At 43.2% G+C, this 66,115-nt stretch overlaps 1 protein-coding gene across 5 annotated transcripts; it reads left to right on the forward strand.

The window, feature by feature from the left end:
* The first annotated feature begins 2,247 nt into the window (after positions 1 to 2,247).
* REEP2 (receptor accessory protein 2) lies at positions 2,248 to 26,907 on the forward strand. Of its 5 annotated transcripts, none has more exons than XR_008328969.1 (8): positions 2,248 to 2,541; positions 3,154 to 3,226; positions 8,286 to 8,362; positions 14,615 to 14,728; positions 15,195 to 15,342; positions 16,221 to 16,381; positions 18,991 to 19,143; positions 26,539 to 26,907. XR_008328969.1 is itself a non-coding variant. In XM_053377325.1 (8 exons), the coding sequence occupies exons 1-8, from the start codon at positions 2,510 to 2,512 to the stop codon at positions 19,063 to 19,065; spliced, it is 801 nt and encodes a 266-aa protein (XP_053233300.1). In that variant the 5' UTR covers positions 2,409 to 2,509; the 3' UTR covers positions 19,066 to 21,234. The 5 variants fall into 5 exon arrangements, 3 of the variants coding, with proteins under 3 accessions (XP_053233298.1, XP_053233300.1, XP_053233301.1); XR_008328968.1 differs by lacking the exon at positions 26,539 to 26,907 and adding an exon at positions 20,013 to 21,234; XM_053377325.1 differs by lacking the exon at positions 26,539 to 26,907 and adding an exon at positions 9,777 to 9,897 and having other exon boundaries at positions 2,409 to 2,541; positions 18,991 to 21,234.
* Positions 26,908 to 66,115: the final 39,208 nt, after the last annotated feature.

Below are 66,115 nucleotides of genomic sequence, written 5' to 3' on the forward strand. Positions count from 1 at the left end.
TCTCCACACTCTCAAATCTTTCAAGTTTCTCTTCTTGTCCAGCTGCATGGACTTCATGAGTCAAGTCCTTATCAAATTCAATGAATTTGTTTACTGTTAAGTCCAGAGTTGCAACATTTGTAGCCAAAACATCAATTTGGCCTTGTAACTTTCCCAAGAGAAGAAACACTCTGTCCAATTTAGCTTGAATTTTTCCTCCTTCAGCCATTCTTGTAATGTCCCAAAATCCCCTCTAGAGGGATTTTGGTTACTTTATCTTCCTTCCAGTTCAAATCCAAAAATCAAGTTAGTTTGTATCAGTTCTTCCTTGTTTTCAACAAAATATAACCAAATTATAGCAAATATATCCAGCAGAGACAGCAGAAACAAAGTTCTCTTTTTCCTTCTTGACAGCTAATTTGACAGCTGTCAAACTCTTCTATATCTCCTCAACAGGCTCTCTCGCGGATCACTCCCGGGTCCAGGGGGGTGGCACTTCAGCTCTCAAAATTAGCTCTTACCTCCAGTGAAATTACTTATACTGCCAAATCGTGAAATTAATGTCTTTTACCCAATAAAGAAGAAGAAATTCTCTCGACCTTAGTTAGCTAGTCCTTGCTTTAGATTATTTATAAGACGGGGAGATGGACTTCCTGTTTGCGCCTTCCCTGATCGTGCCTAATTCAAAAAAATTTTTTCCTTTACAAATCCAATTTCCGTATTACTCACGGGTTGTTGCTTTTAGAGTCCAATTGTTCACAAGAAGAAGTCAGTGCTCTCCGACCATGGCATGCGGCTTCACTCCACAGGGGAAGCAGTCGACTCTCAGCACCGCGCCGTTCACCCCGTTCCCCGTTCTGAAGCCTTTAAAAAGGCTCCTTCGCGGGTCGGGGGGCGCAAATGGTGCCCGCCAAGTCACCAGGTTCACAGGCTTCAGCGCCTGTGATTTCTGAGGGTCCCCGCGTCGCCGCAGCGGCAAGACCCGGATCCTGCGGAGCTGATTCCCTCCGGAGCTCGGAGGGAATCCGCCATTAGCTGATGGCGCTAACCCGGAAGTCCCCTTCTTTCTTATGGCTTATTCAGCCACTGGGGAGCCAGTTAAAAGTAGTAAAGGTTTCAGTATCATTTTTTAGTACATGGCAAAACAGAGTGATTGACTGACCAAGATATATCCGACACAACCTTACATCTGAGGTGGTGGTAGAACATTTGAAAAGCACAGACTCCAGTGAGCCTTTTCCTTTTTTACGCTTTCACCAATTATCCATTAAATATATATCATTAAATATATATGCTAAAAACATTTTAAGAAGAATGGCAAGGCCACTGAGAACGCATGTACATTTTAACTTTCTTGGATGTCAGAAAATTGTAAAACAAAAGAAAACAAAATAGGGTTATCTTTTAAACTGGTATCTTATTCGTTGTAGTGCTTTGTTTATTAAGGGGGTTTAAAAAAGACTCACTAGAACAGTGGGATGTGTCTTAAATACTGGAAACGGAAGAACAAGCCAGTTTAAGATAATTTGATTTAATTACATGATCTAACAAACTACAAGAGGTATTCAATCTCAATTCTGATGGAAACGCTGAGGGGATTGGGTGAGAAAGATGGAGTTTTGCTTGCTTTCTGGAAGGAAGCAGGGCTGCAAAAACACCTTGAGTGCCCCTTTCCAGGGCCTTTGGGGAGAGGGCCACCTGATAAGCATGGGGTAGCTGCTGCCTGAGACACCGATGAGAGCTGTTGGCAGAGGCCCAGACTGGTGTTTCCTCCGCATCCTCAGCCCGGTCCTGAACAAAACCCCAAGGATTTTAGGGATTCGCGATGGATAACTCCGTCAAATCGAACAGCACCTGCAAGAGAGCCCCCCACCCACACCAATATCCATTGTCTACTTCTATGGCGGGGGGAGCCTTTCGGTTATTTCCCGGCCTTGCCCTTTAACGGTTTATTATAATAAACCCGGCGGCTCTTCTTGCACACGAATATTTGAAAGACGCAACTGGCTGGCTGGGGCCTGAGGCTGCCTATTCCAGTTGCGGCGTTGCAAAACAAGCAGGCGGGCTGCCACCTGAACCCCGTTTCCCCGAGAGTAAGCCGCGCTGAACTCAACAGGACTTACTTCTGAGGAGGCGTGGCAAGGACTGCGCTGCAAGCCCTCTAAAGCGCTGGTCCAGAGACGAGCGCTATTGCGGGGCTGGCTCTGCCTTCTAGGGCGGGGAGCGTGTCGCTTGACGCGGGGCCTGGCGGAGGCGCCGGACCTGCTGCTCTGCCACGGAGAGATGACGCGAAGGCCCAGCAGCAGCAGCAGCAACCGCCGCACTGACGACGAGCCCACCGCCATGCGCCCGCTGCTCTTTTTCCCTCCGACAGGCGCCGCTGGCTCCTCCCCTTTAAGGAGCCTGGGCGGGGCCGCGCTTGCTGCAGGAACCTGCCCTTTAACAGCGCTCTCTCCTTTCCTCGCTGGTGCCGCTGCCGAAAGCCAGCTCGCCAGTCCCCGCCGGCCCCCGGAGGAGCCTCGGCCTCGCCATGGTGTCCTGGATCATCTCCCGACTGGTGGTGTAAGCGCGCGGCGACGGCGGCGGCAGGAGGAGGGGGACGACGACGACGGGGAGGCCCTCCTCGCCCGTTGCTAGGCAACGGGAAGAAGATGGGGACGGGGGTCGTCTGGACGGGCGGCTCTCCCGAATCCCACCCCGCCCGGTGGTGCCCGCTGCGCCCAGCCCTTTTCTCGGCTCCTCCACTCCTCTGGCTCTCGGGGGCTCCTGAGGTGGACGTCCCCCCCCCCCGGCCCCTTCTGCCACCCCGCCCAGCTTAGCCCTGACCCTGACAGGTGACAAGAGCGAGCCCAGGGGCGTCGCCTGGACACCGCGGGGCTCCCCCCCCCCGCTTATTAAGCTGCTGTCCGTTTAATGGCCACTGGGCGCCACCACCTGAGGGCTGCAGGTAGGGCGCCCAGCGCCTCTGACGTTCTGCCAGCCTTGCAGCGGCTGCGCTAGGCCTTCTCTGCGCTGGCAGCGGAAGGGGGGAAGAGGGTGGGTTGGCGGGCTAGCAGGGACCGGGGCTTCTCCGGCCTGGAGCCGACTCTAAGCTGAATGAATAATCTCATGAGGTTTTTCTTCTTCCTTTCTCTTTTCTGTTTAAATAATAATAACAACAACCTCTTGTTCCAGGCTGGTTTTCGGCACCTTGTACCCAGCATACTCCTCTTACAAAGCTGTGAAGACGAAAAATGTGAAGGAATATGTAAGTGTGAGGCAATTAACCATACGCTTGGTTTAACACCAACCCTTACTGTAGCTTGTCTCCTGGTGGTGTGAAGATACTAGCGACATAGCTTGTTCAAGCAGGAAATTGGAATTGTACTGCAAAACGATGCTACAGTCCATGTCACCTGTGTTACACAACACTGAATAGTTCATCTGAGCATTTTCTGCCTTATTTGAGTAAATAATGGTGGAATAGAGCTGAAATACCCATTGTGCTCAGTTTCGGTTTAAAAATTACATTATAGACCCATTTAAGCACCAAGTGACAGAAACTTCAAATGTGAAAATTCCTGAGGTGTCTTCACAATTGACTTAAATACTTTTTTTAGCACCTACATATCCGTGATGTCACTTCACCACAGCTCCAACTAATTTGCATTACCTCTTTGCTTTATTCTGCAGTAAAGGTTACAGCTAGTGCAGCCCACTTGCCTAGTCTGTAGCATGTGCTTCATAAATGGCAAAATCCACTTTCTGCATGGCTTTTAGTCAATTTAAACCAGATGGTTGCACATTTTTGCACATTACAAACTATGCTTCTATCACTTGCGTGTTTGCACAAAGTGTGAAAAGTGTCATTTTAGTGTCATTTGTGAAAATGCAAGTGTTTCTTATTGCCACTTTCTATTTGCTGCAGTTTCCCTGACATTGCTATCTAGAATACTGTGGCATTTTCAAGAGTAATACTAAGAATTCTTCTTAGTATGGGATGTGCTTCTTCGGAAAGTTATTGTAAAACTGAAAGCAGCAAAGAGGCATTTTAAATCCAGAATGGATTATTTGTTTTTAAAACGTAGGCCCTTCCTTTTAAAATGTGGGACCAAAGACCATCCTTACCCATTACTTGTGAAAATCCTACCATAATGAATTTAGGATACAGTGCAGCTCAAGCAAAATGATGTACGTATGCATAGTTGTTAAATGGGCAAGATATATATAGTTGAAAATAATTCAAGAGGGAGTGAATTTAGTCCAAGGGGCAATGCTGCTTCATTTACTTATTTACCACATTTTGTTGCTCTGTGATTCAATTATGAAATGAAGAAAATTTCTTTTTTAACTTCTATGACTTTGTTACTAAAGTTCAGTTGTGGGGAAATTAACATATTGATTGCATTTGAAAATGCATACTAGGAATGCTTCTGAAGCAGTTTAAGAAAAAAAAACCCTCTTTGGTTTGTGTTCTAGTTTTGCAGAATATTTGAGTTAGATGGCTTTTTAAAGCATTAGACAAATTCCTGAAGGAAAATAAATCGGTGGCTATTAGCAAATGCACTGTGGTGGGGGCCGAGCAGTCTTCAGCCCCCCAGTTTTTCAAGAAGGGGGCTGGGCTCCCCCCAAATCCAGTGGCCTGCTCTGCTACCTCCACCCCACCTATGTCGTGAAACCCTGCTGATGTCATGTGGGGATGAGGAGGCTGAGCGGGGAGCCTGGCGGCCCCACTCTGCCTCCTCCTCCCTGACCAATGTTGTGCAGGGAGGAGGAGGCCAACCACGTTCCCCATTCCCCACCCGGCACACAAGCGATGGCATCACAGTGGGCGGGACACGTCACATGCCATGTAACATGATGCCTCACATGATGCACCTCCGCAATGTGGGGGGCAAGTGAGTGCCCTTGGCTGCTAGCCATGATAACTAAATGGAACATTCATGTGTCTGAATATCAGTTGCTTGGAATCAAATGACATAGAAGGACTATTGCCTTCATGCGCTGTTTGTGGGCCTTCAAGTAGCACCTGGCAGAACATTGTTAGAAATGGGGTACTAGACTAGAATGGAGACTGTCGGATCCAGCAACTTATGTTTGCTCCACCACTTTGGCAAAAAAGGGAGGTTTAACATAAGCCTTCTGTTTCAGAGACCCATGGTGAGATTCTTCAGCAGAGATCTCACTATTGATTGTTTTAATGTAGCAGATATTACAGAATCCCATAGTGAGCATAGCATATAGGCTTTGTAACCTTTCTCTACATCTCACAGCCCCTTGCCTGCCTGCCTCCAGGGAGTGTGCCGAGCAAGCGCCGGCCAAACAGTCATTCAGCAAGAGGGCCCGGGACACGGCAGCAAGGCCAGCCTGGGCTCTGGGGCCCAGAAACCCCAGCGGGGCTTTTATTAGTTAGGGAGGGCAAAAGTTGAACATACATGTGGTAGGCCTCACTCCTCCAAGATTTCTTCCCACATCCATGGATTGCACATGTATCCAAAATAACTGGAGGTGTGAAAGGTACATCTGGCTCTGCCCTAACTATGATACCCAATTTGGAATGGATGTGAGTAGTTTTTTTCTGTGAAGTGTTCAGTGAACGGATCACAGTGAAATAGTTGAGTGGTCCTCCCCCGCCTTTAAGGCCAAACATTGATCACTAGAAGAGTTTCATTGGACAACTGAGTAGATTCAATGGTGGCAGAAAAGTCTGACTTATTTGCTGCCATCACCACCAGGGTGATGAAAGTGAGCTCTAGCCTGTGTGATCACATTTGTCATGAGTCTCCCGCTATTGTCATTCCAGTTGTTGCTCATGTTGTTTCATTGCCTTAAGTTTCCCAGACCCATTAGGGAGAAAATTTGGCTCTCTGCTGTGTTCCATGATTCATGCACAGTGATGACCTGCAAATACAAGTTCAGGGATTCGAACAGCCTTGGTCCCAAGTAAATAATTTTTGTTGTAACTATTACTATAAGTTGGCAGCCCTTCCCCAACCGCTACTAAATCCCAGTCTCCCTTGCTCACCCCTGTTCAAGGTTGCATGGTCAGTTATTGAGGGGCTACACGGAGAGCAAATAATCTTGACCATTGTCCTGCATGAGTTGTATGTACCCTAAAATACGCCATCACTTCTGTGTAGCTGTGCACTGAAAGGCAAATTTGTTAACAGCAAGCAAGCTGTTTTTTTACTTTGTCTGCCATTACTGATCATTTTGTTGAGGAACCCCTGATAATATGAAGAATGCTGAGGAACACAATTCGAAGGAAAGTACTTTAAAATAGCAGCTATACTTGGATTTGGTGTCTCTGGCATTAGTTGGTATTAGCTGAAAATACATGTTAGTGTCAGTGGGAAAAGGCTGTTTGGATATCCTCAAGCTTTAGTAAGAATAAAACAAGAGCATCAAAAAATATTTTTCAAAAGATTAGTAATAGGGATGCCAAATGTCTGGGCTTTCCTGGACACATCTGGGAATTGCTCAGAAAAATGGCATCCAGGCATATTTTTGCTAAATTGGCAAAATGTCGGGGAAAACCTGGATGTATGGTAAATTTGGGCTGTTTTTATTTTTTAAAATGTTCCTATAAAAGGCTCAACAACTCCATCTGGATTTTCACTTTGGGGAATATGGCATGGGCAACCCTAATTAATAAAGGGTAGACGGTATGAAATCTAAAAATAAATATTGTTCATAACCATAATACAGAGTGAAGTGGCTAAAAATGGACACTTTCAGATTTCATCGTAGTATAGAAGTGTGAGTCACCCAGGTATTTGGAAGGAATTGCAAGTTCAAAGTTACTGTTTAAGAACAAGCTGCTTTTCAGGAGCTTCTTCTAGCCATATGTTGAAAGCCAACACCAATTTCAGTGGCAATATTTTTTTACATAATGCCTTGTAGTTAAGGAACAGCAGGGGGAGCCAGCTTCTCTTTCTAGTGTGGAACAGGCTCGTTAAATTGTTCAGACAGATGAGGGCATAACCTTGGCTGCCAAAATATTCGTAATAGTATTAAACTTTACTGTAGCAAAATTGACATGCTGTTCTAAAGGTCAACTCCTCCTTTTTGGTGTGGGGATACATTGCATTGTTTATAAGCTCATACCAAGAACTAACTTAGTTGGTCTTTAAGGTGCTACTGGAAGGAAAAAAAATTTTTGTTTCGACTATTATCCTTGTAATCTGCTTTGATATTGGTAGTCCATCTTATAATTAGGTTGTTCTGGTCACCCTCAACTTTTTTTTGCTGAGAATTGTTGATTTGTGGGTAGCAACATTATTTACTCATAAAATGTATCTCTCAGTTTCCTGTGTTGTCTCTCATCCTGGAAATGGTTAAGACTTCCTAGTGAAGATCAGACTTGTGCACAGCATGACCAAAGCAGGAGAACAAGGGATAGGAAAATCAGACATGAAAGACTGGCCAGGTCACACATTGTGGTAAACTATAGTTAATAATTTACCATGAACATGCCAAGCAGGGCTGTTTTGCTCCTCCTGGCACATTATACAAACCATTATATTTAGATGAGTGTTTAATCATGGTTTGTTCTATTCTATTAAACCATGATCAGTAAGCCATGAACAAACCTTAGTTACAAACTGTGGCTCGTTGGAGTTAAACAAAGCACAATGTATGGTTCAGACACAATGGAAAGCTAGGAGTTGTTGTTTGTTTGTTTGTTTGTTTGTTGCTTGCATGAGTCAAGAAGAGTGAAGTAGGAGTAATACAATTCTGCATGATAAGTCATCACCATGATGTGCAAACAAGGTCTCTATTCTCAAGCACCAGTTGTAAATAGGATGTGCAAGGTTTTAATTCCTTTGTGAGGTTAGCGCAATCTGGTAAAGAGGGATGGTTGTTCAGAATCTGTTACAACTGCCCAGGTTCCTTGATGGCGTCAGTGCAGGAGAAATGTGCATTACACTGTGAACAGGACCGTTGAACTATGTATATCTTAGATCTGCACAAATTGTTCACGAAAGTGCAAAAATTCCAGGTCATTTGAATTAACGAGAAGGCTGTACACATGGCCAAGTAATGATAAGACTTAAGTGTGGTGAAAAGTTATAGGTGTCTGAAAATTATTGGCGGGCAAACCTTAAAGCAGAATTTCTGTTTTTGGAACTTACCTTGATGTCTCTGCTACTAGACACTGTTGAAAAGAGAGACCAACTGTTTGAAACCCAGAATTGCTGACATTTGGGCATGGGTATAATTATAATTAACTGCTTCAAAATGACAAGATTTGGCATCAGTCAGGAATTTGTTTTAAGTAGGTTGCAGCTTTCAAATGATATGTAATGGTGCTGGCTGTCTTGCAGGTCAAATGGATGATGTATTGGATTGTGTTTGCTTTCTTCACCACAGCAGAGACACTCACAGACATCATTCTCTCTTGGTAAGTACCCTGCCACACTTAGGAAGTAAGCGGGGGGGACTACTGGATACTTCAATTCTTTTTCAGTTATCCATCTAGAATTGGTTGCTGTGAGCCAATTTGGTAAGATATTCAGCTTCCCTGTAGTTATCCTGTTCTTGAGAAAAACAAACATAGTGTTGTTCAGGTTTATTATTTGAATGTTCTGTAGTAAACCATATACACAATGACTGAAAGTTGTGTTGTTGGCAAAAATGTGTAGTTGTTTTGCTTGTCCTCCCAACCTAGGAAAAAAAAGATATAGGGTCTTCTAGAGCAGGGGTCAGCAACCTAAGGCCCATGGGCAGCTAGCAGCCCACGAGGCTTGTCTAACCAGCCCATGGTGACCCCTGCCGCCCTCCGCCTTACCAGCGTGGTGCGGCGCAGGGACTGACTTCTGGGTTGATGGCGCATGCGCATGGGTGCTCCTCCGACCTGGATGTGCACCGGAAATAGCGTGTGCGCACTCGTGTGGGATGGAGAAGTGCCTGTGTGCATGCACCCACACTATTTCCGGCGCACTTCCGGGTCGGGAGAGCACCGGAAATAGTGTGTGTGCACAGGCACTCCTCTGACCCGGTAGAGTGTGCGTGCACACATGCTCCGGCCCATCCTCTGATTAAGGTTGCCAACCTCTGCTCTAGAGAGCAAAAAATGAATGAAGAATGGGATTCTAGTTTTACGAATCTGATTTGTGGAGTGTGAGGGAGAGAAGCTGAAACCTAATGGAAACTATAGGGATAGTTGTAGAGTAATCTTTGAATATTGTGATTCTAGTTCTGATTAAATGTTAGGTTCTGACACTATTGCATGTCTTGTGCTTTGCTAACAAATTTCCAAAGATTTGTTCTCAACAGTGTAAATCCCTGTTAGGCAAACATGGAGCTGTATTGTGCTGATTTATTTGTCCTGACTAGTACTGAGGACAGAGATGATGTCCTAATCCTGCAGTATCTGTGTTCAAAACTCCTAGCTGCCACTTTGTCCAGAAGTCTAAAATGAAGGGGGTAATTGCTGGGTTGGAAACATCAGTCATTCCCAGGCAGAGGGCCAGTCCTGATGGAACATCCCAATGTTACTCTCTTCCCAATGACTCTCTTCACAAATACTTGAGTAGTGCAACTGCTGGGACATAACTCTGTTTGCAGGGTTGAGGATAACTTTGGATATGGACTTATCAAGGCTATGGTGAAAACTTAAAAAGAGACTTCAAGAAGATACAACCCGTAAAGGGTATGTGTGGCCTGTTCAATAGCTGGCCTTGTCATGTTGATTCTGTTCCATCTGTAGCTTCTCTCTTCTTCCGTCTGCTTATCTCATCTTTGCTGCTCTCTGGACTGTCAGTCTTTGTTCATCTCTAACCTGAGCTTGATTCTAGCTTTTCCATTTCTCTCAGGTTTCCCTTTTATTTCGAGCTGAAAATCGCATTTGTGATCTGGCTGCTCTCTCCTTACACCAAGGGCTCCAGCGTTCTCTACAGGAAGTTTGTTCACCCAACGCTCTCCAATAAGGAGAAGGTACTTCCTTCAGATTGCCCTACATATAAATGCTGGAAGTTTAGTGACATGAGATCATGATAGATTGCAGAAAAGATACTGGTATTAGCTCTGTCTGTGCTTGATATAAATCATGCTTATGCCTGCTCATAATAGATGTGTGGCAACTGCTGCTTTTACAGAGCAATAGTGAATTCCTAGTTTGTAACCTGATGAGAATTTGTTAGCTCTAACCTGAATAACGTAGCTTTAGAGTAGAGTTCATGGCTCCTAACTGTGAGCCAAAGGGCCATGCATGGAGAGTTTGAGGGACTCTTTGGAACAACATTTGTTGCAGGGCAGGGGCTATAACCAGAAGAGAAACTACCTTTACTCTTTGTAGTCTACACTGTGATTACTGGTAGATGCATAATTACTCTCCTTTATCTCATGTAGTTCTAGCACAGGGCAAAGTATAGGCATGGTCATTCATTTAGTTTGAGCCTGCTGATAAGGGGTGACAGTCTCCATCAACTTGTAAGTGCCGTATGCATTTTTACCTTACGACAGAATTTTTTTGAGTAATATTTCAGTCTTCTGGGAGTAGCATTCACTGGAATATTGAATTTCCTTCCTTTCCACCACTATATGTTAGTGCTGGGCAACACTTTGGGAGACTCAGAGCACTTGCTATACAATCCATTCTGCTATGCTATCTAATATGTAATGTTTTCCTGGATTTCTGGATTTTATAGTTGGCTTCATGATGTTGGTGCAAGAAGGGGTTAGGATTTCAGGCAGAAGTGTCTCAAGATTCAGAAAAATTATGGATACATGGTCGTAATGCTAAAAAAGAATGTACTGCACAAGGAAACAAGTTCTATATGCAGCTTTAAATCACATGAACTATATTTAATCCTTTCTCTGCTAATCCCTCAGTGTTGCAAAAGAGAGCTAGGCAGTCCCTTGGAATTAACAGGTCAAAGGCTGGCTGGCTCTGTCTGAGGACTGCTTCTTACCATACTTTTTGTAACAGTATTAGTATATCTGCCTTGTGTCAGTTATGATAGCACATGTATGTTTAAATGATGACTGTTATTCACAAAATAAACAGGTCTGATAATTGTGAAATGATTAAGCTAATTCTCCCTGTATTTGATAGGGATCCCATGGATCCATGTAAGGCAAAGGTATATTAACACAAACATTCTCCCAGTCTGTATTTCTTGAAAAGCACTGTACACCTCTATGTTTTTGGGGATGGAGCACAAAGCATTGTATTCAATCACAATGTCTTTATGCATACATTTAGTTAAGCTTCCTCTGGCACTGACTGGCTTCTCAGACTGGTGCTGCTTTTTCATACTGCTTCACATTCCTTCTTGAAATTCGGACTTCTATATTTCTAAAGAGATCCAGAGCATGAGCATAGCAGAATTTCAAAGTTTTATATTTTTAACTACCGTATTTTTCACTCTATAAGACGCACCAGACCACAAGACGCACCTAGTTTTTGGAGGAGGAAAACAAGAAAACAATATATATTCTGAATCTCAGAAGCCAGAACAGCAAGAGGGATCGCTGCACAGTGAAAGCAGCAATTCCTCTTGCTGTTCTGGCTTCTGGGATAGCTGCACAGCCTGCATTCACTCCATAAGACGCACACACATTTCCCCTTACTTTTTAGAAGGGAAAAGGTGAGTCTTATAGAGCAAAAAATACGGTAAATGTTAAATCTGTTCCAAGCATGGGACTGACTAGGACAGTCAGTATCAGACATTGGAAAATGTGGATATGGTGAATTTCCCACTAAATAACACTAGTTTGAACCCATAAGGACATTAGAAGAGCCTGCTGGATCAGGCCAATGGGCCATCTAGTCTAGCATCCTGTTCTCATAGTGACCAACAAGATGTGTGTGGGAAACTGAAGCAGGGGCTGAAGAAAAGAGCACTCTCGCCTCTTGGAGTTTCCAGCAACTTGATGTTAGAAGCATTACTGCCTCTAACTGTAGAGGCAGAGCATAGCCATCATGGCTAGTAGACATTGTTAACTTTATCCTCCATAAATTTAAAAGCCACTCAACTTGGTGGCCATCACTGCCTGCTGTGGGAGCGAGTTACATGGTTTCACTAGGCACTGTGTGAATTAGTACTTTCTTTTATCTGTCCTGAATCTTCCAACATTCAGCTTCACTGGATATGAGTTCTAGTGTTATGAAAGAGGGGGAAAACTTTTCTCTAGCCACTTTCTCTATGGCATGCATAACTTTAAATTTCTATTGTGTCACCTCTTTCTTGCCTTTTCTCGAAACTAAAAAGTTCCAAAAGCTGCAACCTTTGTTTCTCTTTCCCCTTGATCATCCACCTGCTGGAGTCAACAATGACTTTTGCACTTGGCTTGCTAGGTCATCATAGTTGTGATACAGAATACAAAATCAAGAAAGGATTCAATTGCTGAGTGTGGAATACCACGAGTGGATATTTTTGTCATGTGTGTCTGAAGTGTGGGAGGTCTTCTAGTACAAGAGATTTAAGAAAATTGACCCCAGGAAGTAGCTTTCTTTCTGTGGCAAAGTTTTGGTATATGTGTAATTTGTTTTCTCCTTGATGCTGCTAATGTTGAGAAAGACTGAAATTGGCACAACGCTGAATTTGGCACAATGAAACACAATACAACAATTACATGAGCCTTGATGTTCATTTCTCATTTAAGAACTAAGAGTACATGCTTCCCATTTTTCTCCTGCGGATCAGATTTCACAATAGCAGGACACAGGTTTTTTTTTGCTGTGAACCTGTGTCTCTTCTCTTGAGTGGCTAATCATTCAAGTTCTCACTGGATATTAGTATGCTCTTGTGCTCTAAAAAAAAGGAGTATGAGCCAGATGGTCATGGTATACTGTATTGGCCTGAATATAAACCACACTTTCCCCCCAAATTCCAACAGTGAAAAGTTAAAGTGCAGCTTATTTTCATGACCTCACAGCAAAGCGGTGCGGCTCCCCCCAGGAAATGGCCCGAGTATTGTCTCTCTCCCCCCCCCCCCAATTTTAAAGGTGCGGCTTATATTCGGGCCAATACAGTATCTGTATTCTAATAAATAGGAGAGGTCACACTCTCAATACTTCTAACAAACTGATGAGGGTCTTGATTCCACCCAGTCTTGGAAGAGATCCCCCCCACTGGTGTTAAAACCAAGAAAAATAGTCCTGAAATTTCTCTTATAGTTAATTGGTTAATCTTTCATAAAATGTGGCTGTTTTAGGATCAGACTAGACATGACAAGTGCAGCTATTTTTGCTTATTGACCTGCTAGCTATGTTTATGCCTACAGGTGAACAGTGAGTTCCAAAGTCCATACAATTCAATTGTTTCTGTAGATAGAATGATTTGATAGCAGCCACCTTTAACAATAACTAGCCCATGCATTTATAGTCTGTCAGGGCTACATTCTCTCCAGGTTGGATAGACAAAAAAATCTCTCCATTTCAATAGACTAAAATGCAAATCAATCAGTGGCAAAATCTTCACCAGACTCATAATCCAGATGAGTTTAGCTCAGCCTCTGATGTATGTAAGTCATTGAACCAGTGGTGTAAGAATTTCTTCCTGTGTGTTTTTTGGAATGGCAGTGGAGGGGAAAATTCCATTTTATAAGGTGATTAATATCAGTGAATGAATGTCAACATAGCATTAGACAGACTTAGAAGTTTCCAAGTTTTTAGTTTTGTTTACTAAATGCATATAAAATAAACATGCTAAATTAGATAAATTTTCTGTATGTCCTAGAAAATTTCCAATGCAAACAAGGTTTTCTATTGCTAATTACCCAAAATTGCATAAGAAATTTTCCAAAAAGCTTTCTAGAAAAAAATCCAGAAATGTCCTATTTAACATTTACTGGTAGTCAACATGTTGACATTGATCTTGACATTGAAGTCAACATTTACTGTTATGTCATGATACTTTAAAACTGGCTTTTAGAATTATGCTTCATTGCTGCCAGAACTAGTTTGTGAAATTCCTCTCTTCTGTTCCATAAAGACAAGTTACTGCTTGATCTTAGTCTTACTTAAAGATATATTCTTCCATATGAATAATTGTTTAAGCATGTTTTTCTTCCCCTCTTACCTGGGTTGCCTGTGTTAAGATGTGATGGGTACTTCTAAGTACATGATTCTCAAAATGAGAGGTGTTGGTTTTTCTGTTACCTGGTCCTGCTGAACTATTTTTGTACTCTGTAATCTAGTGTATTGTTAATTAGTGCAGCTGCATTTGTTCTGTTGTGTGCATTGATGATCCATAGGTGATTCTTTTTCTCATTCCACCATGCAAGCTAACCTCTGGAAAGATTTACTTAGTCATCAGAGAAAGTTTGAAAGGTTTTATAATTAACAAAAGTAAAACATTATGATGACTTTGAGAACTTCTGTTCTGTTTTGTTGTTCAAACCCTATGGACTTGGACCTTGCCTTATACCTAGTTGGACTATAAGTCCATTTAGCCAAGTATTGTGTACACTGACTAGCAGCCCTCGCCAGGGTTTCAGACAGGCAACATTCCCAGCCCTTCCTGGAGGTACTGAGAATTAAACCCTAAGCAATTCAGTATTCAAAGCAGATGCTCTACTACTAAGCTTCAGCCCTTCCCCAAAAAACTTCCTCCTAAAAGCTTTTGTGTGAGTATGTATCATTCTTGAGGGCTATAGCTATGCAAATAATTTTTTAATGTGGCCTTCCCCACCAATTAAATCCTAGGAAATCGATGAGTATATCAGCCAGGCCCGTGACAAGAGTTATGAAACTATGATGCGAGTTGGCAAGCGAGGATTAAATTTGGCAGCCAATGCAGCAGTTACTGCAGCTGCAAAGGTAACTCCTTATATACCTATGTGCCATATCAACCCTGTTCCCTTCTGTTGGACTTTTGGTGTCATAACTCTATTCCACTTCCCCACCTCTATGCTGTCTGCTAAGTTGTTCTTTCAAGTTAGACATGAGACAAACTCATCTGCAGCTTGCCATCTGATTGGATTTTATTCTGACCCTGATCTGATTTTAGAATGTATTTTAACTGATTGCCTGATTTTATGTTAATGTGTTACACATTTGATGTTAGCTGCTCTGAGCCCGGTTTTGGCTGGGGAGGGGGGGATATAAAAATTATTATTATTATTATTATTATTATTATTATTATTACCTGACCCAAGCTGTGTCCCTCTCATCTAACTTCTGTTGTGTGTTCTTTTCCATTGGAAGCTGTTCTAGTATGTCCTCTTACGTGTTCTGAATGGTTCAACTCATGTGAATAGTTACAACTAGAAATTGTGTCTTAAAGGGCCAAGGAGTTTTGTCTGAAAAACTACGGAGTTTCAGCATGCAGGACTTGACTTTGATTCGGGATGATGACACTGTGCATTTACGGAGCCCTGAGCCACGCATGCGTACTTCTGCTACTGGTCATCTTGAAACTGTTGATGATTCAGGTTAACAGCAATCCATTCATATTATTTAATGAGGGCAGATGTCTAAGAGTTGTGGGCTTGGGGCAAATATTGAAGCATCTAACTTCATGCAGTACTCACAATTGCAATAGACATGCTGCTTAAAGAAAGAATTCACATTTTCCCAGCAGCAAGATATTATAGTTTGGGCCACACTACTCATGACAGCAGCAGGCCCGTATTTTTAAATGTGGGTATTTTCCAGTAATATATAAAGCAAGGCGTGGAAGCATAAAAGGAGGTTTCTGTGTTCACATACACAAAACAACTTCTTTTATCTTTATCTTCTATACCTCTGCGTAATTTTCATTCAACCAGTGATCCTAGCTAGAAGATAGACTGGGGGAGGGGAGAGGATGTGTGCAAAGGAAGGGTTTGATCTCCTCTGCACCTAGGCACCCCTTCTTCACTTTGCACTGCACACCACCAATCCACACTGGTCTGGATTGGGGGAGGAAACAAACTCCTGTTGCTTTTGTTTAAGGGGGGGGTGAATCCAAATAAAGTGATTCAAAGAGTTATTTAAAGACGCCGAGTCTTTTGTCACCTTGACAGTTTGATTCTCCACAACTTTCCATAGACATCTGAAGGCTCCCCTTTTTGGGAAGTTTTCAATGTCTGATGTTTCACTGTGTTCTGTTATATTCTGTTGGAAGCTGCCCACAGTGGCTGGGTCAACCCAGTCAGATGGGTGGGGCACAAGTGTGTGTGTGTAATAAATTATTAGTCACCTTAGTATTAGTATTATTTATTTTCTCCTTTCTTTCAAGAACCTTGGCATCAGAGATGGCATTTTCATTTTCTGCTCCTCCTCCATATTAAAAAATAACGGGCATCTCTGTTTTTGGTTTTCTCCTCAGGTGCATCCTGTTATTCCTCATCGGAAGAGATGACTCTGTCTCAAAGACATAATGGGGCCCAGTCTGATGCCAGAACAGACCCATCAGATGACGATACAGGAGACAAAGTTCCCAAACGGACCCAGAGCCTAAAAGCTCCAAAAAAAGTGACAAAGACTGAGGTGAGCTGGATGTAATTGTTTGGAAAGCTTGCAGCTGGATCCTGCCTCATATATAACTTGTGTGCTTCAGCCTGGCACATAATCTCTTTTAATAGCTGCCCCTCCCTTGCAAGTGTGCTTTGCTTGCCTGCCAGATAACTTTTATAATAATAATAATAATAATAATAATAATAATAATAATAATAATAATATCATCTTTATTGTCATTGCCCCCTCTCGGGGACAACGAAATTACTTGACTGCTCCATAAAACAATACAGTATAGTACAGCAAGGAAGATTAGATGACTTTCAAAGTCCAGGCTTCCCATTCAGGGCCGAGATGGCTCTGGAGAAGAAGCTGTTCTTAAGACGGCTCATTCTTGTCTTCATCGTCCTGTATCTCCGTCCCGATGGCAGGAGCTCGAAGAGACAGTGACCAGGATGTGATGGATCTTTTATTATGTCCAGTGCCTTCCTATGGCACCTTGTGGCATAAATCTGCTCTAAAGTGGAGAGTGGGCAGCCAACAATGCTCTCTGTTGCCTTAACAACTCTGCACAGCCCCATCCTGTCCTGGGTAGTACAGCTTCCGTACCACACACATAAGCCATAAGTGAGCACGCTCTCAATGGCACAGTGATAGAAGGCAAGCAGCAGTTTACTACATTTTGAAGTATTGGACAGGATTCAACTAATGGGTCCCATCAGCAGAAGCCTGCACAAGAACTTCAGCTTGTACAAAAGGGCTTTCTCCCCTGCATCCCCCCAAATTGGCCCGGAGGGGATCAGGAGAACACCCAGAACTGCTCACGGGAAGGAAAGAGGGATCATTCTGTTTGGCAGGCTGAAATGTTTGCAGTAGCAGAACAATCAGAAGAGTGTGGTGTTGAATTCCTCCTGTTGCTTCACATTCCTATTCTGTCAATAATTTAAATGCCTCTTTAGTAAGAATTTAAGGCATTACTAAGGGCTGAAAGTAGATGTGATGGCAGATGCAACTTGTTCATTTGCACCATTGCTATGCCAAGCAGAGAGTGGATAGTGTCTCATTTTTAACATTTTAAAATGAGAATGTGCATGACAAGCTGAATACTTCTTCGTTCATTTGCTTACCTTCCCATGCTCTATTGTCCCCACTCCCCTCTTGCAGTACTGGAAGTTGGCTTAGCTTTGAGAAAGGGCTTGGGGTGTTGGAACATGGGAAGGAAAGGCAAAGGAGGGGAGATTCAACTTCCTTCTCTTATGTACTCCCTTTTGATGTTAAAGTTGGACTCCCCTGCTTCATTTGTGAATGCATAGGCACATGAATGAATAAACATGAATGTGCTACTGCCACATCTTACTTGGCACTCAGGATGCATCCAGTTTTATGAGTTTTTGCATGATCTGCTGCTGACATTAGGGGCACAGCCTGCAGACATTCCATCAGCTGTTTTTGTTTGGGCTCCACTTCTTGATTTTTCCAGTGCCAAAATATATTATATAGTATGGCTTTATGTTGCAAACAAGTGGCTCAAATAAGATTTTCTGTGTGCGCAGTTTGTGCACATGTCCACGCATCCAGTTTTTAATCTTAGATTTTTCGTAGGAATTCCACTGTATCAGGTCCATACCACACCTTGAAGAAATGTTTCCATGCTGTGGTTTTCTGGCCTCTCCCTTCAATAAGTGCTCCCTTGTCCTTCAGTAACCTTTTCTGCTCTGGGTATATACACAACTATATGGGGATATCAATTTTCATTTTGTTTGTAAAAATCAAAATTAAATTACTATTTTTAGGGGGAAAGGCCCAACCAAAAATGCACTAATGAGCTTCCATATATATTTCACATTAAGAGGGAATTTGGATTAAATGTCAAAAAGCATAGGCTGGCATTTTGATGATGACAAGTCTCCTGTGGACTGTGCAAAAATACTTGTGTGCACGGACAGCACCAGTTTCACAATAAACCTTTATCTGGAAGCACCCCTTGTTAAAGAGCTAAAAAGTTTCACATATTTGACATTAATTGAAATTTGGTGGTGGTGTTGCTGGCCACATGCAGCACATCAGGTCATTTAGTGTAGAGTGCTTTAGCTGTCCTGGCCCCCAGCTAGATTACAGCTGATGATATATCATTGGGTGGCAGGAATTGGCTGTGGCTGGCTTCCTTCATGAAGTTTTGGGTTGTATCTGAATCAAAGGTTTCCTACACATCTGGGCATGCCTTCAAGAGTAGCTGAAATGATACTGGTTATTCAGTATGATTGCAGATTCTGTTTCTGGAAATAGTTTTGAAGGAGCTGGTAAAGAGCCAGGAAATGGCTGTGTAGGTGAATAACCTATTTTATTTGAGTGCCCTCTGCTGACTGCTTTATAGGTTTGTTTTATTTTATTTTTGTCATTTTCTGTTAGTGCTACTGTACCAGACGTTTTTCTTATTCTGAGGTTACTAATTGAATTGATTCATTAATAGAATTACAGAAGTAAGAGGGCTTAAAACTGAATAGCAATCAGTTCCTTTTGTTCTGGAAGCAGGAGCTCAGTGAATGATGTGAGGTCTCAGCAAAAATTTCATCAAGCTCTTTCTTTTTTTAAGCCTTGTCCTGCAACTAGTTTCATGTTACTTCTCTCCTCTTGCTTTCCAGCCCCCACAAAAGACTGTCAAAGCCCGTCCCAAGAAGAAAGTTACAGGTTCCAGTGCTGCTGGCGAGTCAGCCTAAGGACATCCCAGCCTGTCTGTCCTAGGGCTCTTCAGACACTTTGATGAGCACTCTCCAAGGAAAGGGAGCTGAGATCATGTACATAACAGCTACTGCTTTGTAGAGCTCATTCCAAGGCAAGAGGGTGACTGAAATTTGGCACACAGATTAGAGGATGGCCATCCTCAGGAATTATTTACACTTCATCTCTGTGATGGAGAGAATGCTAATCTGTCTGTACATAGCCTGTTGTTTTGGGATTCCCTCTCTGTGTGTAACCCTAATAGGGAAACTCTTTGCTGGAACAACTCTTCCATTAGGGTTAGAGCCATCTTTGACAGAGAGGCTGGAAGAAAAAAAAAATCAAGACGGGTGCCACTGAAATTCTAATTGGAGGTGGGGAGCTCCCCAATAATATTTCAGCATTTCACTGGTTGTCATGCTGTAGCTGCTGTGGGGAATTGTTAGGAAGTGCCTGGAGCAAAGTGACTGGTACTGAGGAAAAGTGTTATCTAAACTCATTTGGGCAGAAGCAAGAGACAAAAGTGTAGGTTTGCTTGGTGCTTTGCTACATGGGCAACTGCTTACCTGTGGGATTGGGTAAAGTGGTGTTTTTTGCAGGGAATCTGCAGATGTTTGGGAGAGGGGTGGAAGGTGAGAATGCAAGCGGCTGGCTTCTTTACCACTATCTGGTGCCTATTTCTAAGCAGCCTCTTTTGCTTGGTTGGAAGCGTTTTAACTCTGCTCATGGTAGATGTTGCGACGGTAGAACTATTTGCATGGTTTTTTTCAAGTAGAATAAGGCTGGGAGGAAGGTAACGAAGCTAAGAGGACCACGGTTGGAGCAGGGGGTGTGAGGATGCCTCGGCACAGATCAGTCTCTCCAAAGAGTTGAAATCCTGAATAGCCACTGTCTAAGAACCAAACACTTTGGCCCCCTGCTTCAGAGTTGCCTTTATATTTTACAGGTCAGTCTGTTTTCTGTAAGAATTGTTTGGAAAAGGCATGTGTATGGAAGAAGCTGGAGGAAATATGGATGGTACCTTAAGTTTCTGCTGTGTTCTTAATTATGCTTTATTTGCACTGGGAATATAAGGTTGGAGCTCGATCAGTGTAGCCTGATAAGTAGGCAAAAAGTAGCAACCGTTTTTGGAGCTTTTCTGGCATTTTGTAATGAGGTTAGTAAGTGATGGGACATTCCTCAATGATTCCATGGGTGGATAAGGGATAACGTTACTTGGCTCTCAGGAACTACTCGTTTCTGCCACCACTGACTTCCATCATTCCCTGTTAACTCTGGTTACATTTTGGAGGCAATATTATTTAGTGTTTGAGACTATCATAGAATTGTAGCATTGGAAGGGACCCTGAGGATCATCTAGCCCAACTCCTTGCAGTGCAGGAATATGCAGCCGTCCCATACAGAGATCAAACCTGTAACCTTGGCATTATTAGCACCACGCTCTAACCATCTAGCATTCTGTGGAAAACCGAATTCAGTTTTGTATCATGCTCCAATCAAATGGATAGATAAATAATGATAAAGATTTCTGTTCCAGACAGTTTAACATACACAGATATGACTGTCCTGATCTAGGACTATAGTGCAGGGATACTGAGACACATAGTGTATAGATAAACCCTGCTGTTCTCTAACCTAGCCCTTTAATAAATTATCCAACTTCTGAATATGTGCCAAAGCCACTAGTCTTTTAAACAGTGGAGCAAATATATGAGATCTAACAGTGCTGGAAACAAATTTCAGTTACCCTCATCTACTATAAGTTAATGGCAAATCGGGCTGATGTTGGGTATGCAACATGGCCACGCAGCTGCTTCACTATGCAGTTTAAATCCTGATTTTTCACTACAGGCTGACATGTACTGCTTCCTAAATAAGTTTTTTAAGAAGCTAACCTCCATTGAGTTCTGTGAGACTGCTTCCTAATCAGTGTACTTTAGGATTGCACCTTTAGGCACACTTTTTAATTTGTATAGTTTCAGAGCAGAGAAGGCTTATCATTAAGATTACATAGTTGAAGAGATTCCCTTTATCCTCTTCCAAATCAGCTACAAACCTGCACTCGTGTGCTGTACTTCTCTTCTGGACACCTGTTAGTTCAGCCTCTGCAAGTACAAAGAAAATGAATCACAACATTTTTGCCATTCTTTTTGGCAGCGGCTGTTTAATGCCAAAAAAATGGCAAGCTATAATTACAAATTACATTTTGTAATTTGTCAAGGATGCAGACCCTAAATCTCAGATTAGGTTTTTACTATTTGGAAGGTACTTTGGTTTGCTGAGTGTGAGAATGTAGAACCATACTGCACTTTTTACACAGCTGATCCCTCTCTCCTAGTACCATGCAATTAATCTTCAGTAGTTTTGTTTAAATCTAGTATGGGTTTACATGTGCAATGGCTGCACTTCCTTATGCTTGGCATATGTATGACTGGGGAAAGTGCATTTGAATGCTGGGCTGGCTGTAAGTGAGACATTTGTATTGCTGTAGTATATGAAGGGGAAAGCCTTTCTGTTTCACAGAGAAAGCAACACTACTTTTATCAACTTGCTTGCTTTTATCAACTTGTGTTTCAGCAGCACACTGTGGTTGTTGCTTGTAGATACTGCCTTGTGTTTTTTACAGCACATACATCAAACTCTTCCCAGCATCCTTTGTATGAGGCAGTACTTTTGCATAGAAGTTGATAAACTGGAATCAGGGTTAGCACTTCTCCTAGAAGTGTGCACAGTTTTTCAGCAGTGCTTCCAGTGAAGTATAAGGATGGGATGATGCTGAATAACTTGAGCCCATTCCCTGAGATGCTTAAGTCCTGAGGCAGTTTCTACCTTTTCATATTAGCCTGGTCTGCTTCTCAGTCCTCATCTTCTCACCACATCCTGTTGGGTCAGTTTTAATTGTAGTCCAATTGAGTGTTTTACTTTTATTATACTTATAAAAGTATTTCTAAACCACTGGCTCATAAGAAAATATCAGGATGGTGTGCAATGTGTAAGTATTCAAACAATCTAAAATACAGAACAATTGACCTACACTGAATCAGATTAATCCTCTGAAAACAATTGTCATAAAAGAAACGTTTTCAGCAGGCAACAAAATATCTAAATTGTTAGGCGTCTGGTTTTTGTTGGTTTGCTTTTGTGTAACACCATGTGGTCTTTTCATATTTGTGTCCCTTAATTATTTTAAATTTCCTATCAGTTTTATGTTTAAGAACATCATTATCCTGCAGCTGGGCTTCATATTCAGCTTGATGATCAAATATATATGGGAACCTGCCTTTTTCTACACCATGTATTATTTTATACACCTCCGTAATATCTCCCCACTTTTTCTCCCTTTTTTTGAAACAAAAGCTCCAAATGCTGTAATATTTTCTCATATGGCAGTTTCTCTAGCTCCTTGATCATTTTAGTTGCCCTTTCCTGCACCTTTTTCAACTCCTATGCTACAGTCCCAACAAAAATACCCCCCACTCAGCTGCTGTTTGGCATGGGAGGAAAGCTTCTGTTGGCAGCAGTGAGAACTCCCCTCATATGCCAAATAGCTGTCCCCCCCCCCCCGGTGAGGGCAGGTATCAGAACTGCAGTGTGGAAGGAAAGGGTTAAACCTCCTCCCCATGCACCTGATCCTGACCTGTGGTTGCTATTTACAATCTTTGGAGCAGGAGATATGCAGAATGTTAAACCATGTGATTAACATCATGTGTAGCTGGCCCTTGGGTAGCCTGTTTAACAATTCATGGGGGGAGGGGATGATAGAGCTCCTTGAATGGAGATTTTTCTCTCTATTGGCTGCTATTATTCTTAAGAGACTTTATCACAATAAGGCCATGATCCTATGTACACTTGCTTGGGACCACTAAACATCATAAGACTTATCTCTATGTAAACATTATAGGGTTGTGCCATTAATGGCTCTGTGATGAAAGAGTCTTATATTGAGACTATCATAGGACAGAACAAACACCATATAAATAACATGGTAATCTGAATTCTTTTCTTTTCTTTAACCTCTCTTTACCTCTTACGTGTTAGGAGGTCCACGATGGAAGAATTCAAAACTTGTTTTTAGTCAGGTGCAAAATGGAATTGCCACTTAATCAGTTTAGCGGTTTTTTTCTACAATCAAGCATTGTATACATTTTAGGAAATAAATAAATAAACTTCATTGTAGTACAGAGAACCTTGGATTTAGAGTGTGGTAAGAATGTGCTCCTATTTCTGCATCCTTCCCACAGTCTGGCTCTGCTGTTGTGTTTTGGGTTTGTAAGATTAGAAGAGTAATAGCAAGAGAACCCATGTAGCTAGCAGAAGGCTCTAATAATGCTGTTCTTCAGAGGCAGAATATAGCTGGAAGAGACTTTTATCATGAAATCTGGGCTCTTCCCCATTCCAGGCAAGAGTGTCTTTCAGCATTGTGTAGCGGTGAAATGTTTCTTGTTTCTCCAGGAACGGGGGGGGGGGGGCTTTTGTTTTCCTTTTCTTGTGTTGTCATGTTGGACATGGTATTTAGAACCTCTTTGGGATATTATCCTTGCACCAGGACAACAGCTGGTGTTATCCGATGGCCTTCTCTTCAACCAACTTCTGTTGAAGTGCCAACTCCTATTGGTTGAACCCTTCTCTCTCAAATGTAAGCAAATACAAGCCTTGAAGTTTCACAGAGCCTTTCCATTGGGAGCAGCTTGCTTACTGACAAGTCACTCCTCTGCCACTGTTGTTACATAGATCCAGTTCTCCAGCAGCAGCAGTCTGTGTTTGCCTCCTTTCATCAGGATTCTTTTAATCTAAGCTAACCTTAGTACTTGCATTCTCTGATTTCTGCTGTGTAAAGGGGACAGTTCTGCTGTCATTCTTTTGCAGACATTCACAGTGACTGATTTGAATTTGCATGGCAGGTCTGGAGGAGAGCCAAGAAACGGAGACTCATTATGTTGAATGCCAGCCATTTCCCTTGTTTGTTGAACAGGCAGCAGTAGATGTGACAAGGATAGGATGCTATACCAGTGTATTCCCTTCTGCCTGCTAGAGGAACAGCAGTCAGTCAGTAAGAAGTGGACAACAAGATTGGGTAAAGCAGACTTATTTAAAGGTCTTAATCCTGCTGCCCAGTCAGTCAGATCCTTGCCATCATAGTTCAGTTACAGCTGTCATCGGCAGCTCCAGTACCTCTTTGGCCACTGTGTCAAGTCTTCAGGGAGTATACTTGCTGAGGGTAAGCAATAGCTTTTCAGAGAACAGGAGGCAACATTTTGGAGTGACCATTGCCTATATGACATACCCTCTTCTTCTGATTTCTGGTCAAACTAGTTTTGCAGACTTTGTAGCATTTCAAGTGGTCTAGGGGAAGCTGAAGCAACCTCTTAGCAGAAGAAACACTAAATATGCCCATTTTAATGTGACCTCTGAAGAAACAACGTTCATTATAAGGAAATGACACTCTTTCAGAGCCTGTTCTACCATTAAGCTAAGTGGGAATACTTCATCAGAAAGCAGATTTTGGGTGTCCTGAATTTGCAGCTAATTTTTACTTCTAATTTATTATTGTATTTTGACTGCCAAGTAGAGGTGATTGTAGGATTTTGTGTCTCTGGTGAAAAAATAACTTGGTCAGCCTTGGGTACTGCACACTTTGTTGGGGTTGGAGGGTATCTGCTGTTCCACCTGAGGCAGCAAAATAGCTTGTGCTGAGAGAAAAAAATATTTTGTTCTTATAAAAAATAAATGTCCCCTTAGGAGTGAAATGGGCTAGAGCAGAAGATCGGGTCTAGTCAGCTTTACTCCTGCCTGGGCTTGTAGGGGACTGTAGGAAGCTGCCTCTGTCAGGAGTTAGACTCCAAATTGAATAAACAACTTTTCCCTTCTCAGCAGGGCTACCTTCCTTCCCACATGTTGTTTTGTGCTGTTGTCAAGCTGCCAGTGTTAGTAGCATTAAAAAAGGGGGGGGAGAGACTGCTTGCATTGCTCCAGAGAAAGAATAATCCGTACACAGCAGCTATCTATACACTGGTGGAAGAATGAAGAGTATCTTGACTTATGAACAAGGCCGGACAGGACAGGGTGCTGTTAAGCAAATGACTAGAGGAGGTCCTCCCACAGGATTTATGTGACTAAACTGAGAAAGGAAAGGGGATTTCCAAGGAGATGGGATAATAGCCAGTTATTCTCAGGATCTGGTGAGACTCCAAGGATGAGTCAGCTACATGAACTAATAGAAACATATCGGTAGGCAGTCTGAGTGAAGCTATTTCCTTGTCTTATTGAGAGAGATGAGCCCAGCTGCTCATCCTCAACCTTATCATGTTTTGCAGTTTAATGGGAAATGAAAAGCTCCTCCACCATATTGTATCTACCAAGGTATTACTTATGTATACTGACTATGCTAAGACTGCCTGTTGAGATCAGATAGATGTTCAGGAAACAATTCATCCTGGATGCTGCACCATTCTTTGTACCCACCTTACTGGGAGCTGCTGTTTTTAGACTTGGATTGTCGCTTTCATCTTGTAGTGAGCTCTTCATGGTACCGCTCTGTCCAGCACAAATTATTTTACTAGCCCTGGAAAGATTGCCCCATGATCTCTTGCTTCCCTAGGAGTCCATGTTCTGTCTCACTGGAATTTATTCAGAAACATGCATCTCCCCACCACCATCTCATGAATAGAGGATGTTCACAGTCAGGGGCACCTCTTAAGAAGGAAGCTATGTACCTCAGCACCCCCCGCCCCCCAAAAAAACCTATTTCCTGCTGCCTTGCAGAAAAATCATTGATCTCCTATGGAGAGAACACACAGTTCTCTTTTATCGCTGGATATGAAGTTGCTGTATTACAGAAAAAAACTTAGCCCTGCTCTGTGGGAAACCACCCTCTTATCCCTGTTCTCTTTTAAGTGGCAATCTTGTTACCTGGTTGAGCCATAGCATATTGTAGCCATTGTGCAAATGCTCTGGAATCTGTGCTTACACTTCAGGCATCTGTATCAGACTCTGGGAGTCTGGGTGTCTTGTTACGTATCAGTGTAAGTATCCCAGAGCCTCTGTGTACATGCATTCATCAGTATTACTTTGTGAACCCTTAGTAGTATTTTATCTGGGTTTTTTCAGGCTCTTGGTGACTGGCAAAGGCTCCTGCTAGATGACCTTGTATAATTTTACTCTACCAGAACAAATTGTTGTTATTCCTACTTGAGCCCTTTATAAAGTTGTGATCTAGTAAGAAGAGGTATCTAACATATATTTGGGAACAGATTGCATGGTTATTTGAGTGTTTTTACACTTTATGTACTAACTGAAATCATATCACATGAAAGGTTGAGGAGAGCAACACCAATTGCATTAAAGGTTTGTTTGAAGGCCACGGAATGTACTTCAATCAATCAATTGGCCTCCAGCACAGCTTCTGCACCATTTCTCACTAGGTAGATCATGACTATATTCTGTGTCTCTTCCTGTTTTTTCACCCCAAGCAGGCCTTGAATTCTCTTCATTAGAATATTTGTCACTTCAGGACAATGGTGGTTGAATTTCCTCCTTCCTCAAAAAGAGTATCGTAGCTGCAGAGAGGTTGCAGCCTGGGACCCAAGTACTGTATTGGGACCAGTGGGACCAAATGCAGTAGGATTCCAGAGGAGAAAAAGTTTACAGCAGCCACCTGAGACTGTGAAATTGACCTTTCCTGGAAATTCTCTGGCCTGGAAGAATGAACTTTGATGTTAGACCTTTGAGAATTACAGATATTTGAACAAGTGTTTGTAGCAAAGTCCAGTATCAAAGCTGCTACTGTTTTATTTGCAATGACAAACTGGAATCAGAAATAATATGGAATGTAGACAAATATATATTGGCCTCTTGTCTCTTTAATTTTTTAAGTACAGTAAACACGAATCTTTCCCCGTTCTTGGAAGGGCTGTTCGTAACTTGCTTCCTTCCACTAATTATTGTATTGTGTTGTGTTGTGATTTCAGAATTTGGGCTCTTTCTTTCAGGAAGCTACTTCCACACTGGAAATATGCCAAAGACAAGTTGTTCAAAATGAGTAATCAACATTGATTTATGAATGTTTTTGCTCTTTTACACTGAAAATAGGGATATGTGAGGAGACCATCTTTCCCTGCCACTATTTTCTATTTTCTATGAACAAAATTGTTCATGGGGCTTTCATAAAGATTCTAAGCAAGAGCTCTCTTTTCATGACACTTTTCAAATTCTATAAATCATGTACTAATAAAAAAAAATCCAAAGCTTTACATATAGTATGAATTTTATAACTTGTGAGCATTGCCATTGACTATTTTTATATGTCTGTTGATTCAACAGAAAGGCAAGAGGCAATATGTCCCAAGTTTGTTCTTCCCATAGTCCAGTGTTGGCTAACCTTTCTTTGGCTGAGGGCCACATTGAGGATTGACCAAGCTTCAAAAAGCTCCATGCCAGTGGTGGGTGTGGCCAAAGTATTTTAACTTTCTTATGGACATGCACTTGCACACATAGTGCACATAGAAAGCACTCATGCACACAGTATATTCCAAAAGGTGTTTCATATGTTGAATATTGCCTTTTACAAATATATACCCCCTATTTACAAGTCTTCAGCATCACCTCTCAGTCTAGCATCTGAATGTTGCTGTTTCTGCAGCTGCTACGGCAAAAGATCTGCAGCACCCTAGTGTATGACTGCCATCATTTTCTCTTGTATAGCAACCCTGAGTTGGGGCCCAGTCAAAGTGCTTTTCCATGCTAGGCTAGTGCCTGGAACGAAGACAGTCAAGAAATATCCTGACAAGATGTTCTAGCTGTTCAAATACTTTGACTATTGAACTTGATAGTTATTCTATTGTACGTCACTTCTAAGCCATTGCCTTAGCATGCAAAAATGCTCATAAGGTCTATAAATAAAAATGCTAGTGAAAACTCACAAGGTCAGGCAAATTGTTAACATGGTACCACATGAACTTCAATATTGTTAAAGTGCTAGGTGGAATGTACTAATGGAACAAAACTTCAAATGTTCAGAACATAAACCAGCCACAATTCTTCACTGGAGATACCTGAATATGACTCTGAAGAGGTTCTACTCACAACAGTTCCCAAACATTTCCCCAGAATGCCTAAAGTGGAATTTTGGTTTAAAAAAACAAACAAACCCCATAGTGATCCTGAATTCAGCCATTCCACCAGTTTATTAAGTATTTATAGGTCACCCTATAACAAAATTCTGAGGGCTGTTCATAAGAAGAAATAATTTGAAATTCAGTAACAATAGAAACTTAATAAAGTACGAAAACAGAAAGCACAGAGGGGAAATGGAGCTTAAATCTAAGACAGTGTTAAAATCCTAGGGAAATTAAAAGGTTATTGCTTGATATCAAAGTTAGCACATTTAGTGTCCCTTAGATGAGGGAATTCCACAACCACCACTGACAAGGCCATATCTCCTGGACCCACCACACCATACTCCGGAGGGCCCTCCAAGGGTCTGCATTGGTGTGGGGAAAGGTGATCCTTCGGGTACTCTAGTCCCAAGCTGTGAAGGGCCTTAAAGACCAAAACCAACCCCTTGAATTGAATCTGTGACTGGCTCATTCTTAGTGCTATAGCACTCCTAAAACCTCTTCAGGGGGCATGCAAACTCCTGGACCACTATTTGATAACTACCATGGGAATTTTTGGAGAGAGGAGATAGAAAAGTGAGCATATCAACTCAAGGGAGTTGGGTATTATGCTGCAAAACAATGTTTTGCATTCAGTGATCTGGTGATTAACTCATCTGAAAAAGGGCCTTGTAAAAACAAGAGCCTGGATGAGAGGAAATATAAAAGCTTTGTGAAGGCAAAACATAATGTGTGCCAAATGGAATGTATCTTCTTCTTTGGCGATCACTCATAGCCGAGTAAGATTGTCTTCCATAAACATGGTTTTAACAGTGAGTCCGTAAGTGACTGTGGAGGCCAATTCTGGATCCAGACGTCCTTCCACAGCAGGGACATAGGTTTCTAGGTGGGAGTTGATCATCATGAGGGTTTGCCAAGCGTGCCTTCCTCTTAGCACATTTCTCCCTTGCGTCCTGAGTTTGAGTGTCTTCAAAGTCCCTGACACCTTTGGTAAAGGCTGTTCTCCAATTGGAGCGATCGCAGGCCAGTGTTTCCCAGTTGTCGTTGTTTATACTACATTTTTTTAAGATTTGCCTTGAGAGGGTCTTTAGACCTCTCTTGTTAACCACCAACATTACGCTTTCTATTTTTAAATTTGGAATAGAGTAGTTGCTTTGGAATACGATAATCAGGCATCCACACAACATGACCAGTCCAATGAAGTTGATGTTGAAGAATCATTGCTTCGACACTGGTGATCTTTGCTTCTTTCAGTACACTGGCATTAGTTCGCCTGTCTTCCCAAGTGAAGTGTGAAATTTTTCAGAGACACCGTTGATGGAATCTTTCGAGGAATTGGAAATGGCGTTTATAAGTGGTCCATGTTTCACAAGTGTACAGCAAGGTTGGTAGTACAATGGCTTTGTAAACAAGCATTTTGGTTTCTCTGTGAATGTCCCGGTCCTCAAACACTCTGAACTACAATCGGGAGAAAGCTGCACTCACAGCTTAGGGTGAATAACACTGCCCTAATACCAAATACAGGAATATGGGATTAGAAAATGATCATTACAAGTCAGTCCATCTCTGATGCTTAAGGTAAAACCTCTGCCTATCCCAGGAATCTTTGTGCTTTGCTTAAGGCTTGGGACTGATCAGGGTTACAAGCCTGAGAGTTAGTCACAAATGGGGAAAGCAGCCATTTTCTTATTTATTCCAGAATTCTAGGTGTGTAACCTGGAACCTGTCTGCAATCCCTGTCTTGGAACTGAGTCTACAAACTAACCCCATAGCTACAACATCAGTCTAATTTTTGTACTCCTGTTCCCCTGCGCTGCCCCCTGCATTGTGCAACACCTTGCCTGTTGAAGAGTGCTGGAGAACTTGAAAACTTGCCACACCTTTGTGACACTTGGTCCCAACTTGCCCAACTAAGATAAAATTTGTCATCTGTGAGATAAGCAATTGTTTCCTGGCAACAGATTACAGAGCTTTTATTAGCATAGAAGAAAATAACAGCTTGTAGAACTAGCTTTAAAGGTTTGGAGAACCAGTTCTATAACATGAGAGCTAGTGTTTTGAAGGAGTCCTTTGTTTACCCTTAGGTTTAACTGTCACCAATGAAATATAATAATGGGTACTTAAGATAGTATGAGTTTTAGTCAATTGCTGTATTAAATCTGAAGAAATGTACATGAGAAAATAGTTGTAAAGAACATGAACTGGTTTTTAGATTATGCATAAATGTGTTGCAGCAGACATTGTTGCAGAAGACTGTTAAGTTGTTATATAATATAAGGCAAGGTTACTTACTTTGCAGGACCAGAACAAGAGGCTATCTATTGATCAACTGCATAGAAAAATGAGCTTTTTTTTAAAAGCTTGCAACCAAAAACAGCATAAAAAGTAATGACATGAAATATAAAAAAATACATAATGTTCATAATTTGGTTGTAAGTCGCTTTGGGTTGCCTTGGACAGGATAAAACGATGAACAAATTTAATAAATATTTATTATTATTATTATTGTTATTAATAATAATAATAATAATAATAATAATAATAATTAACAATAGTAAGGCAGCAATACCTAAAACCTTCAGAATTACAGCCCACTCAAATACATGTATACTTTGTGGTAAGGTCAAATGAGCTTGATGGGACTTATTCCTGAGTAAGTGTGTATTTATGGATTGCACCCTCCATTGCTCAAAACAGAATAATTAAATATCAAACCCCCATTTAAAAAGCTTTCTTTGTAGCGCGTGGAGAAGTTGAGAGGTAAAGAAGATTAAGTGGGACTCCTGGGGAGGCCAAGTCCAGAGCTTATTCACTAGACAAGGCCCCTTCCTCCACTTCAGTATTGGATAGAAGTGAGAACAGCCCTCCTTCCCAGAGAACTCAACAGGCCGGAACCATTTCTTCAAGTACTTGAATTTAAATAATTATTTTAAACAGCTGACTGATTTAAGCAGGGACATATTGTAGTCTGCCAAATCTTTTTAATCACTAAGTAATTGACTAAACATTTAATCACTAAGTAATTGACTAAACATTGCAGCTCTGATAATATTTGCTGAGTGCCTATAAGAATTAGGTGGTGTATAGAAACTTGTTTTTAAAAAGACCAAGCCCCACACATTGGCAAGACTTTTATTAGGACTGACAAGAAACGTTGCAAAATGTGCGCATCTGTAAAGTTCTCCAGAATGTTTCATCAGTGTTATAAGAAAAAACCTGCTCTTTTTCCCTTATGGGGTACACAAGCGCCCATATAGAGACCTCTTTTTAGGTTCTCTATCGGTAGGAGAAAATAACAGAGGCCAACCAGAGTATATTGAGAAGCAAGGCAGCTAGTAAGCCTGATCTTTATTAAAGCTGTTGTAACATGGTGCTTCACAACCACACACAGGAGAGAGGAGGGACCCCAAACAATGGCAGGAGGGACCCTGAACAATGGCGCACAAGCCCTTATATAGATGTTTTAAATTGCCCACCTTCAAACTCCAGACCACCCCCAGAAACATCATACACACATCACAGAAGGGGTGGTCTAAAACAGAATCCTGAGTGTGTTGTTTATCTCCTGTCTGGCAAGTTATCAATTGCATTATCTGGGTTTTGGCCATGCTTTTGTTATTATAATTACTTAATTCCTGAATCTAGGTCACAGGTCACAGGCTCACCCTGTTCATATCTTGAATGTGCCCTTAAGACAGGATTTGTGAGGAAAGAGACATTGGGGAGGTTTCCCACTTTGACCTTGCAGAGAAATATTTGAGGTCCATTTGTTCAAGACTTTTTCTGTGGTGTTTCAGACATGTGGTTTATATATACAGTTATGAACATTTTATATGTTCATATATGACCTTAAAATTCTTATAGCAGTCAGGCTGGATGTTACATGAAGCAAATGTTTGTGAGGCAGATAAGGGGGACCAACCCAAAGTCCCAAAATTGGGCTAACTGTTGAAGTCTTGAAGCCTGAAGATGGAGACCACAGGCTGGCAGAATTAGTCCCTGCTAGGTGCTTGCAGGTATCAGGTTTCACCCAATGGCTAATCTCCATTTTGGAAAAACCATAAGGCCTGCCCTTTATTTTTCCCAATTTGAACTATAAAATGGTGATTTTCTTGATTACCCCTAAACATTTTTTTAGAAAAAAAGTGAAGCCTTAGATTAGCAGTACCCGGAGGTCCAGCGGTCCGCCAACCCCGTGGCCAGAGGGGAAAAACAATTCCAGAGACTTCTTGGTCAGAGAAAAGAGATTTATTGCAAATCTGTGCACAGAGACAGTCAGCAGAATATAGTTTCTGAAATCTGACTGCGTTGTTACCATGTTCAGCAAGCATTTTTATACCTGAAAGCATTCACCCTCCTCCCATACCTCCCCCCCAATATTTGCTGGCTAAGGCTGCTAGCTAAGCACTTCCTCTGCTGGTTAAGCATTTTCTCTGCTCAGTAAGCACCCCCTCCCACCTTCTTGTACACGTGTCTTTCTTTTGCTAGCTAAGCATTTCCTTCGTATCTCTTCTTATCTTGCATTACTTAAAGCAGAAGCAAAGCAGGAAACATCTTGCTAGTGGTTTTTAGTTGACAGCAGTTTTTGGCTAGGCAGGAAACGACCTTCTGACCTGTAGCTAGCATCAGCAGTTTCAGATAGCTGGTTAGACAGAAAACGGTCTCCTGACCTGTCTGATTTAGGCTTTGCAAATAACTGCATTTTTGAGTTTGAGCTTGTGTAGCCATCCTAGCAGAGTGCCGGAATTTACTATGTGTAGATAATATTAATGATTAACCGTTCCCCTCTCCCTTCACTCCCTCCTCTTCTTCTGAACAACCTAATACTTAGGTTCGTTCTGGGGTATGGGCCTATACTCCCTCATCACAGCGATGACTGTGGGTCCTAGCTTCCGTGACAGGAGTCTTTGCATCATTTGCTGCAAGCATTGCAATAAGCAGGGGATACAGAGGCAAAGAAGCAAAAGGATTAATAGCGGTCCTGCTAATAATACTATAACATTCCTGAGCCAACTGCCATGAGGCAGCCAGGAATATAACCAACCCCATGCATCACTCCCTGTGGCTTTCAGCGGGTTCCTGGCTATCATTGTTTCCATGTGATCAATGGTGACTGAAATATTATCTAGGACATATCCATTTTATTGCTGAAGGGCCCACTGATACTCGTGCTCTATCAGCTGCCTTGCTTTTTGGGAGGTTGTGTCCCACCTCTCTGAGGAGGAGCTTATTATCTTAACCAATTTTCCCACCTGTCCTTGTGGATGCTTAATACTCTCATGATTTCTTCCCAACACACTGTATCCGAAAGGGGCTTCTCCCTCTACATATATTAACATATACCCACAGGAATATATATATCCACCCTTGCAGAGGCCTGACACACGGAGTGACCATATCAAAGAGTTCTGGCCCCAATATCAAAAGTCCTGGCGGTGCCTCAGAATTTGCTGGGAAAAAAGTCTCTACGTTGGGGACGCTGCCCGCGGGCGTCCCTCCCATCCACTTGTCCAGTCGTCTGGCGCTCTTCTGGAGATGGTTAGCTTCAGAGGATCATCAGGATTTGGTGTAACTGTCCAATCTAAAATAGCCTTCTTCACTTAAGTGTGGTGGACCCAAGGGGTGAGGTCAGCAACTTCAACAGCAGTGGGCCTGGGTCCACCTGTTGAGATAAGAGAAAACTTGGGAGAGTGACTGTACATAATTATTCAATTGCACATCTTGGCTAGCATATGGAGTTAACATTCTAACATATGGAACTGGTCTTCCAAACAGAATCTCAAAAGGAGACAGGTGGGTTCGCTTTGACGGGAGACTGCGGACCCTGAGTAACGCCAAGGGCAACATGGTCACCCAATTAGACCCGGTTTCCTGTGTCAGCTTGGACAGCTGATTCTTTAGAGTCCTGTTCATTCTCTCTACCTTTCCAGAACTCTGGGGTCTATAAGCAGTATGCAGCTTCCAGTTGATCTGGAGCGCTTTTGCCAGTCCCTGTAGGACGGCATGAACAAATGCTGGTCCATTGTCAGATCCTATGGACCTTGGCACTCCATAGCGAGGGATGATTTCCCTAAGCAGGCACCTGGTTACTTCAAATGCCTTTTCAGTCTTTGTGGGCCATGCTTCGACCCATCCGGTGTAGGTGCACACTGCCACCAGCAGGTAGCGGTGTAGTCCACAACGGGGTAATTCAGTAAAGTCCACGACAAGATGTTCCATAGGTGCCGTTCCACTGTGCTGAATCCCTGGGGGAGCCAGTGGTCCGGTTCTGGGATTATTCTTTTGACACAGCAAGCATTTCCTGGAGATCTGGGCTGCCAGTTGGTAGAGGTGGGCTATGTAGAAGCATTTTTCCAGCTGCTTGGTTGTAGCATCGGGTCCTATGTGGGTTGAATCATGGTACCTCTGAATAATCTGCCGAGAAAGGGACTCTGGAATCCATATTCTGTCATCATGAGTAAGGTAACATCCTTCTTTGGACATAGTCAGCCCCTGGGCATCTGCAGTGTCCTTTTCCATTTTGGTGTATATTGGCTTATCAGCGGTGTTCAAGATCCTTCCAGGGACCAGTGCTCCAATAACTGATGCGGGAGCTGGTTCTCGGGCTGCTTCCTTGGCCACCCTGTCTGCTAGTCGGTTTCCTCTGGCCACTTCTCCTAGTCCAGTTTTGTGTCCATAACAATGGATAACTGCCACTGCCTTGGGCTCCCATACAGCATCCAGAAAGTTCAATAAGGCTTGTGGGTGGGCCACCTGGTTTCCTCTGGAGGTAAGCAAACCTCTTTCCTTCCATAAGGCTCCATGGGCATGTAAAGTCAGAAAGGCATACTTAGAGTATAAATGTTTATCTTCTGTCCCTTTGCTAGGGTCAGGGCTCTGGTGAGCGCTGTTATTTATGCCAGCCGGGCCGACGTTCCAGGCGGGAGTGGCTGCGCTTCAATCACTTGGTCTTCCAAGGCTACCACTGCATAGCCTGCCTTCCGCTGTCCAGCCTTAACAAAGCTGCTTCCATCCACAAACCATGAAGGCCAGTGGGGGTTTGCTTCATCTTTGAGGTCAGGCCTGCTAAAATATTCTTCATCATCTTTGCTTGGGAGAGGAAATAGGTACCCTTCATGTCAAGCAGAGCTGGGACTGCATGCGGGGTCACACAAACAGTGTCTTGGCCAAAAGTAAATTTGTCTGCTTTGTTCAGTAGGGTGGCTACTGCCACAACTGCTCTCATGCACGGCGGTAAGCCTTGTTCTGTAGGCATCAGGCGCTCAGATAGGTATGCCACTGGCTGTTGCCAGCTTCCCAATTTTGGCACAAAACGCCTTTCGCTGTCCCTTGGTCCTCATCCACGAATAGAGTAAAGGGTTTCTCAGGGTTTGGGATGCCAAGCGCTGGGGCTTGCTGTAGTGCCCTCTTCAAATCCACGAAGGCTTGCTGTTGTTCTGTGTTTCAAACAAAGGGGTCTCTCTCAGTTCCTCTGGTTGACTCATGTAGAGGCTTGGCAATGATGCTGTAATTAAATATCCATATCCTACAAAATCCTGCAGACCCCAGAAAGCCACAGAGTTCTCTGCAGTTCTTTGGCTCTGGTATCAGGATAATAGCCTGCTTCCTTTCTTCACTGGTAACAAAAGGGTGTTCCACTGTGATTGGCATTGCCTCAAGATCCTATGTTGGAGCAGTCGCTCTAGATGCACCTACACTCCTTCAGTCGCCCTTCGTGGGATGGGATACTTATTTACTGCAACAGGATTGACAAATGGCTTGGGCTTCACAATTATTGGTGGGATATTCTTTGCCATTCCTGGGGGGTTCACTTGTTCCAGAATACTGGCGGGGATGGGTCCCTCCTCTTCTTTTATTATCATGAGGCGCCAGTACTCCCTCAGGGGTGCCTCCACAACCAGTTCCCCAAGTGACATAGTGGACAATGTGGCTTCTCCCAATGGCTTAAAAGTAATTTGGGCTTGCAACTTTACCAACAAATCTCTTCCTAATAATAGAATAGGGCATTCTCTCTTCCAGTGCCCTTCCTGTCGGCAGATGGCGCACTGATTCCTCCCCAGACGGCTTCGCCCTCCTCCCCGGGCACTTCCTCTTTCCTGAGGGGTGGGTGTGGTAGCCTGTAATGCCGTCAACTTCCTTGTTTGATACTACTTCAACATCTATTCCAGCCCATGATCGATGCACCCCTCATGCTTTTGGATTTTTTCTTTTGGCGAATATTGGACGCTGCCTGAGCTACAAAGGCAGCCTTTATAATGGGGCGTTGGCAATATCATCTGGGTTCTCCTCAAAGGTAGGGTTCTAATTTCTCCAATTGCACACATCAGCACTTGAAAAAGGCACATGTTGGACTGTATAAGTGCATGGTGGTGCTTCCCCACCCTGTCCTGGGGGGCTGGTGGGTCATACACTCTGCATAGAGGCATCATTGCAGTCCCACCCTTTTTCTGTGCCTTATGGGACTTATGGAGGGACACCCTGGTTGCTGCTAACAAATGGGAACTAACATCCACTTCTTTCACATAGGGTTGTACATACTGTTGCAATCTCAATTGTCTGATACTGTGTCCACATTTTTCCTTTCTTTGCTAACTCAATTAGTCCCTTCATAAACTCCTCATCATCCTCTTCCTCTTTGCTCTCTAATTCATCAACCTTGGAGGGTTCAGGCTGAGGGCCGGCTCCTCCCTAGTCCTGGGGCCCTGGGCCTGGGGGATTCGCTAGAGGGGCAGTTGGTGGAGCATAGGGTGGCGGCGGTTTAATGACTTCCCCCTCTTCTCCTTCTGGCTCTGGTATCACCGGGGGCTTTTCTGACTTCCCTGCCGGTTGGACTGCACAAATTGTATTTTGTGGGGCGTCGCCTCGGCAGGCTTTCAACCACGGTGGATTCTTTTCTACATTGGTTTTCCAAGTAGAAATATAAGGGATCTGGTCTGGGTGGACGTTCAAGATATTTTGATATAGTGGGCTGATTAGTTGCAAATCAAAGCTCCCCTCCGAGGGCCAGTTAGTTTGTTGGGGCCAATCAACTTCACACAATGTCCTCATCCTCTGTATTCTCAATTTGAACCCCCAATCATCATGCTTTGTGGCCGCTTTCCAGTTCTTTAAAAAACATTCCAGAGGACTACATTGGCTTGCCCCAGACCCCATTTTTTTTTTTCTTTTTCAGATACCCCGCACCTAATGGGCTGTAAATTCTTTCACACTCCACGCACTACAGATTGTGACCTGCCGAGGTCGCCCTGGCAGAAAATGCACAACCCTGCAATCGCTCGGCCAAGGGGAACGCTAGGCCCCGACCCACACTTGACAACAATTCAGTCACTGGGGTATCCGACATGCAACATATAACATACAAATCACACCATTATAATTGCAACATGCAACACACAAAACACACCAATACAATTTCCCCTCTGTTTCCCTTTTACCCAACCTTACTGGCGGCACTCTACTGCAATCGGCCAGTTCCCTTCCTGGCGGCCCTCTGCACAACCAGGTGAGGCTTGATCAGACCTCGCCCCCCTTTTCCTTGGGGCCCACGCCCTTTCCCTTGGGCTTACCTGTTCCGCTGCGGACCCCTCCTTCGGCCGTCCTCTTTTCTCTCCCGACTGGGTGTCTCGGCTCAGGCACAGCGTGGCGATCTCCCCCTACGAACTGGCAGGGTGCGCGCTGGAGATTGCGAGCGCTGGTCCTGGTTGCTCACCCGGTCGAGTCTGGCCCCTCGGTCCACCTTTCGTGGGGTGGGGACCCATCCCGGACACGAGCCCCCAAAACTGAAGCCTTAGATTAGCAGTACCCGGAGGTCCAGCGGTCCGCCAACCCCGTGGCCAGAGGGGAAAAACAATTCCAGAGACTTCTTGGTCAGAGAAAAGAGATTTATTGCAAATCTGTGCACAGAGACAGTCAGCAGAATATAGTTTCTGAAATCTGACTGCGTTGTTACCATGTTCAGCAAGCATTTTTATACCTGAAAGCATTCACCCTCCTCCCATACCTCCCCCCCAATATTTGCTGGCTAAGGCTGCTAGCTAAGCACTTCCTCTGCTGGTTAAGCATTTTCTCTGCTCAGTAAGCACCCCCTCCCACCTTCTTGTACACGTGTCTTTCTTTTGCTAGCTAAGCATTTCCTTCGTATCTCTTCTTATCTTGCATTACTTAAAGCAGAAGCAAAGCAGGAAACATCTTGCTAGTGGTTTTTAGTTGACAGCAGTTTTTGGCTAGGCAGGAAACGACCTTCTGACCTGTAGCTAGCATCAGCAGTTTCAGATAGCTGGTTAGACAGAAAACGGTCTCCTGACCTGTCTGATTTAGGCTTTGCAAATAACTGCATTTTTGAGTTTGAGCTTGTGTAGCCATCCTAGCAGAGTGCCGGAATTTACTATGTGTAGATAATATTAATGATTAACCGTTCCCCTCTCCCTTCAAAAGCACTAAGTATTTCTATTGTTTTACTTGGTATGGGGGGGGAGCTGCGCCTCTGCCCTCCCCCTTAGCTACGCCCATGGCTTGTGTGCTATTTTGTGACATTTTGGTAGTCCTAATAAAAGTATTACCCAACGGTAGATTCTGGCATTTTTTTTGGACCAACATGGTTGTCTTGGGATTTGTTTTGATTTGTTTCGTTTCTGATGAACTTGACAAAGGACAGAACGTTCTACAATTTTAGGCAGCATTCTGAAACAAGAGAATCCTGCCTAGAATTGTACAGTGTTCTGTCCTTTGTTACGTATTCTCCCATGGATGTCTGAACACTGAGCTGAAACCACACTGAGCAAAGCCTGAGTAGGGCAATAATTTGAAGCAAAATAAGAGAGGTGCTGCCTCTTCTGAAATTCAGTTAATCCCCAGTGGCTGGAAATTAGACAGCCCTAAATTAGAATATATGATTATTCTTTATGCTGACATTGAGGAATTAAGGTTTAAATACTGTTTATTATACCTTAATCACCTGCCTGTTGTGATTTGACTGTTATCATTCACCTAAAAATAAAGCAGGAAAACTCGGGATTATTATCTTTTGTCCACCAGAGGGAGTAAGTATCACACCTGCTGAAACTTTGCTCAAGTGCCCAACAGCCTGGAAGTAGATGAGAGTGATTTGAATAATGATGCAGGCTGAGAGTCTGAAATAGCTTTTATGTAAAGACTGTATCTTTATGTGTAAAATTATGGGTTTGAAAGTCATGGAGGGACCGTAGAATGAAGTTAGTTTTTGCCTTTGGCTACAAAAAGCCTTTCCAGCTTTATTGGTGCTGTTAATGAAAGGCTCACCAGTTAAGCATACTTAAAGTGTTTTTCATTCCCATTATTCCACATGTTTCATTCCAGTAATATCCAATCAGCCTCTTGGATGCCGTCTCTACAGGGAAGGGCATCCTGCAAGGATTTGTTTGTCTTGTAACCTACTTGCAAATGCCGCTTACACTTGTAACTGTGCTGTCATTGTGTGTGCCCCCAGCCCCTGCCCAATGTGATTCCCTGGGACAGGGTGGGAGGGCAATGCTGTTAACTGTATCCATCTCCTATGGGAAAGGAACCAATTGTGAAATTCTAAAAATATAGAAAATATCTAATGGTTTCCAGGGTAATAGGTGACCATGGTAACTAAATGCTAGCTTTGTGATCTGATGGAGGACAGTTAAAAAAAGAAAGAAAAAGACATAGCCAATTAACTGTGCAGAAATGTTTCTGGGGAAAATATTTTTGCATTAACCCTGCAGGTGCCAGGGAGGCAGCATCTATGACATGCTCAGATTGAAATATTGTGATGCGGTGGCTTTAAATTGGCGTCTCGGTGTGTGTGATGGCAGGCTGTTTGCTATGACGTTGGCTGGAGAGATTTCTCCTCTTGGATCATATCACCCATTTAAAGCTCGCTGTTGCCTCTCAACCTTTTGTTGATGCTGTATACACTTTACACACACACACCTTTCCAAGCAAAATTCAGAATTTTCTTATTGCATCGGAGAGCAATAGAGAGGAACACAAATTCTCTTAACAAGATCTCTGTATTGTTACTGCATTCCTTTCTGACCTAGATATTTATTGAGAACAAGCAAAAGAAAATTCCAAACCACAATTAGGAGATGCAGTTTGCTATAATTTCCTGCACCACTAGAGATACGTGCTTGCATAAATGGCGCTCTGTTTCTCTGAACACTTCTGAGCAGGGAAGCAAAGATCAGGCTTTTTTGAATAGGAATTTTAAATAAGAATGTTTACTCTCTTGTCCCACTTCTCATAAAGCTGCTGTAAAACATGCTGATAAACTACCCCATGAATCTGAAACCAAATGATTTCAGATTTGTGGAGTAGTTTATCAGTTTACAACCGTCCTCTAGCATCTTTGATGTGATGCACCTTAGGGCTGCTTCTGATGTTAGTTTTCTCTTTCTTATACTGAAAAGCAGTGTGTGGGATCAGATAGAAAATGGTCATAGATGCCCATCTTCAAACAGAAAGGGAATGCTGAGATAAGGATCTCAAGGGCAATTCTAAGTGACAGCGATGCTAAAGAGGTGCTGGAACTCAGTACTGGTGAGTTCCGACTGAGGGGGAAAAGCCTTGCTAAAACTTCTGCTATGTTTAAAACAGTTTTTTCCCCTCCTTCACTTTCTCTTTTTGCTGTTCGCCTTCTTCATTTCCTCAGCTGTGAGAGAAAGGATGCTGAGTACTTTATTCAAACCTCTGACATTGTTTAAAACCACAGCTTTCCTCCTAGTTCCCTCCATCCTTTAGTCAGACTTCTGCCATTGTTTTAAACCACTGCTTTCCCCCTTCACTTTTGCTCCTTTTACCGTGACTTCATGCAAATCCAGGACTGTGATGCAGCACTACAAATCCTCCAATAGAGGCTGTGTGATGACATTCTTACATTTTTATTAGATAGAAAGAGATAAAATAATAAATACTATGTGTTTTGCATGAGATGTTAGATTACTAGACCCCTTAGCTATGAGAAATACATCTGTCCATTTAAATATCTGAAATACAGACAGGTATAGTCAGATTTGGCTAAATGCTGCAGTTGTTATATGTAAATATTAGAGATTCACTAGTGTTCACTAATTTAAATGGAGAGGTTGGGAAATTTAGTCCACATTTCCAGAGTTCTTCTGTAGGTCTGAAGAGGAATTCCTATATCCTTCATTAAACATTCATATTCTGTGTACAGGAACAAAAAGGAACACAGAAGTAGAGGGCATAATTTAAACTGCTTCCTTTCAGTGTCCATAATTGGGGCGGGGGGGTTGTCTTTGCCATAACCAGCCAAAGAGGAAGCAAATAGATTTGTGTTTTGTGTGTTGCGTAAGATGGCGTGCTGGGCTGCCACACTGCGAGTCAATGGATGGAAGTTACTTAAAGCCATCTTGGGCACTTTCTCTTGATTGAGCTGGAATTCCTTGGCTTTGAAATTCAGTCTAGGGTGCTCTCTCTTAGCCTGGCTTTCCCCTAGAAGCTTGTATAGGAGACCCTTTCCCAACCTGCTCTTCTCTGTCACTGACTGTTGCCTCATGTCCTTTCTGTTGGATGTGCCAGCTTCTCCCCTCCACAGATGTTCTCACTGTAAGGAAGCAGGTGTGCAGATGTATGAAACAGAGTTCACAGCAATCGCTCCCAACGGAGAGAGGCAACCTGCTTAAGGGAGCAAGCCAATGCTTTGGTGCATTTCGTCTTGGCAAGTGTGTTAAGTGGGTGCATTTTTAATGTATTGCGTTCATGGGTGTGTACATTTGGTTCTGCGCATAACACAGATGCACACAGCCCCAACCCAAAAGCATATCCATTTTTTAATGCACACACATATTTACTGGCATACTATAATGGAATACCTTTGGACATTCAACATCTAGGGACAAAACTATCATGACTCTGTATTGAGCAAGATGAGAAAACTGTAAAAAAAAAACACCCCCATTTGCTGTTGGACTCCAACTCGCATCAGTCTCAGCCAGGGATGGGGGACAAATTTGGTTCTGTTTACATTTTGAAGCCAATTTTATCAGATTTGCACTTTCCAGAACAATATGAGAACCAAAACACAGCCATCCTTCAAAATTAGCACTTATCCAAATTCTGCAATGCACTTCTCCAACCAAGCAATGTTTATAAAAATGCATATACTAGGAGGAAATGCATTTTAAAATATATTTCTGAAAATAGCATACAAAAATGCTTTATATTAGGTTGCATTCAAAAATGTGAAAATTGCAGGTACAGATGTGCGTGTGTTTTTAGGAGCGATTCGCACTAAAATACTGAAACATTTTCATGAGGACTTAAAAAAACAAACCCACAAATATGGAGAACTGAATTTAAGATTAGAAAAATGAGACACTGAGAGAACTGAAAATGACAGATCCTTCCACACTTGGAGAACAGCCTTTATCAAAGGTGTCATGGGCTTTGAAGACACTCGAACATGGAGTGAGAAACATGCTAAGAGGAAGGCACACTTGGCAAATCCACACTGTGATCAACTCCTGCCCAGAAACCAATGTCCCCACTGTGGAAGGACGTGTGGATCTAGATTTGGCCTCCACAGTCACTTACGGACTCACTGTTAAAACTGTGTTTATGGAAGACAATCTTACTCGGCTATGAGAGATCACCAAAGAAAGCAGAGGCATACTTAGGGGTTGGCGAAACCAGACCCCACCACATGTTTTGTGCCAGAAAATCAAGATGAATGCTCAATAAACAGGTTGTCAGAAGTTGGGAGTCCTTTCCTTATGGTAAATGGTTTCACCAGATAATACATGGCCCTCTCTACTTAAAAGGTTCTACTTATGCTTCATCAGAACATTACAACATCTCTTAACATCTGCATTCAAAGAACATTTGCATGACTGTGGGTGAGTGAATGAGCACATTATACAAGCAATTCTGAGTTACTGAATTTGTTACAGGCCTGTTGAGTGCTTCTGTGAAGAAAATTACTCCTGTTCCCAATACACTTATCATTTATTGCAAATGTCTGGGGCAAGATGTTGGTATTTTCTACTACATTTATTCATTATTTGACAGATTTGGTATCATATGTGGTAGAGCTGCATCTGATTTTTACCTTCCCTATTCACATTCTGAAAATTGCTCCTCCTAAGCCAACCTAGCAGTTCGAAAGCACGTCAAAGTACAAGTAGATAAATAGGTACCACTCCAGCGGGAAGGTAAACGGCGTTTCCGTGCGCTGCTCTGGTTCGCCAGAAGCGGCTTAGTCATGCTGGCCACATGACCCGGAAGCTGTACACCGGCTCCCTCAGCCAGTAAAGCGAGATGAGTGCCCCAACCCCAGAGTCAGCCATGACTGGACCTAATGATCAAGGGTCCCTTTACCTTTACCTTTAAGCTTATCAGAGAAGCACAGAACATGAATGAAGGAATGTAATTTGAGTGAGGTGAGCCCACTGTGTAAGTGCACTCACAGCATTTTGAGCAAGTGAACAACCTGCTCCCTAAAATCGAGCTAAGAGTAAAGCTTGTTATTATGGGTCTCAGCAGAGGCTGGATTTGCACAATGCTGCTTAGCTGGTCCCTTCTGTCAGTCATGAGACCTTTTCCTTAACTTCTTGGCACATGCCTATTTTTCACATTATCCATTCCAGAGCCAAGTGGCAGCCCACATTCTGCCCCCCTCCATTTAATTTTGATTTTGCCAAATAGTGTGTTAAGGAGAGAAGGGAATACAACATAAAAGCATGTTACCCAGCTGTGGATGTACTGAAGTGTATTGTGTGGGCCTTTCCCCTCCCCCCTGTGTGGTGATGTTTTCCTGGGTGTCGTCTATCACCACACCTTCTACTTCCATATGGGAGATACTCCTTGATGGATTACAGGTGGGTCTAGTCATGACACATGCATTATTATTTTTTAAATAACCTATTCTTTTGTGCAAGTCTGGCATGTCAGAAAATTTGCTTCTCAGATTATTTTTTTTATTAAATTGGCCACCCACCCACGTAAATAATGCTTCTAAAAAATATATCAAATGTCATCTATTTATTTATTAAAGGAATTTGTACACCTGCTTTGCTGGTGTCCTAAATAAGTGCTTAGTCTGTCTACTGGGTAATCCAACACTGGGGAGATGGCATGTATCATCAGCTGTTTATCACCCTCAGGTACTGTTATCAGAATTTTAAGGTCATTTTTTAAAAAATGTTCATAACTGTGTATATAAACCACATGTCTGAAACCCCATAGACAAGGTCCTGAACAAATTGACCTCAAATATTTATCTGCAAGGTCAAAGTCGGAAATGTCCCCATTGTCTCTTTCCTCACAAATCTTGTCCTCACAAGGGCACATTCAAGATATGAACAGGGTGAGCCTGTGACCTAGATTCAGGAATTAAGTAGTTATAATAACAAAAGAGTGGCCAAAATCCAGATAATGCAATAAGATAACTTGCCAGGAGATAAACAACGCACTCAGATTTCTGTTGTAGACCGCCTTTTCTGTGATGTAGGTATGATGTATCTGGGGGGTGGTCTTGGGCTACTACACCCCTTTTGTGATGTATGTATGATGTTTCTGGGGATTGTCTGAAGTTTGAGGGTGGGCAATTCCAAAAGTCTATATAAGGGCGGGCACACCTTTGTTCTGGGTCCTCCTCCTCTCTCCTGCATGTGGGGGAGCACCCTGTTGCAACAGCTAATAAAGATCAGGCTTACTAGCTGCTTTGCTTCACAATATTCTCTGGTTGGTCTCTGTTATTTTTTCCTACTGATAGAGAACCTACAAAAGGACTCTATATGGGCTCTTGGGTACCCCATGAGGGGAAAGGAGCAGTTTTATCACTTATAACAGGTACCTTGACTGTAAATCTTTCTGCTGAGGGAAGAAAAGGCAGCATCTCAGCTTAAGAGAAAAGCTCTTCCTGTAGATTCATTTTGGATAGAGTTGAGAAGCCACCACCAGCCCCCCAAAACAAGCCGGCCAATTTTCAAAAAATTAACTTCCCCTCTGTTAGCCATAGAAAGCTGTTTAGAAGGCAAGCTAAGTAACTGCAATATTTATAGATTCAATTTCCACATCAATTTCCCTGATAGGCAAATGCAGGCACAACGTCACTCCTATTAGGAATGCAGGCGGCAAACACACTGTTGCTATGGCGATTTTTGCCATCACAGCAAAGGCAGCCCGTGTGCATTGCTTGTGTATGAAGCTTTCTGGCAAAGCAGCTAGTCTTAATTAATCTGAAAAGGCGACACATTTAATAAATGGCGGGAGCAGGGATGGTGTTGGGAGGGAAGTATACTGAATCAAGCAAACTTCTCTTCTGAAAAGGAATTGCTTGGAGCCCAGAATTTCTAGGAATGGACAGGCCTTGGACAAACTCTGTGTGCCAAATGTTGAAACCAGTTACATATCCGAGCTTGCCAAGGGGACTCTGTCGTTTGAGTGAGTGGCTCTTTACAAGATAGAGTACAGTGGTACCTCAGGTTAAGTACTTAATTCGTTCCGGAGGTCTGTACTTAACCTGAAACTGTTCTTAACCTGAAGCACCACTTTAGCTAATGGGGCCTCCTGCTGCCGCCGCGCCGCCGGAGCACAATTTCTGTTCTCATCCTGAAGCAAAGTTTTTAACCTGAAGCACTATTTCTGGGTTAGCGGAGTCTGTAACCTGAAGCGTATGTAACCTGAAGCATATGTAACCCGAGGTACCACTGTAATTGAAATGTGTTTCTTTATTCTTTATTTATTCATTCATAGTACTTCTATGCCACCATACAAATGAGGTTCTCTGAGTGGCAAACTTCATTTTAAACATTCAGTATAAAACAGTAAAAAAAATAAAAATCCAGTTCCAGTCAATATCTTTGTGTGGGGTTAGCTGCACCGTGAAAAAGAAAGGAGGCATGCAAACCAACCAAATCAACCATTTCTTCTTATGGCCACCAAATGGATATCTCCCTGGCCAGGGGCACCAACTCCTGGGGGCTGAGCTCTTTTGGGTACCTCAATATTTTTGGGGGGCGGGAGCCCCAATGTTCAAAAGGGGCAGAGAAGTCCAAACATGGAGCCGAGCGCAGCACAGCCTCTCCTTCTCTTCCTCTTCCTGCCATGGTAGGAAAGGAGCAGGTAAGCAGCTCCTGGCCGGTGGCAGCAGCAGCAGGAGGAAGAGCAGCCGACCATTGAAGGCATGCTGCCCCCCTGATTGGCTCCGCCCCTGGCTCCTCCCAATGTCCTCATATCACATGCATGACATTGTCCCTCCCCTTCTCCCTCAGAAGTTGGTGCCTCTGTCTCTGGCATGCACCCACACCCACTCCTAAGGGATGTTTCCAGCTTTCTAGAAAACTGTTCCAGCTCTTCTAGCTGTTAGATTCATCAGTTCCAGCTTTTCCAGCTAACTCCTCTCTTTTACAACCTGACTTATGTATCATATTTTTACTCCCCTTCCCACTCATTAGCCAATCGGTAGAGTCCTGGATAAGTTTATATTTCTCCTCAATTGCCAGATTCCGAGGATGCCTCTTTGACCTTCCAATGCAAAACTTCCTCCAGTGAGAATTTCTGACTGTGGTACAAAATAGAACTTATGTGCATTTTTAACCTTCCTGTGAACATTTGCCCCTCCTGTGCATTCTATCATCCTGTGCCGAATAACCTTTAAAGCAAAGTCAACAATTTCATAAGAACCAAGCAGACTGCAAAATAGTGGAACAATTTCATTCCTGAACACCATATTTTGGACTAGTTGGAATTTCTGAAGCACTTTCAAATACATGTACAGTGTATTGCCTTCATCAAAATGGGGTACCTGAACAAGGATTATGGTAGCCAAGTTATCTCTGGGTAGAGTCACAGTTGGTTTGTAAGCCAAAGCTGATAAAAAGTCACCTGTGTCTCCAGCGACAACACTGGGTCAATTAGTACTATCCTCTATTTCACAGTGATGGCCAATGAGCCTCACCAACTTGGGAGAAATCCAAAAACATTCCTGCAAATGATCTCAGTGACTGAGCGGGAATATTTAGGTGGGCAGTAAGGTCGACTGGACCTAAGTTGTTCCAGGCTTTGCAAATCAGTACAAGGACCTGGAACCTGGCTGAGTAGTAGATGGGTATTGGCCTAATATTCATGACATCCTTCCCATGCCATTTTAGTTGTGTGAATTAGCAGTGACTGACCCTTCATGGTGTCTCACCTCCTAACAGACTCCATTCTGATGGTCCAAGCAACAATGCACAATGGATGTAGTACCAAGGGAGATGTCTCCCCTGAGTATCCTATACAGTGTAGCCAAAGCCATCTCTAAGGAAGATCTATACCTTTCCGAAAAGATGCCTAAAAAGGAAAAGAGAGATCAAGAATTCCACTAAATACTGAACAAGTGTTGATGCCTTTGTTGATAGGCAATGAACTGGTAGTCTTCGGTACAGTGTACCTTGTTTTCTCATGTGTTCTGCTTTAAGGCACATGAGATGTTCATATAGCCCAAATTATTTTGACTAGTCTGTAGGAAGTGTTAGATTTGGAACATTAGTATTGTTCTAGTTTGTTCCCCACCAACACTGCAGTTGCAGCAATTCTATGAATAGGAAAGAAAGCAAAGGTCATATCGTGTGATTGTTTGACTCTAAATATAAGATCTTACCCTTCATGCCTTTGAGTTCTCATTTTTGTTGCCAATACAATGACACCTTCAAAAGATGAATGCACTATGGTGATTTGTAGGTTGATGTGTCACATGAGCTGTTGGTTTCATGCTCTGTGTACAGCATTTATACTGCTATGTTGTTGAGCTAGTAAGCAGTTTCTATTTTGGTCTCCTGGTCTCTTGACATCACCATCTCTTAGCCTTTCGCTTCCTGTGTAACTCTCTCACAATGAGATTATTTTGCTAATCCCCCAGATAGCAGCATATTCCCCGCCCTTTATTCCCTAAAACTTTCCAATGTACCTTGAGTGCAGATCCTGAAATTAAGGAGATTCCGGCCAGCCACAGGATCTGCTTCCCCCCACTCCTTCGCTTTGCTCCAAATTAGCATATATATTCCATTAATTGAATTCCAAATTGATTTCCATTCTTTTTTAGGCATTACATAAAAGAATGTGGAAGACAGGAGTGCCTGGCGTGCTCTGGTCCATGGGGTCACGAAGAGCCGGACACGACTAAACGACTAAACAACAACAACAAACATAAAAGAATAAACAGTTTATTCTGAACGCAATACTTTGCTGCATTTATCTTCACTTGCCAGGGCTGGTGTGTGCCCATCGGAGAGATGGACACTATATGAGGACCATCTCTGGAATGAATATACCTAGCTCACAGGGGTCGCAGCAACAATGAGGTTCTCAGAATCTTAGGCAGGAGCTGATACTCTGAATGCAACAGGTGGTAGGTTCTGCTCTAGAGATCAGGTGGTCAGGCTCTTGGCAGTTAGTCCAATCTAAAGACCTAATACAGTGGCTATTGTTGGCATCTCTAGCTGCTCTGAGATGAAGCTGTAGGCTTGAATCCTGAGCACTTCACTAGCCTGAAGGGCTCAAGACAAGCCTTTATTCAAGGAAGCCCAAGACATTTTGGCCCTTGAGGCAAACCACAAAATGGTGCCCCACATCTACTTCCAGGGAAGAAGGGGTGTATGAAGATCCAAATCAGGAATAAAGATCTGCATTAGGATCTGCTGCCCCTGTGGATCCTGCTGCCTAAGGTGGATGCCTCACTTTGCCTCAATGGGGGGCTGGCCCTACCTATATTGCTAGGCCTTGACCAGAGTTGGTTTATGCAGGCCTCGGATTAATAGAAAAATGATCATACCCTCTAACATGCCTCTGATGGAAATAGGGACGTCCCATTCTATAACAATAATTTTACTATTTATACCCCACACATCTTACAGGGTTGCCCCAGCTACTCTGAGCAGGTTCCAACATATATAAAAACATAATAAAACAGTAAACTTTTTTTTAAAAAAAACCTCCCTATACAGGATTGCCTTCAGATGGCTCAGGGGTCGGATAACGACATATCCTCCAACATTTCTCCAGTGGAAATAGGGACATCCTAAGGAAAAGTGGGACATTCTAGGGTCAAATCAGAAACTGGGACGGTTTCTCTAAATCAGGGACGTTCCTGGAAAATAGGGACACTTGGAGGGTCTGAATTATTTTCTGTTTAGGTACTCAGTCCTCACAAATCATGGATTGCTTGCACCTGGGCTCTCTTGCAGAGGCTGGCAGCCAAAGGTCATCATGGTGGCCTGCTTCATTATTAGCAACACTGAATCTGTGAGAATCCATGGTTCCAGCTGATTAACTTTCTGGTTGGCTGAAAGATCTGGTCTGATAGCTAGGCAAATTCCAAGTTATTATTATGTTCAGGACTTCACACATATGCTCATGCAGTTTGTTCCGAAGTGTGAGGTTCATACTGTAGACTGGGTTAGCTAATGCTATTGGGGTTTTTTCCCCTGATTGGTAGTTTCTTCCCCTGTTTCTTTTTTCACCTACAGCCTTTTAATAAAACTTTTTATTGGTTAGGGTTGCCATATTTCAAAAAGTAAAAACCAGGAAACCACCTAAATTGTTGAGATTTTTTTTTACAAAAATGCCAAAAATCCCCGTGATTTTTCGATTGACTTGTCTAAGATCCAGGACAAAGTGCCGCCTTTCAGAAATTCCCCCGGACATCAATTCCACCTTCGAAATCCCAGTGATGTCTGGGAAAATCTGGAGGTATGGCAGCCCTGTTATTGGTATTCTTTTATGGAAATACTCACTGTAAATACACCACCTCAACGGTTGTGTGATTTATTTTTGGGAAGCTAGAATACTTATTTCCAGTGCTTTGGACCCGCTTGGTCAACTGCTACGTACCTTGTAGCTGAATGCCTGAGGCTCTGCATGCTTTGCTGAATCTGAAGTGACATCTAGAAAGGTCTGAGGGTCTCCTACCACAGACTGGGAGACAATAATGAGTGGTGGCAGTCTACTGTTTTTGGTAGAGCTTTGTTGGAGGGCTTGTGGGGTGTGTGTGTTGTCCAGGCATAGGCCCCAAACAAGATTTTCCTGATTTCCAGAGCTTGGGGACCAGGTTCAGATATTGACAAAGGGTCACAATCTTTGAGATTCATAGTTCCAAGCCCAGGATTTCCTGGTATTAATGAGCTTTTCAGCAGCTGACTGTAGATTGTTCATTTCAGAATTAATAAAATGTGACTGAAATGTTGCAAAGGGCGGGGGGGGATGATTTTATTAAAACTGGGGGGGATACTAGATCATGTTGACTTCACTCTTCCCACATCTAAACACAAGAAGCCATAAATATGCATCTACATGGAGTAAAGCTGAAAGGACAAACCAATTCAGGATAATTTATGAGAATGCTCCAGAGATGCCTCATCTCTGTTAACTCATTTTTAGTGCTAAAGCATTTACGATTCTCCTCATCTTTAGTGACATGTTGTGGCTACTGTTTTGTGCCTGAAACCAAAGTAAATTGCAACAAACTCTTTATGGTCATGTCACCAAGACAACACTCAAGTCAACTAAATTACGGTAAATGCCTCCCAGCTGGTCTTCTCTGTTCCTGTGAGTATGATCACACTCTTCTGCTTCCTTTCACTGTGTCCTCTAAGGCTGCATACATTTGTCTCTAGCCAGGTTGGGAACACCTTAGCATAGGGTAAAAACATCCCCACCCTGTGAACAGCCCCTGGTGTGTACACAATTTCCACCTTCCCTTCCCCACAGGTGGGAGGGGTTTGTGGCACCGGGCGGGGGCTCACCTGGGCGGGTGCCTCCCACTTGCTTAGCTGGGCCTTTGACCCCCCCTTGGCCAGGGACAACAATGGACAGCCGGCCAGGGGTAGGGCAAAGCCAAAGAAAAGAGGCTGACCCCTTTGTCCAAGCCTCTTTTGGTTTTCTTCCTTCCAGGATCAGGATCATCAGGAGCGTGTCCTGGCAGCCAGATTAAGGTAAATTCTGGCATGATTGGAAGGAAACAAAAACGGATCTGACACAAATGAAGCTGTGCTGATGTGAATAGCTGGGCGGGAGGTGGAAGGCTGTGATACACACCAGAAAAACAACAACAACTTTGCTGCATCCTAAGGCAGTCATGGAAATACACCCATATTCTAGGAGCTAGGCTAAAATCAAGTACTATATGGGTTCTGGAAATGCTTTGCTTCATGTAACTCTCACAGTCCTGTGTCAATCTTGGATTATTATTATTTTTCAGATCAAAGAGAAAAGGATTAACTGGCTGTGGCAGTTGGACTTTAGCTTGATTTAAAAGGTAGATTTACCCGCGTGCCAGCGCCCTTTGAATCCATTGCTACACACAACTTAACTGTGAATTGTACATTCTCCCTTTTTGTTGTCGTAGCCAAAGCGGAGGAAATACTGCTGTTTGACAGGCTGATAAAAGGCGCCGCAGCAAATGTGGAAGGCTGATGCTTTGCAGAAATCCTAGGCAGCCTGCACTGAATCATCAAATCCCAGGAGCACAGAGACATTTTATAGAAATGTCACACAGGCCTCCTAGCATATTAATCAGGAAGCAGTGGGGAGCTCCCATGCTTTTTCAGTCAGGCCTCTGCTTAGTTGAGCGATCAACTTCTATCTTTGTGCAAGAGGTTTTTTGCTGCTTGGCTCTTACAAGTTGTCTCCATCCTCCAATACATGTTCCCTTGTAGGTGGACATGCCTTCAGGACACTGACCCATAGGAAAGATCAGGCAACTAGTTATCGAACAACTGCCTAGTCCTATTCAGAGTGTAGAATTGGGTTGATAGCTGCCTGCTTTCTCTAGAGGCTATGGGCAGGGTGGGAACTCCTCATTCATCATGTCTGACACAAAACAACTTCTTCACAGAGTCTAGTGGGGGTCCTATGTAAGCTTTGGCAGTGGGGCGGTGTTGGCTTGTTGTGTTGTGTTCTCAGAGTAGGTCTGTGGATGCAGTATCAGCTTCAAGTGCAGTGAGGTTGTTCCCCTGTGCCATGTGCTTCAAGTCAAATTTGCACATCATCGTGCCTATCATAGAACTGTAGAGTTGGAAGGGACCCCGAGGATCATGTAGTCCAGCCTCATGCAATCGCTGGTCTTTGATATGCTTCCATGTTCTCTGTCCACACTAGTGGGGGGAGAGGGGATGTCTTCACCTGATGCAGATTGCTCAATTGGCTTCCCTGCCCCAGCTCTGTGCAGCTGTAGTCTTACTTCCAAGTAAATGGGAAAGCATAAGACAGCAGCCTGACAGTACAACCATGTGCATGGCCACTCAGAATTAAGTCGCACTGTGCTTACTAGGGCTTACTCTCAAGGACAGGGAGGGGTAGGATTTCCATTTAAGGTGGCACGCTTAACTCTTCTTACCTGAGGGTAAGCCCAACTGAATTAAACAGGGCATACGCTATATCTGAGCAGACATAGCTAGGATTGTGTTGCTGGCTATGCAGGAAAAGTCATTGTTACCTGTACTGCAAGGCAGTCCTAGAATGCTAATGAAGTGGAATGTCTGTTTTTAATGGGAAGCCATGTTTTACACATGGGGGAGGTAGGGGAAGTCAATGGGCCATGCTGCCAGCAGCCACAGCAACCATTTGGCTCCCTCTCCCTTGATGTGCCAGGGGCAAGCAATTTCAGAGTCGTGTGTTCGTGCCCCACAATAGGCAAAAGATTCCTGCATTGCAGGGGGTTAGTCTGGATGACTCTTGTGGTCCCTTCCAGCTCTACAGTTCTATGATCCCAAACGATGCTCCTTGCTTGTGCCCCTAGCATGGAATGGTAGGGCAGCCAATTTGGATGTTTGGGGGGCAGGGAGGGAGTCCAGTGCAGGGGTAGAAATATTATTATCACTGTTAGTGTCATCATCTCCTCATATACCCCTAATTTTGACATAAGCTGCAGGTGGTGAACAGGTGGGAAGTGGCAGGCTCCTCCACAGGAAACACCCACACTGATGTCAGGCATGTAAAACCACCCACCTGCAGGAAATCTGCAGAATCAATGCAGGTACCATTTTCAAGTTGGATTGAAGCTGACTGGAGGTAAGCCACATAAAACTACGTGTTTAACAAGAAACGATGAGCTGCCTCTCGATCATTAGTAACATTGTGTGAACACAGATCCAAACATCTGTGGTGGGAGCAAACTGGAGTCAGAGTAAACAACATTGTGTACACCGCTTGGTTCTTAGTAGAATCAAGGAAATGTCACTCAATATGGCAGATAGTTGGTTGCTAGGTAACCACAAAATGCTTCCTTCTTCCCCTGGAACAAAATGGACGTGATTATGGACATATTCTGACTTCTAGAAAGAAGGATTATGGTGATGGAGTATTTAGTCCTTGAACCAGGACAAAAATTATTATCATATGTGATGAATAATACTGCACGTGATCTTTTTTTGTAAGTTCTACACACCAAGAGATGGAAACTGGGTGGTAGGCCTGCATCAATCACAGAGTTTTGGGTATAATAACAATTTATGTGACTCTTACTCAGAGTCAGTGCAGCCATGCAGCAAGGAGAAGCCAGCGGCTCAGGCCAGAGCCCAAGAGTGATTTGTGTGGTCATCTAGTGTCCACTATGAGATGCTACATCATTGCTTCTGGTCCAGCCAGAACTTCCTTTGGGTAGCAGACTGACACTGACAAGCAACCTGCCACACCAATAATAGCTAAATACACAGATACACATAGATAATGAATTGGGGGCTGCTCTTCAAACTAAGCTATGTGCCACCCCAAATGATAAAATACAACTCCATCAAAGCCACGTTGGAGGGTCAAGCAACCCACTTGAATGATGCCTTGTGCAAGTTCAGGTGCCTTCAGCTTGTGCAATGAGCTCTCTGGATCCTGCCACATCTCTTTAATACATGTAAGCATGTTTATACTGGAGCCTTCAGAAGTCATTCATGGGACTGTTTCATTGTTTATGGAATGGGTCTGTTTGTATAGCAGCAGTTGTGATGCAAGCTGATCTTTTTGTACCTGGTACAGATCTGGTGCCATGAAAGCTGATTTTGTTGCACATCTCTCTCACACACAAAGTACATCTCGTCTTTCCAGAATGTCTCCCAGCTGGTCATAGATGAACAATGTGGTAATTTCCCATTAATTGTCATACCACAATATTTCCAAAATCAGAAGGTTAATCTGAACATTGTTGTTGTGGGATCCACATAACTTTAGATAACACATATATAACATATATATAGGCCATGAAAGACGTGTTTGGGGGGGGAACCAATCATTTTGTTTTTTTCAATCTATTTAAATCATAGAACATCTGTTGGAAGCAGAAGCATGATGAAAGGGAGCAAGGGGAAGAGAGATAAACCTTTTCTTGCTAAATCAGGGGCTGACAGCCAGCTCACAGCAGCAGGGACTGAACTATGCTGTACTCCTTGAAAAACAACAAGTCAGATGTCCTTCTCATTTGTGACTTTTGACTTCTGAGTCATTTATTTCCATGGTGACCTGGTGTCCTGTTTTTTTCCTTTTATTTGCTGAAACTGGATGTTGCCCCATATTGACTGTCTTCAACAAGACTCTGGCAATCTAAAAATAAGAGTAGTGTCACAGGAAAGATTGAAATCGTCAGCCTTTGCTGCAAAAGTGGAATTTACCTAGTAGGTGACTGCAGAAAACATGTGGACTTGCCACTCTTTTAATTGTTGGTTTTTAACATTGCTCTATTCTAGGCACAGGCAAACTCCAGCCCTCCAGATGTTTGGGACTACAATTCCCATCATCCCTGACCACTGGCCCTGTCAGCTAGGGATGATGGGAATTGTAGTCCCAAAATCTGGAGGGCCGGAGTTTGCCTATGCCTGCTGTATTCCATGTCCCCTGAATCCAACATCAGACTTGATTTTCTTTTCTGGCAAGGAATTTAGGCTCTTGGCTTTCAGCTGGTGCCTATAATGGGCTGATGCCTGACCAGGAGCTCTTCTCACAGTTCCCTGAAGAGGGGACCTGTAGAAGGTCTTCTCTGTGATGGGGCCTCAACTCTGGAACAATCTCCAGCACTTCTATTGCCCTCATTGTTGGTCTTCAGATGTCAAATGAAGATGTTGTTTACCCAGGATTTTGCAGTTTGATAATAGGATGCTTAATCCTCAGCAGCAATGTTTGATTCAGTGTTGTAATGCAAAGTTTATTCTTCTTTTTAGCTTTGTGCTAATATTAAGGGGTGATAGTCAATGCCAGTCCTACTCAGAGCGGAAACACTGAAGTTAATAGACATGACTAAGTTAGGTTCATTAACTACAATGGATCTACTCTGAGTAGGAATATGATTATTGTACATTGCTTTGAGCTCCTTTGGAGCAAAGATGATTTGGAAATGGTATGTATAAACAAACAAACAAACTGTTGTCCCATCAAAAACAGCAAAAGCGTCTTGTGGCATGTTAAAAGATGAACATATTTTAATGGACCACAGTCCACTCTGTCATATGCTGCAGTCCACAAAAGCTTGCTCCAGAATACATACATTTGTCTTCAAGGTGCTGTAACATTCCTCACTGTTTTGGACAAAAAAATGTTAGTATTCATTAATGCCTCAGGAATCCATGACAGTGATTCAAATTTGAATCAGGCACTTCCTACATTCCAGCTGCTAGAGGAAAAGAAGTACAGTCGTACCTTGGTTTTCAAACAGCTTACCGTATTTTTCCGTGTATAACACGCCCCCGTGTATAAGACACCCCCTATTTTTGGGGACTCAAAATTAAGAAAATGGGGGGAGATTTCCCCCATGTATAAGACTACCCCCCATACATTATTTTAAAGTAAAAAAACCCTAGTCTTATAGACGGAAAAGTACGATAGTTCTCGGACATTTTGGCTCTTGAATGCTGCAAACATGGAGTTGACTGTTCTGGTTAGCGAACTATTTTTGGAAGCCGAACGGGGCTTCCACGGCTTCCGATTGGCTGCAGGAGCTTCCTTCACCTAATTAGAAGCCGCGCTTTGGTTTCTGTACATTTTGGAAGTCCATTTGACTTCCAGAACAGATTCCGTTCGACTTCCAAGGTACAAGTGTAGTGCTAAGCAGATTGCTCTGCCAGCACAAGCATGTCTGCTTACTTGATGGAATTATCTGCCCTCTCCTACCCCCATGTGCTGTCCTGGTGGTTCTCCTGATCCCCCCCAAGAGCCAGTTCCAGGGGGCATGCAGGGAGGAGAGGGAGGAGAGCTCTATTGCCCCAATGGAAGTCACTGCGCAGACGTCTGCTGGGGCGGCTCAATAGACGAATCCCCCTTTAGTCTGTTTTAAGTCCCTCTGCCAGTTCTAAACTTTCATTTAAACTAAACTCTGAACTGCCCTTTTAGGAGGGCTGTGCAAACAGAATAAAGAATGCTGGGCTTCTCAAAATAGAAAACATAATCTTCCTGGCTCAGTGACTTTTGATGTAAAAGTACTGTGGAAAGGACAAGTGTTAGAGGGAGGAGGAAGCAGCAGCCTCCAAATCCTTTGCATCTTACCTGTTATGGAGTCCTACTCAGCCCTAGTTCTTTTGGCAACTCTTCACCTCCATCGGTCTTAAGCAGGACAAGCATTAGAAAGTGATCAGTCAGTGACCTGGAAAGTCATCCTGTGTCAAACAGTCAGCCTTTACCAAAACACGACCATGTAAGTTTGGCAGGAGGACACTAGACTGGGGCAAGACATCTTAGGTGTTTGGTGGCATGGTACTTACGCCATCTACTTCTTGATGAGGATGGCCTGGACTGTGGAGAAAGGTAATGTTGCCATGGCTACTACACAATAAGCTTCCAACTCTTGGCTCAGTTTAGGGCCACTGCCTGCCGTGCATTTTGATTAACGGAAAATCTTGTAAAAGCAGCCATGTTCCATAGGGCAGCATTATCCAATGACAGGTCCTGACAGAGCAAGGTTTTCTGTCTGTGCAGTGTGGGGCTTCAACCTCCCTCTCGTGCACGTTCTCTCCAAACCTGCTTCAGAGGGTTGAGGGAAACCTTAAAACATATTTAGGAGGTACTGGGGGGGGGGAGAGAGAGAGAGCTGTGTGTCCCATAGCACAAGTGGAAATCTTTCAGCTGACAGGACGTCATACTCAGCAACACTACTTTGGAAACACCCCATTAAGTTTCCTAGAGTGGGCAACTGTACAAGTTATGTGGCTCCACATATGCAGAAAGTAGTCCAAGGAACACCACCAGCTGAGAAGGAGACCACTGCTACCCCTTTGGGACACTGCCCTCTACTCATTATACCTTTAAAACACATTGAAAGCATGATTTCCCCCCTCTGGGTTGCTGGGAATATTAACTCATGGAATCTTTTCTTCCTCAGAAGCTTTCAAGATTAGCCTCTGCATGGTGCATTGCAATAGTTCAGACTTTTGATCCCTCTAGCCCAGTGTGATTATCTAACTGACTTTGACTTGGGTAAAGGTCTTTCCCATCACCTTTTACCTGGATTGGCCAGGGAATCAAACCCAAAGCCTTCTGAACCTAAAACAGCTGCTCCACCATTGAGCCACAGTCCTGCTTTTAAGTGTCGAGAGAAGAGTTGGCAGATAGGGACCAACAGGATTTTAATAAGCGCTGATGGCATTCCATCTGTGCATACATTTCTTGATTCATGCAAATAACTTCAAAAATGCTTCCTCTTATACTAAGTGATAGATCTGCACTGCTGTTGCGTCATACATAACACCTTTGAGTTTTGCTTTCTTGGTTGTCATGAATGGGCTTATCACTATGGTTTCAGCTGACAAACCAATGGGTAGTCAGACAAAAGAACCTTATTGTTCCTTAATGACTGGGGATGTTTTCCTTAATGACCTGGAAATCTCTCTCCTCTGCCTTCAGAATGTGACACTGATCAGTGGAAGTCTGAAACCAAAGAGCACAGCAAGCAGAGCGCTGAATTTAGATGGAATGGTGATAGCAAAGAAAGGATCTGTAGGGGCTGATACAAAAATGTATCAGCATTTTTGCTGTCTTTTGTAGGATATATTCATTATATAAAAATTATGAAACCAATCAGACAATTTGGCTATCTATATACATACATACATACATACATACATACATACATACATACATGTACACGCTGCCCAGGCTTAGATCATTTCGGTCCTCCCCACACAATGGTTTGACTTCACCCCAGAGGCACACGCCATTGACTCTTGAGACAGATGGATGGCAACAACAATACAGGTGCTCTATCTGTTGTTGGCATCCATCTGCCTTGGGAGACAATGGAAGAGTGTGCCTTCAGGGCGTGGAGAGTTACAATGCCTGCTGTGGCTATAGAGACTGATAGAGAGACATGTTTTGTTACAGCTGGGGCAAATGTTGGCTGGGCAATATAAAGTGTGACATTTTTAAAAGTCAGAGTTTTGCACCTATGGAATAGCACCCAGTTTATCATATCTGTGGAATTACTTACAGACAAGGGTTATAATACTTACAGAACGGTGTGCTATAATTCTCATTTAAAGAATGTCTCTCTTTTTCAGCCATGCAATTCTTGATCATTCACACAGTTCTGTGCTCTGCTCTTTTCCAAAGCCTTCATCATGGGGAAGGGGAGAGAGAGCACTCTTACCTGATCACAGTTATTACTGTCAGGAAAACTGTTGTAAACGCCGATTACTGGGGTGCCCATGGCAATATAGCTACAGTTGTGTTCAGCTATAACAGTATTATTTAGTAGGAAGATACGTGGAGCCAAGTCTGATGCAATAAGAAAGCAAACAGGCAAGTGAGTCTTAGTTTGCACAAACCCCTGGAGTCATAAATCTTCAGAAATAGGCTTCTGGGTTTTTGTATTTTTTGTATTTTTTTATTTTTTACAAACAAGGGCAACCTATTCTGATGTCTGCCTCCAATATAAAATTGCAGCTCCTCTCCAGCTCTGAAAGTACAAACAAAAATCAGCAGCGATGGTATAGTTAAAATGAATCTGCTTCCCCAGAGCAATTAGACAAGATTTCACTCTCATTCTGTTCTTCAGAAGGGACACATAAAATCAACAAACCTGATTAAAATGGGATTTCCAGACTCTGACGTCAGAGGGAAGTGCAGCCGTGCTTCCTGAGACCCTGCTGCTCCGGCTGCTTTGAATAAGAGCCTCTGCACGGCTTTATTGAGCACAGCAGTAAGAAACTGCCTGGGAGGAGGCATAAATATGTATAAGGCAGAAATAAATTGCATCAGTGTGTGTGCATTGAAGCTAAAGGAGGATTGAAGAGTGTTCTTGAGGCTGCAAGGACATTTATGTGTTTTTGCAACTGAATAGAAATATGGGCCTTATCATCATACTAGAGCTGCAAATCAGTATTACTGAAGGATGCGCGCCTTGGCTGTGAGGCTGGAAACTGCAGGTGGGGGTTGCACATACCATGCTGAAGATATGAGGAAACTGCAGGGCCAGGTGGGAGGAAGGGGGCATGGGAATCTGCAGAGCCAGTGCACTTCCTCAGGTAGCCACACGCCTTCCTTTGCAGAGGACAGTCCTCTCTTTACAAAGCTGTCATGTCCAAGTCTAAGAAGGGAGAGCAAGAGGGGCCTGGAAGATGCCCACCAGCAGGTAGCTTCTGAAAAGCAGTTTCCCCCACTATGCTGAGATCACGAACTGCATTTCTGTTTAGATTATGTACTTATTTCTATATTTTCATCTGTACCTCTAAAGTAGCATATGCACACCTGTGCCTTTGAAGTTTTTTTTTACATCTCCCCTTTGTTGGGGCTTGCTTTGGGTTGGTTGCTGAAATTACACAAAAGGACAGAGAGATCCAGAAACCAGCCTTCTGGTCTTACCCTCTCGGACCATATAAAAAGCACACAGCTGCACAAGTCAGCCTGGAGAGGAAGCACGCTTCTTTACTCTGAAATGCATGTCACCCAGTTTAATGGGGCTTTACTGCCGAGTAAGTGTGATTAGGGCTGCACCTCACTTTGTTCCAGTTCCTGTGCAGCAAGGCTACACCAGAACTTTTCTCAAGCTTTTTCTTGGGATATGGAGGAATCTGCTCAGTTTAAAGCTGTCTGCCTCCACCTTTCTTTCTACCTGTGAAGGAGGGCTCCTTGCATGCTGCTTCCCTCTTCTTACTCCAGACACTGCAATCTCTTGCAGAGTCCTGGGAATGGGACCTCCCATGGAGCAGAGGAAGGGGGCCGACAGCCTTATTCAGTGCCAGATTTCCGTATAAACTAAACCTGCTATAGCAGGGGTAGGCAACCTAAGGCCCGTGGGACAGATGCGGCCCAATCGCCTTCTCTATCCAGCCCACGGACCATCCAGGAATCAGCATGTTCTTACATGAGTAGAATGTGTGCTTTTATTTAAAATGCATCTCTAGGTTATTTGTGGGACATAGGAATTCGTTCATTTCCCCCCCAAAAAAATATAGTCTGGCCCATCACATGGTCCAAGGGATGGTGGACCAGCCCACAGCTGAAAAAGCTTGCTGACCCCTGTGCTATAGCTTAGGGCCCCACTCTCTTGGGGGCCCAAAAAAATCCAAAGAAAAAAAAATGGATGTACATTTCCAAAATATAAGATAAAAACAAATAAAATAAAACCTACATACAGCAACAGTGTTTTGTGTTGTGTAGGTTCCTATGATGTAAATAATACATATTTTGTTATGTGCAAATGGTTTTAGGTACCTATTAGGTCCATAAATTACCATATAGCATATATTCAACACAAAAACAGCAACAATTTGTTGTTGACAAAGGGCAGCTGGACATATAAAGGGCCCCATTACCTTCAGTAGCTTAGGGTCTCATCAAACCTAAATCCGGCCTTGGCCTTATTGGATCAATCCAACCATTCATATTTAGCCCCCTCACATGGCCCGACTCAGGCGTTTCAAAGGAAGAGTCCACGAGTGCCAAGGTCACAGTGGAATTCTCCACCCATCCCAGAGCTCCCTAGTGTGCACAGACATACACTGTGAACAGCAGCAGCTGTGCCTTGGCCAATTTGACTAATATGGGTTGATACGTCTATCCACCGATCTAATTTGTCTAGGTTTTTTAATATATATTTTAAAAATCCAATTATATTGTCGCAACTTGGAAATGGCTTGTTAGCAAGATTGAGTGTGAGAGGATGATAAGAGCTGTGACAAATGGGAAATGGACACAAATGGCGGCAGAAGAGAAAGCAAGCCACTCCCGTCCTCTGATGCCTGCATGGAAACCTTTTCTGGAAATAGGTGAGCTCATTCTCTTGCCCCCAATAAATCAGCTAATAAAGAAAAGCAAAATGTTGCAGTCATGCCAGTGCCATTATTGTAGGAGTGTGGAAAGAGTCCCAAAATGCACCCACTCATAACCAGCTACCCCTGCATAGATTTGGAGAAGCTGCTGCAGCATCAGCCTAAAAGGTGTTTTGGTCTGAATTAAAAGCTGCAAAAAACAGGGGGGGGGATTAAAATTGTGCTGAAAGGGGGTAAAATACCAGTTTCATTGAAGTGCTAGTGCATTAATATTTTTAAAAATAAAATATAGGCAAAAGGGCATTCTAGCACAAATTAAAAGATTTTTAAAATACAGTATAATGCTGATAAAAATATGTCCCTGGGAGAGGAGTGCTGTAGGCCCACCACTTGCCCTACCCCAAATAGATCACTGCAAAATTCACATCTTTATCTGCTCCTCCAGTTCAGAGAATTATCGGTGTCACCTGGTAGGGCTTCTTAGCTATCCTTTTATGAGGTTTAACTTCCCCTCCCCTTTTTTTTACTGGATATGTGTAATCCAAACGCAACTCCTACTTATTGTATAAAATGTGCATTGAGCTTAGTGAACGCCTCCCACTTTCGCTCCCATGTTTACTGCACATGCTTCCAAACAGTGTGTGAAAACGCCGTCAGCCTTTGTGCATATATGTAGTATAACACACACACCCCCCCCCCCGAGGGACACCAGTGGATCATTTCCTTGGCCTGTGAAGGGAGTATTAAACTGCAGTTTAAAAGGGATCACGGGCATTAATGAGATCTGACTCCACAGAGTAGTGGTGGGACCTTTTGCTGATGTCATCATGGAGTTGTCATGGTTACAGAAGAACCAGCTGTTCAGAGTAAAAGCTCCAGGTACTGAGGGAAATGAAAGGAGGGAAAACAGTAACTAAGCAGAAAGAGGAGGGGGGGGGCACACACGAAAAGGATTCTCTCTCTCTCAGAGAGAAAGGAAACTGAAGGTAAATTTGTAAGACCAGATCTGATAGGCTTCTGCCAGATGCTCCCAAACTGCAAAGGGCAAGAATAAACTGTGTTTTTAATTGTCATTCATTAGTTACAATCTTCCAAGGAGTATAAATCAGGAAATAAAAGCTTGGTGGTGTAAATAATGTTATATAATCTGGAATACTACAAGATTCTCCATTATAGGAATGTAAAACCAACGAGTGATGTATATACAGTATTTATCAGTAAGCAAAACTTGGCCTAGTCTGGGTTGTCAAGTCTACCTAGAAATTGTACAGTGGTGGATTTATAGATATGCGCAGAATTAGGCCTCTCGGCAGTTGGGGGTGGCCCCCAAGTTATTAGTATGCATTGTTAAATGAGAGCATACCTTTGGAACGTGACTACAAACAATGAACTGGCATTGTTGAATTCTAACATTTTCATTTGTTGCCTTGTTCACACTTCTCCTACACCCCAATTAAAGTCAGTGGAGGGTGGGGCTCACCAGCCCAGCCCCCATGAAGGCCTTCGCTGGCAGCCCTGAACACCAATGATTTCAGCTTCAGACTAAGGGTATATTCACATGTTAGTGATATATATCAATACAGAAAATAGAAGTTGAGCATTCTATATTTTCACCTTGAAAAATGTTTTTCTATGTAACCTATAACCATGTATAATTTTCACTGGCCTAGAGGTGCCATTTTTTCCTGGAAGATGCTCAAGAGGTGAAGCTTTCCTCCCTCACTGAACCCAATATTGGGAAATGCAATACCTGCTGAATTGCTGCCTGTTAAACACACAGGAGTCCTCCTGGGAGCAAAAGGTGACAACTGTAGACAGGTGTGAATTGATTTCAGGAGAGATTCTTTTGAGCTGCAAAGGTAGAAATTGCCAATTATTTCTAAGCAGCGGTATTGGAGAGTGTGTTTCCATGGCTACCAGGCAAGCAGAAGCACTGACAGGCCTCTGCGAAACACACTAGAGCTGCTTCAGCTACTGTTCCTGTTACTAAGGTTGTTTTTAACACACTCAGCTTTCTTCTCTGTTCCCTCTAAAAGTAATGGAAAACTGGGGAGGAGGAGATTTGCCCCCCCAAAAAAAAGTAATAGTGAAGGGGTATGTTCACATTAGTGGCTTGAAACACAGTGAAGTCATCCTGTGTTTCAAGATGCATTTTCATGGAGTTTTTCATATGAAAGAGGGGGCAGGGATGTCTTCACCCCACACAAATGGCCTCCTTGGTTTCCCTGCCCCTGCAGAATGCCTGGAACCCAGTATAATTCATAACCAAAGCAGCACTGAGAGGGGTGTGGCTGCCAGGACAGCCTTGGGCAGCCAGCCTTTTTGCCACCTGGACCCTGTTCTGTGGAGAGGACGTGTTCTCCATCCACAATGGAGTCAAGGTTGTGGTGACTGACCTTGCATATAAGCAAGACCTGGATGGGCAAATACGAGGGTGTTAGTCTCACCCAACTGAGCCCACCCAGGTTCTACTTCAGCATCAAGGCCTCAGGGTTGAGGAGGGTGGGCTGCAGATATGATGTTGAGAACCCCTGTCCCAAACTGTAGGTTCTCTGGAGCACCTCAGGACTTCATGGGAATCTTCTGCCTTAGGCAACTATGCAGGAGCAGAAATTCAGCAGGTGAAATCTCCCTGTGATGTCTCTTTGTACCAGGAAAAGCTTCAAATATGAATTTATGCTATTACAGGAATTCTGCAAAAAGAAAAGGAAAGAAGGGCAGGTTGTGGGGGGACATGGCATCTAGTTCAACCTCCTGCAGCAAAAGGATTCCCTAACAGAAGGTGTTTCAGTCTCATTCTTAAAATGTCCAGGGAAAGGAGTTCCACATCTACTCAGTCCAGCTGCCACTCATGGTCCTTTTGAGGGCCGAAATGAGTGCATAAGTCCTTCCTAAGGTTCCAGTTCTTGACTGGCAGTAGGCAGCAGGGAGGGTTGAATAAGTCTCCCAGATTATAGCAGATCTATTTTTCTCATATCCATAATCAAAGCCCGGTCCAATTTCAGATGGGATCAACTGATTAACTGCTTTATCTCAAGTGCCAGAGTAGACTGTATTAAATATTCCTCTGCACGACTCTAATACCTGTGATATAATCACTGGTGGAAGTAGAATCTTAGTTTTTGTAAATATTACATCTTAAGAAAATGTTGAGAAAATTTAACCCCAACCTTTGACAGAAAGAAGGCAGCAGAGATTCCGCCATGAGATCAAAACAGAAGCACACAGACACAGGAATCAACTTTGCAAAAGGCTACAAATCATCTCTTTGGGCTTCTCACCTCTACATCCAACATCAGGCCCTATTGGATGTTTGTTGTGCTGGAAGAAGGAGCTTTTCTTAACATTAAAAAATAATAATAAATGGAGCCAATCTTACACGGGATCCATACAATCATTACAATGACTTAAAATACTGTACTGCAATGGCTGAATCTGTGATACGTGGGTGTCATAACCTGGGAACCAGGTGGATGTCGTGGCCTAGGAAGTATGTCAGAACCCATTGCAAACACACCTACCCTCACACCTTCTGTCACAGAACACATTTCTAATAGACAACTAACCTCAGCCTGCTAAGTGTTGAGTCTGCATAAACACATTATCACAGTCACAACCACAACCACAATGTAGCTGTGCCCTTGTCCTGTATTGGAAATGTATTGGAAATAGCTATCTCTCTCCTGCCTACTTATTTTGCAAAGAATTTAGTGGTACCTTGGCTTTGAACTCCTGACAGCTCGTTAGTTTAAAGTTGCTTTCTGGTTTAAACTATTCTTCTCTTCTCCCTGCACCCCCCCCACCTAGGAACAGAAGCAGCATCTCTTTCTTTCTTTGCTAGCATAGCACCCACTATAGACCTCTTGCTTCACCTTATCAGGTTAGTAAAGGATGCCAAGAACTCACTGGCCTTCTGCCGAAGATGGGGGGCTAGCATCAAAGTCAGGAGAGCAATAAATTTTCCTGACCCAGAATAGGCTTCCTGTAACAGATAGAAGAAAAGCAACATTTTGTATGAGCTTGCTTAAAGATACCTGTTGCCATAGTAATTAGGGGCAGGCTGTTCTGAACAATGAAATTAGTTTTAGCGGTCCACAAGCTGTCCATGCTTTCAATTATCCAATCATATTGCTGAAAAGGATCATGCACGAGGTGATCACACATGTAATTGTCATAAAAGTGTCTTGATTTTTGTATTCGGGGTCCCATCTTTTCGGAGATAACCACTGGGGCCTCTAGATTAATGCTTCAGCAATAAAGATAAACTCTTTCCATGCACTGAGTTTGTCTTCTTTTGGCTGAAGGCTCAGCGTTTTTATTCCACCCTCCCTTGTAGGGTAACATGTGTAGGCTGAATCTATAAGGTGGTGGAGAAGTTGATTAATTTCCTCTGCAGATAGAAACAGATCTTGCCTTTAGCACTGTTCACTCAGTGAATTCATCAGACAATATTGTTCATGCAGAAGTTCCCAACATCTCAAGACTAAGGGAGCAGCAAACGCTTGAACCACTGTCGTGATATAAGAAAAAAACCTGCTCTTTTTCCCTTATGGGGTACCCAAGAGCCCACATAGAGTCCTCTTTTTAGGTTCTCTATCGGGAGGAGAAAATAACAGAGACCAACCAGAGAATATTGAGAAGCAAAGCAGCTAGTAAGCCTGATCTTTATTAACTGTTGCAACAGGGTGCTCCCACACACGCAGGAGAGAGGAGAATGACCCGGAACAAAGGTGTGCCCGCCCTTATATAGACAT

Source organism: Podarcis raffonei, chromosome 2 (genome assembly GCF_027172205.1).
Source record: "Podarcis raffonei isolate rPodRaf1 chromosome 2, rPodRaf1.pri, whole genome shotgun sequence".
Lineage (NCBI taxonomy): Eukaryota > Metazoa > Chordata > Lepidosauria > Squamata > Lacertidae > Podarcis > Podarcis raffonei.

Excerpts from the sequence above, each read along its gene's own strand:
- REEP2 (XM_053377323.1), top strand. The coding sequence starts at position 2,263 with ATGACGCGAAGGCCCAGCAGCAGCAGCAGCAACCGCCGCACTGACGAC. Across the intron at positions 2,542-3,153 it reads ATCATCTCCCGACTGGTGGT|GCTGGTTTTCGGCACCTTGT; the intron begins GTAAGCGCGCGG and ends CTCTTGTTCCAG. Across the intron at positions 8,363-14,614 it reads ACAGACATCATTCTCTCTTG|GAAATCGATGAGTATATCAG; the intron begins GTAAGTACCCTG and ends ATTAAATCCTAG.